The following is a 72089-nucleotide window of genomic DNA, read 5'->3' on the forward strand; positions in this document are numbered from 1 at the left end:
CACATGCGAGTTCGATCGAGCAATCACTACACCAAATTCTGGGATCCGTAACAGACATGAGTCGTTACTAAAACGGGTTGTAACGGCTCTGTCCTGTTGCAAAACGGGGCGTTACATTTTTCGTAACGGCTTTGTGGCCGTTACGAATTTGGGTTGTAACGGCCCTCGTAACAGATGTAAGCCGTTACTATTTTTCCACGTTGTAACAGCTCAGGGCCGTTACGAATTTTTTTGTAACAGAGTTGTCGTAACGTCCTCGAGCCGTTACTACGTGGCAGATTGTAACAGCTTAGAGCCGTTACTACGTGGAAGATTGTAACAGCTTAGAGCCGTTACGAACTTTTTTGTAACATCAACAAAATTACTGCCAGTCAACCTTGACCTGGTCAAGGCTGACCGGCAGTTCATTTTCTGCCGGAAATAAGCCGAAATTTTAAATTCAATAACCTGCATACATTCATCATCCACACTCAACGACAAATTTTTCAATCTATTCATATCACATTCATCACTTCATATTAGATTTATATTACAAAAGAACTGAACAGATATAAATTACAAAAGAACTGAAATTTCTCTAAGTACCAAACTTTTTTTTTTTTGTTAAGTATCAATTTTCTAAGGGAACACATAGAAACTTACTAACTGCCTACAAAACTTGAATACATGGAACTTACAAATCTTAGCTGCTTTGTTCTCCACCCTTTTTGATGAAATAGAACATTATTCAAATAACCGCAACTAAGCTTTATATCCTTTGCAGGCTTGCTTTTGTTGGAAGCTTGGGCATCAGAAAACTAGATGTAGGCAATCCTGCAAAATACAACAGGTTGCATTACTATGACAAGTAAACTTAGATGTTGGAAGTAATGAATTTATCCTTGAACACATGTATAGCGTCTTCAACAAAAATTAAAATTCTAAATCGTTAACAACAACATAATTAGGTCAGGGCCAACAATCACATACACGTATATTAAACTAGAAAGGAGTTAATATTTCACAATTTAGCATCACAAATACCTGCATCTGTACAAGAAGTTCCGTTTTGATCCGTCGAGAAGCTTCACTCTCATTTCCTTCCCCGCACTGGCCACTTAAAGAATCGATTCTCATTTTCACCCATCCACTTTGAGACCAGGTACTAGAAGCTTCTCATAAAAAATTATCGTCAACTGAGCCCAAAAACTCACAAAGTCTGCAATTACAAAGTCAATCCTCAGGACCAAAAGTAGATGCACAGAAACCAAAAGAAATTTTATAAAGCATTTAGGTACCACCTGCAATTGCGCAAGCCTCGCACAAGGCAAGGAAAAAAGATGGAGATTGGGATTCTTTAAGAAGCTCAATAACAAAATGCCTCATCCACTATACCCAATTTTTCTTAGTACTCCTTGGAGAAGCCTCACCAGTTGTCTTAATCGACCATCATTGACCTGTAAGGAAAATAGTTAAGTTAAACATCAAAATGATAGAAGAAAATTATACAATCTCAAACGGCTTGAGAGCAGGATTGATTTCCTGAAAAGCATGCAGAAAGTCATCCATGGTTACTTTTATACTCTCCTCATCCAATCAACTACATAATGCATATACCAAATGCAGAAAACAAGAAAGCAAGTGGCCTAAAGTTATAAGATCTGCTGCTATCAAGTTTGCCTTAAGGTGACAAGTCATGTATAAGTAACAGAAAGAAAAAAACAATCTACAGGTTTGTGATCTCCCTACCTTACAGATAACATCGATCTCATCAAATATGATAACATGCAGCTCACTTTGATCCCCTGAAAGCAGAAAGTGAAGAATTATTCACTGTCACAGACAAACTTACTTGTTATATATAATTCCTTTCTCACCTAGAGTCCTTTGGTCATTCTCAGCATCAGAAAATAAATCCCTAACGTTCTTCTCAGTCTCTCCGACAAATTTGCTTAACACTTCAGGACCGTTCACAATCTAGAGTATACATAAAAATCAATTTAAGGATTTGTAGGTTTAACATATAGATTAACACTGAAATGAAATGCAAAAACTATTCATAATACTTTTTCTGAAAACCAAAGAACAATAGAAATAATTTTAAAATCTCCACATAGTTCACACAAAATATGCTATCCTTCAAGTCTATATATAAGTACGAAAGAAAAGAAAAAAAAGCAAGAGAGTCGACTATATACCTTTGGGTTCTTTCCATTTAACATTTGACCAATTTGACGATCCATAAGGGTCTTTCCAGTACCGGGAGGCCCATATAACCAGTTAAATAAGAAAAGAAACTAGGAATTACTGGCTAGTCCAGGAATGAGGGAATCGGTTACTGGCTAGTCCACTCCCAGAATTGATTTATCCTCTGGTCCAAAAACATGTTTTTGGACCAGAAACTTTATCCCCTAGTCCATCCACGTGCGGTTTATACAAGATCAGTTTTCAAATATTCCCAACATACCCTTCTGCAACTCAAAGTGACGAAACAAGTCAGTTTCTTTCCTCTTTTTTTCTTCTCAAATCGGTTTCTCTCAATTTCTGGTACTGTTTTTCAATCATCTTCATCCGAGCTTCGAATTAGGTTCTTCTGAGTTTCGAATTAGGTCATATGAGCTTCGAACCAAGGTATTTATCCTTTCAATCATCCTCTTCTGTTGTTGTTCTAGAAATATTGATGAATAATTAGGTTTATTCTGATCCGATTTCTATCAGGATAATTGTATCTGATGTACATTGTTATCTTTTTATGATTTCGTTTTATGATTTCTGTTTTATGATGATTTACAATGTCAATTCAGTTTCGAAGTAATTTCCGTTCGTTTTTTAAGTAATTTTCGTGATTTTGTGTGTTTCAATTAGGTATTTGAGCTTCGAATTAGGTTTATCTCAGATTCGATCAAGGTATGATTTCTGTTCTGTTTTTTGTAATCTGATTTTTTGTATTTTCTACGTTTTTCTGCTGCTAATCTGTTTAGTTTTCATTAGACAGATCGTGTAGTATGTATTACCAATATGTACTGCATATAGCGTGCTCTCTTTTCATTCTGCAGTAGATGCCAATACATATGAATATGAATCAGTACATGTTAATACGTCCTGCATATAGCATGCTCTTTTTTCATCCTGCAGTAGATGCCAATACATATCAATATGAGTCAGTACATGTCAATACATACTGCTTATAACATGTCAATACAAAGACTCTTTTTGTTTCATCTCAGTACATGTCATTTTTTACAGGGTTAACATGTCTGACGTTGCTCCCAAACCAGACTTCTCCATCTATTCTTATGTATACCATAAGCAATATCATTTTGCATATGAGGTTACATCATTTTCAACTTTAGAGGATTTGAAATTTTGCATCTGTAATATGTGGAGCTGGTTGACTCCATCGACTATTCTGATTAACTATTTCCAGAATCAATCGATAGTTCCTATTCTTGCCGATGTAACACTCCAGGGCATCTCTGCATTACATTCTTCAAAGCAATCAGCTTTCTTTGATTTGCACGTGGATGTAATTTCAAATGGCGCATCTAGGCGTATGGAAGTTGACAGTAATGCAGACTTAGTTTTCAGTGCAAAGAATAGTTATTTGAAAGAAGGTAAAGAAGCCCCAAGAGTGTTTTTTTCAGATGGTTGGGATAAGATTTTTGATGATACAGATCAATTATTCTATGGTGGTGTTGATGCCGTACGTATAGCATGCCAAAAATACTGCATGAGAACTGGATATGAGGTAATTAAGAAGAAGAATGACCTTGAGAGATTCATCGCCGTATGTAGTGTGAAAGGTTGTTCATGGAAGCTTCACGCAACTGCCATTGGTAGTTCTATTGATGTTTTTAAGATAAAGGAATATGTGGGAAGGCACACCTGTGGCGGTGGTTATATGTTGAAGAATCCAAGAGTTACAAAAAAACTCATGAACAGTCTAATTCATGAGATGGTCAGGCACAACCCTCGCATAACACCAACAGAGATCATAGATTATCTTAAAGTTGGTGGTGGCATTGAAATCCAGTATCACCACGCATATCATGCAATTGAGATGTCGCATAAACAGATTTTTGGTAATGATGTGAAGTCGTACACTGATCTTGCTTGGTGGGTGAATGCTGTTAGGGAAACAAACCCTGTGTCATTTATTGATTTCGATTTCAACGATGCTACAAAAAGATTCAATAGACTTTTTGTTTGCTTTGGAGCTTGTATAGAGGGATATAAACTATGTCGTCCCATGATTTTCTGTGACTGTACATTTCTCACTGGAACTTTTAAAGGAGGTCTCATGGCAGCAACATGTCTTAATGGCAATCAAGGTAACTGGTTCTTTTTTTTTTTCCGATATGTAGTGTCTGGTAGTTAGATCACTCATATTGACCTTACTTCACTATCTGACAATGAGTATTGACCATACTACATACTACATATTGACCTTACTGAGTATGAGATAAACCATACTGCATGTGAAAATGTAGTGTCAATCAGTTGCTTAACATGTCATTATGTAGTGTCAGGTTTTCACATATCAACAAAGAGGTAAACCATACTGCATGTCAATATGTAATGTCAATATTAGTTGCTTAACATAACTAGTAATTCCTTTTTGCAGGATTTTATCCGCTTGCGTTTGCTTTAGTACCCGGTGAAGACAATATCAGCTGGGAATGGTTTTTCAAGAAACTGAAGGAGGCTTTGAATGATGATCTCCCAATCACTTTTATGACTGACCGAGGTGAAGGGTTGGTTAAATATATTCCCAAAGAGTTCCCTGATTCTCATCAAAGATATTGTTACTTCCATTTGGACAAAAACTTACCTATCACAAAGTCTGACGAAAAGTATAAGGAAGTGACTGATGCTTTCCGAAAGGCGACATATGCTCTTTCTCCTGCAACATACGAGGAAGGTCTTCAAGAAATGGTTAATTTGGGAAGGCCTTGGGTTGCTGACTACTGCCGCAACATTCCAAAAGAAAAGTGGTCCAATGCTTTCTTCAAGGGCTGTAGTTATGGTTACACTTCATCTAGCGTTGCTGAATCGTTCAATAGCTGGATTAACAAAGAGAAGAAATTACCTGCGTGTGCATTCGTTGACTCGATCAGGTTTGTATCAGTTTTCTTAGTCACAGTACAAGCTTATATTAGTTTTCTTTTTATAACAGTATTAGCATATATGTTCTGTTAATCTACGTATATTTTTAGTATAATAGACTTGCTATTCCCTTGTCGTGTAGGATACGTATGATGGAAATGATGTCAGAACGTCGTGAAGAGAGTCTCTTGATGGACCCAGAACTTCTAACCCCTACATATCAAGCCTTGCTTGAACTACACATCCAAATTGGCCGTCCCTGGAAAGTTAGCCAGTCAGATGCTAATCGTTATGAAGTGCATTCTCCAAGGTTAGCGTTTACCCCTAATCTCTATCATCTGAATGTTATTTACTTTTTTTTTTTTTTTAAGTACCATGTTTCTGTGAGAACATATAAATATGTACTGTGTATATTAGGTGTACTGAAAAATAACACATGAATATGTACTGTGCAGATCTCATATGGTAGATCTAGAGAGACAAACTTGTACTTGCCAACGATGGCGCGTTTATGGTTTTCCATGCTCGCACGCTACTGCAGCTATTACTAGATCTGGAGGAAGGATTCTTGATTACGTTGAAGATTATTTCAAAGTTACCACTTTTCGTAAGCTATATTCAATAGCTATTAGACCCGTTCCTAACCATGACAGGTATGTGTCTTTAATCAGTACATTTTCATATTTTGCATAACAATATGTAATGGTAGATACCACTTACACATGTAATAGCAATTGAAACTGTCAACATAAACCTACTTACATATGGATGTTACATACTGATATGTAATGGTAGATACCACTACATTTTTTGATATTTGTTTTTCAGGAACAATATACCGTGTACATATTCATATGTAGTTGTGGTTCATTCCATTTTATATGATACTGTTTTTTCTCATAGGCCCGATGAGTATCACGTAGACGATATCGTTCTCCCAGCAGAAGTAATTAGGTCTCCACCAGGCAGGAAAAAGGGGAAACGTATTAAGTCTGCATATGAGACTAGTAGAAAATCTGTCAAGTATTCAAACTGTAATTTGAAGACTCATCACAACAAGGCAACATGCAATCTTATCCGACAGTATGAACTTTCTGAAGAATGATTTTTTGTCAGGTATGTATTTCAGTCAGATACATGTTAATGTCTTAATTAAGTAAGTAGGATACAATACAATGTACTTTTAAGCAAGTAGTGTTCTGATTTCTCTTTTTCTTTTATCACAGGCTTGAACGTGCAGTAGAATGTTATATCGATGATGTTGCCAGATTCCTTTTCCACAATTCTTTCCTCTAGCCCTTGTTCTATTCTACCGTTTTTCTTTTTGATTTTGTCAGTACCAACTGAATTTGGTTAATAAGTATTTCATTTACAGTACATACATTACAAGTGTACTAAAAATACTGTTTTTGTTGTTTCTTAGAACATCTTTTGGTTTTTGAAACATTATAAGTCTATCAAAATGTAGTTATTGTAGTTATTTTCGAATAATGAAATATGTTGTTAAGTCTATCAAAATGTCAGTATCTATCACCAGTAGTGAAGTATTTACATACTGAAATTACATGTCAGTATTGTAGTGTTTAACCATCTTCCACTAAGATTATTTAGAACATATCATAATTACAATTCCACAAAAACTTTTGTGGTTTCAATCAGGTTAGTACATATTAAAGAAAACAATCAGTACTTACTGATATGTAGTGGTTAGTTTAATTATGATATGTGGTTTTCCAGCTGATTCACCATCTTCACGGGGGTCGAGGGGGCAGCGCCCCCTCGTATCAACAACACAAAATCATGTTTAAGTAACACAATTGAAATATCACTACATTAAAGTTAAACCCACATTCAAATTAAAAATCACTACATATTAGATATACCCAAAAAAAACATGTTTGGAAAAGCTATATGTTTTTGAACATTCTTGAACTCATGAAATGAAATGTAACCAAGAATAAAAATAAAAGAAAATAGGTAAATAGTGATATGTACTGTCAGATTACTTTTAGCAAGTATGACTATTTTTGTGTTATCTACTAACTGATTTCTGGTGGAGATGCTTTCAGCAATTTGCATGCTAACGGGACCCTTTTGTTACGAATCTTCGCTTGCACTTCTTCATCATCTCCCAAAGGCACTCCCACATATTTTCTTTTTGACTTCATCTTCATAAAATGCATCACAAACAGTAGACAGTCTGGCGATCCCCCTTGTTGAGGTGCTTCACATTCATTCACTATTACATTCTTCATTGTTACTTTATTCTTCTCCAGCAAGTACACGTTGATAGGTACGTACATGTAATCTGCCATTTTGCAGGCGTGTGGATAAAAAATACCTCCCCATTCAGCCTTAGAAGAATTGTAGTGGTTGAACACCATTTTTTCTCAGTCATACTCAAGTAGCGTCCAATGAAGATTGTGGTGGCACATTGGTACAAGAATCTTCTTGATACTTTCATCCTCGCCAATATTGGTTTGTAAACAGAATCATGTGCTGCTCCTTTGAGGTTATCCGAGAACTCGACATTGTACTGAATACATGGATGTACTTGAAATAGTTTATATCTAATTTTGTTTTACGCAATATCGATATGTAGTGTACCTACCCCTAAATACTTTTTTAATTTTTGAATATGTGCTGTAGTAAATATGCAGTGTAAGATAACAACTTACCCAAGCGGACGGATCCAGATGCAACACAGGCAAGTATTTCCTGTATACTTCGTGCATCGGTTGCTCATTCTGAAATTTGGTGTTAAGCTTGTATTGTGCGTAGTTGAGAAGATCTTGTTCTAATAAATCGTTCTGCACCAAGTCATCTAAACAAAAAGTGACTCAACAATAGTCAACCAAATGGTTAGCCATATGATCACTTTCATATCAACCATATTCTTCTTCACCATAACTAGTTCAAGTGACTCAAATGAACTAGTTAGAGAGTTGTTCAATTGCAAGGAAATCTTATGTAACTATACAAGACACAATTGAAGCAAAAACGATTTGATTTACTCGAATCGGTTCATGAACTATATATCCAAGGTTTGCAAATTGCATTCCTTAGTTTATATAAGAATAAGTTCACAAACATCGTTTTTAGATATAACCTACTCAAGTTCGCGGACGGAGTTCACAAACTCCAACAAAATTCTCGGGTCGAGAACTTCCGCCAGTTCGAGGACTGAGTTCGCGGACTTGTCTCACGCCACCATTCCGGTTCTCTTGATCAACAAAGTTCGCAAACTTCGGTTCAAGGAATAAAGACTTATACATATATGTGTTTCCACAACAATGCGTATATCCTCCAATGGTTATATAATCTAAACTCTCATCTCAATCATTGAAACATTCTTAGAGGACGTTAATATTCTATAGTTGTTATTCACAAACTATTTTCGTCAAAGTAATCAATTTTCAAAGTGATTGAAATTTGTCATGACTTTCGTCACTAGGTAAAGATGAACTTGGCTAAAGCGAAAGCTTACCAACACATATTTCTAGAAATAGATAGGCGAGATAAACTCGGCTCGAAATAGCAAATGTGTATAATCTAAGTATATATAGCAAAACGAATTTTGTCTCAAGATAGGAGATAAATAGACTTTTGAATGATAAATAAGTTCAAGTCTCCACATACCTTTTAGTCGATGAAGATCCACCGGTTCCTTGAGTAGTCCTTCGTCTTGTATGATGATTGCCATGGAGTTCTTGAGCTCAACTACACTTTCTATCCTAGTACGAGACCTTAGCTATAGTAGACTAGAAATCAAGACTTATAGGTTTCATCACTAACATTGACAAACATGCTTGAGATAGCAACGCATGCGAGTTCGGCCGAGCAATGCTCTAAAAAAAGAAATTAAAATTGAATGTGAAAGGATGTATCAAAATCACAAGAAGTTTAGGGAAGATACTTCTCAACAAATACATGGTCTTGAAGAAAAACTTGTTGAATCTGATGCAAGGATTAACTCTCAACAAAAGAGTTTCGAAGAGAAGGAAGGGGAATATGTCTCACGAGAAAAATGCCTTGAGGCTGATCTAGCTAATGCTCTTGATAAAATCAAGATGTTGGAAGAAGAAAATTTGGACCTTAAAAAGTTCAATGTTAGCTCAAACAATTTATCCTCAATGTTAGAAGCAATTAGAAATCATCGTGATACACGAGGATTGGGCTATAAGGGAATAGATGTTTCAAATATTAGCAAAGAGGTAAAATTTGTTAAAGCTAAAAATTCTTCTAAACCAGAGGCTTCCACTGTTGAAAAAAAATGCTAGTATTTCTTGTAAAGAAGTAAAACCATCCAAGGCCTAAGAATTATGTTCAATCATTCTCTTCAAGTACGACAATCAAGAGAGCACTTCTGCTAATGTCAAGGAAGCAAAAAAGTTGAACAAAGATAAAAAGAAGAAGAGGAGGAAGAAAAATCGTCGAGCTCCAATGCAAAAGGATCCACAAAAAGGTAACATTAAAACTCACACTTCGTATGTTATTAAGCATTGTCGTTATTGTGTTAATAAAGGGCATGTGGAATGGGGATGCAATATTCGTAAGATAAAAAATACACTTTCTTTTTTATCAAACGAATTGTCTAAGATTGCTCCCCAAAGGAACTCAGATCGGTATTGTCCTAAGTTTAGGAAAAAGAATTATTATAATGATAGTTCAAATTTTGCATATCACTCAACAAGGTCGTTTCATAAAAGACCCAATTATAGAAAGAGAGATGACTTTTTAAATGCAAAAACAAGATCTGATGTTCCAAATTGGAGAAAGGGTATTTCGCAAAATATTTAAAAGGACGATGATCCTAATGGTATTACGAAGGATAAAGTTGCTCATGCGAAACCCAACTCTAAATGGGTCCCTAAGTCCTCCATAGCCAAGAAGGGACCAAAAGTTAGTCACAAGAATGACTCTCATCTGTTAATTGTTGGTGACAACAATTACAAGAGTTTTCTTGAAAGACTAAAGAAAGACATTATGTCAGAAATCTCTTGTACTAATAAATGTTGTGATTATGACACTCTTCATCACAAGTCAAAGAAGAAAAACAAGAGATGGAACAAGAGAAAACAAACCAAGCAAGAGGTCAAGAATGATGATTCGGTCTTAGTCACTCGTGACGAACAAGACAAGGATCAACTCAACACAACCTAGTTGTGTTAGAATGTGCATGCTCACCTTAGTGCTCAATTGTTTTTAAAAGGTGAAGAAGCACATGAAAAACTGAGTACATGATCTTTCGATTATTTTATGACTAATTAACATCTTTAGGGAGATTTATCTTCTATACTCATACCTTCTCTATCTATTTTTGAGCTTTTGATAGAAATGGTAATTTTGAGTTGATTACATTGATATCTTCTGATCATATTTGTGTAGCTCTTGCTTTTGTGGTCAAAACGATCCAAAAATCACTGAATTCAGACTTAGTATGCAAAAGTTATGTCTAAAACTGTTTTGTGTATGAATTCGTGTGTTACAATCAATTGTAAACTTGTTTGGAAGTGTGGTATGACCGATTCCTAGAATCAAATTCATATGAATGAATGTTTATATTTTTGCTTTGAATATTCAGTTTATGGGATGTTTGATTTCGGTTTTCTGACCTTAATATTCGATCTCATAATGTTGTGAACCCTTGTGGTTTGTGTGACTTTTTGATTTAGCAGGATTAAGTTCTAGCCCATGTTGGTAGGACTTATCAAAGAATCATGAGGGGTTCTGGTAGAAACAATATGTGAAAAAGTCACAACATGTTGAATCGGTTTTGGTTTAGCATAAAAGCATACGTGTTTCAACGGTTTTCAACTTTTGCTTGCAATTGTTAAAACCGATTTTCAACCTTTCTCTGGTAAAGGTTGGTTGTTGTTATTTTTTTGTTATTTGCATGAGGATGACAACATGATGATATTTCGATATCAATTCTTCCTGGAAGAAGATGCAATCATATTAGAGAAGTGGATGCGAAATTTGAGATAACAATCTTGTAAGTTAATTGTTTTCATGTTTAAGAAAAGACTGAGTTTATTTCATATATATTTATTGCTTTTGCTTAAAAAAATTTGGGTACAATTGATGTTTATTCCATTATGTGTGTGTGATTCAATTGGTTCCGGTTTAGAAAAACTATTGTTATCTTGCTTTATTGTGTGGTATCAATTGTTTAGGCTTACAAAATTTCGGTGCAATTGCGGTGCTTTTAATGTCTATGTTGTTTCAATTGCTTCTGGTTGAGGTGAATAATTATGCAAGTTGATTTATGTTGGTTTGTATGAATTATTTATGGCTTCACGAAATAAAAGGTGTACGGGATGAGTTGTTTAGTCCAATTCGATTCTGGATAAGAGAAACTAAGTTAATTCTGATCTTAGTTAGATTTATCGAAGTGAGGTTTCGGTTATTCAAGTCCAATCGAATGCCTTAACAAGAAATGCTAGTTAATTAACCTAGTACTTGTCTTGTTTAAAATCGAAAGGTCTAAGTTTATGGATAATTAGAACTTGATGAGTGTTGATGGTGGTTTTTAGCTTAGGGTTAAAATCGTAAAACCTTGCATCAGATGTAACGTCACTCTGCAAGGAAGCGGAGTTACGAGTACTAATCTCTCCACCGACATATTTATTGAGCCGCTCAATACACTTTTATCCATAACACTCTGTAAATTTCGGCATCTCGCCGATACGAGACTCACTGAGTACTTTCCTGTGCTATGTTCCCCAGCAGAACCCTTAATCGGTATGGCATGCCAGATTTATGTTCACTCGCAGCGGAGTAGCATGAACCTCCAAGTACCAAAGTTAAGGCCATTGCACGAAATGCTCAGACAGAAATCACACTGCATTCTGTAGATAAAGATTTTTGTATGGCAGCATACAAAATCCATCTAATTATTGTGATAACTCGCAAAGAACTCATAAACCCAACTAATTTTCAAATTAAGGTTTCGCGCCCCGCGCAGTATACTGGACCCCGTTGGTCGAAACCATGCTTAAACAAGCTAGGCAACCGAATCCGCCACAGCACGCCCTAGCATGTCTGACCTCTTTCCGTCGACCAATCGGTCGCTTCAAATCCTCCACCGCGCGTTTGAAGTATGGCCACGCCCTAGCATGATGGCCCCACTTCCCGTCAACCATTCGGGTTGCTCCAAAACTTTCTACGGCTTCAAAAAGGTCTCCATACTAAGTTGGCTTCCCAAAACACGCCAACTTCCCAAAAACGCGCTAGCTTCCCAAAAAACGCCAGCATACCGCACGCGCATGCCAGCCACGCTACCCCGCCTCTGGCCACCAACGGAAGGTATCCATAATCAATGGCTACCCTTCCTCCTGAGGTGCGGATCTCAGCCGTACAAGTTCGCCACCAAGCCTGTGGAAAATTTTGGCCGCAATGCCAAATTCCACGGTTTGTGTCAAACCCTAATTTGGACACGCCAAAGGCATGCGCAAGCCATGCCAGCACCACAGCCACGCTACTGGCCGCCAAACGGAAGGTAGCCGCGATCAACGACTACCCTTTCTCCTGAGATGCAAAATCTCGGTCGTCGAAGGTCGTCACTGAACCGATAAGCCTCTCTATCTTAACTTGCCACACATAGCAACATGCTACACGTTTTCCAATGAAAACACTCGAGACATCAAAAATGTCACAAACTGGGGGATGCTCATCAGGGTTTTGGTCTGGCGGTTTACAGCGTGCGGCGTGCAATACACCCGTTACAAGAAAGTGTCATAAGAGTGAGGCGGTTAGTAATGGCAAGAAATAAGTGGTGAAACGCATCTTCATTATGGAAACATCAATTCCAGGCGTTACCCATTACCACTTTTCCACCACTCAACTGCTTCCACTTCTTACGAGGCCAGGGTACGTTTTATTACGACTTGTATAAATAGGTTTCACCTATTTCCACCAAACAACAAGTTTTTGGTCAGGATAACAATACACATCCAGAAATCACCTGGTGGCTTTCCATTCAGCTTGCCAGTTCAACTTTCGGATACAAGTCGCAAAACACCCACAATTCCAGAATCAACTATTCTGGCCTCAACACTTTCTTCGCTTCCCTCCCTAAGACCAACCCTTCTCCTTCACTTTGTGACCGAGCAAGCCTGAAACGACCATTTCTTGGTTTAGGCCAGGATTGTACATATTTATCTCTCGAATCAAAAGTACTCTCGTGTAGTATATTGTTTTAGGTTTAGATTTGTTTCTCACCCGCACTCACACGAAATTACCGAAATCAGTAGAAACGGTTTTCACCCACAAACAATGAAAAAAATAGAGTTATCTTTATTTTGGTTTTATTGAATTAAGCGATTGTTTTTGTACAATCGTTTAGCAAAGAGACTAAGGTGCTTAGTTGTTTTTGGTTTGCTAAACTAAAATGGAAAAAAAAATTCGGACAATTGTTTCCTTGGTAACATATCAAAATAAAACTACTTGTAGTTTCGGTTTTGATATTAGTTATCAGAACATGATGTGTGGAACCCTCGTGACTAACTCTACAGGTTGCAAGTCTTTTGAGATTTGTAAGATTCTTTTCTTGTTGTCCTTTATTTTTTCGTTTCTTTGTCATTTTGTGACAAAAAGGGGGAGAAATATATGGAGTAAACAAGTAATACTGGCATTGATTTTATATTGATTGGTATCGCTAAGGAAAAGAACATTGGTGCTTAAACGTTTTATCTAAACGAAAGAGTGAAATCACAGACTAAGGGGGAGTAACATGTCATATGAAGTGGTATAACAAAGACGTGCGGATTGAATATCTACCTATCTTCTTTAGGGGGAGTATTAGTTTTGTTATTATAATGTCAACAACGACATTTTCAAGGATTGAATGTAAGCAGTTTACTATGCTGTTGAATTCGGGAATCAAGCGTATGTGTAATGAATCATTGTAATTTGTTTATCCATATGATGTAAGAGTTTTGTCACTAAAATTGAAAAAGAGGGAGATTGTTAGAGCATAGGTCGGTTGAACCCACCAAGCGTTGGTATGTCAAGTTTCGTTGCCATATTTTAGTGAATCAAAACTCATGTTAAGAGTCGCTTGATTATGTACTAGAGTCAACTTCGTATAGGTTAGCTTGAAAGTATTAGGATTTGAAACTTTACAAGTATTGCGAAGACTTGAAGATGTGAAGAAGCAAGGAGCTACAACGACAACAATCATCCTTCCACTTGAGGTTAGTGATATTTGACTTGAACTATTTCATTCCCTAACGTGTCTCTCAAGTCGTGCATATTGAAAACAAAACTGCGAAGCATATTTGAACTCTAGATAGACATAGTATTAAGGAATACAATACGAGGTTTATTGCTTAACCATTAAACTTTGTAGATAAGACATAGACATAATCGGTTGAATGCTACTGTGATTATGTATGAGTATAAGGTGAGGATTTCATCCTAGGAAACAATGTTTTACATTTGTTAAAAGAAAGTAAATTCATGAACTTGTTTTGTGAATCGAAGAGGAAATCGTCAGGCGTTATTGGGATTGTTATTCATTGCATATCTTGTGAACATCCAATATGTGTGATTTAGTATATCCGCTCATGACTTGTTTATGTTCTTGGTAAAACTATTCACAAAGACCTGACTTATGTATTGGTATGACTTTTATTAGTGAAACCGATCTTAAGTAATCACCTGAGAAGGTATGATCGATTTTGTGATTTTGGGTATGACCAACTCTGGGTAAAGGGGAACCGATCCTAGTAAGAGGTGCAACACATCACAAAGGGGAATCGATCCTTGTATGAGGTGCAGCAAAGGGGAACCGATCCTATGGACATGTGCAACACGTTTTTAGGCAAAGGGGAACCGATCCTATGGACATGTGCAACACATACAAGTTAGATAAATATGTGGGAACCTATCCTATGGACATGTTCAACAAGGGGGAACCGATCCTTTGAACATGTGCAATCGGCCACAAAAAGTCTCAATCAAATCTGAGCACGTTTTGTGTTTTTAACACAAAAAATTATCCAAAAATATCTTTTCGAATTTTCTATTATTCTAGAAATATTAGAGATACCGAAAATATATTTGGTTAATGTGTAAGGATGTCGACACACTTTGAACACGTGCTATGAATGTTTATTTCTTTAATTGTTCAAAGTTATTCCTTAATAGCTAAGGGAAGAGAATCCCAGGATCGAAACATAAATAAGTTAAGAATCTTTTAATTAAGGTATTTAACTTAATTTTTAGGAAAATAAGAATTAGTAATGTGCATTTACTAATTAGAGATTTTCAGAGAGATTTCGATCATTGTATTTGGACAGAGCATTTCCAAGAATTATGGAAACCGAATTTGTGCTTTAATGAATATCTTGAAAATATTTTCGGTTTTGGAAATTCCTTGTGGTATCCAAACTTCCTTGTCTATAAATACTTGAAGTTTGCCTTTATAGCAAACTAATCCTTCGTAACAACAAACTTCCTCTTTGTTGTTGTTACTGGTGTAGCCGCCTATTCGGAGAGGAGAGTAACCTAATTAGGCGAAATCTCTTACGGCCGCTAAGTTTAAAGTCTTCTTTGGGATTGAGAAGCTCTACGAGTACCGTTGGTGGGAAACTAGATAATTGCGGTTTATCTTTTATTTTCTTTGATTTGATTGACTAATGGTGGTTGAACTTTGATTGCACCTAGTTTTTTTATGCTTGAGAATCTTCTCTTCTGATATAAGATTCACTCAAACTAGTTCAGATTTTCGACAGGGATCTTTAGGCTGTTGTTAGTTCTAAAGACGATCTTGTGATAATCCATTGTTAACATACCCCGTTCTGTGCGTGATTGATCACAAGAGATTCAAGTGATTGCGTGCAGGTGTTTATTGAATATCTAAGAAGATTTGAAGACGAAGAAGATATTGAAGATTTCTGCTTTGTGGGTTCATAATCTTTGGTGTGCACAATACTTGTTTCGGTAAAAGAGAATCCAATTAATAATCGGTTTATGTTTGTGATAGATTGGATTGATTAGTTGAGTAGATCAGCATCAACACAATTCTTTGGATTAATACTGTTGTTGACTTAATCTTAAACGATTACTTCGGTAATTGAATATAAGATAGATCTAAGAACCTGACGAAGGAGTTTATGTTAAGATAAGCATAAGAGCCTTTGTCCGACTCATATCACTTGGTTGAATAGAGTTGATACCAAACAGATTTGTTGTTCCTTTACTGTTTGGAATACGAACCAAAGGAATTGTTCCAAGTACGTGACTAAGGTCGGAGGCGTGGGGATACATACGGAACTAGGTGAACTATAGGTTTAGTTGCTTGGTCTCAACTATATGAAGTTAGATGTAATTTTGTGTAGCGGCTTAATCCTGAGAGTACTCAATTCTGGACAAGGTCCCGGGGTTTTTCTGCATTTGCGGTTTCCTCGTTAACAAAGTCTTGTTGTGTCATTTACTTTATATCTCCGCATTATAATTGTTTTATTATAATTAAAGTAAATTACACAAACGTTAATTCTTATTTACTTGATAAGTAAATCCAATTGTGTTTGGTTAAGTCCGAACCTTTTTATCAAGTAACATATTTCGTTGTTGTATTGTCTCGATCTCGTATCCATAAACGATCACACGAAGTGTGAACCGAATAGTTGTATTGTCTCGAATCAGTCCATAGACAATCACTTTCGGAGAAAGGACTTATAGGTAAGAAAAGTTTTAGCTTGAGGTATATTTGGGTACCCTCGCCTTTTCACCTAGGTTATTTTAGACGACTCTAGTTTAACAACTAGCACGCAAGAGTTCCAGGGATTAAGATATCTTGTTACAAGAGTCTCTTTATTTATAGATATTTAAGGTTCTAGGTTGCGTTGAATTCAAGCTAAGATAATTTGAGATCCAAGCAAACACTTTCTCAGTTCATATGAAATTCTTTTTAGGAATTCATGCAAGCATGTGATAAGCTTCCTTAAAATTACACAGAAGATTATATACACTATGGTCAGGATTCTGGAGCCGTGGTTCATGTTGGAAAGTATGTTATTGAACTTACAAGCATAAGTGGTGTTCAATAACACTCAAGATTTAGACCATGATCCACAAGCTCAAGAGATTTTGTGGACAAAGTTGTCTTAAAATTGTTTATGAGAGTTGTAGCGAAGTTAAACATGTTTGTGAAACAGTTCGTGATCTTCTGCTTAAATCAGAACTAGGTAGGTATGCATACCTATGGACAATCCATGAACTCGGGCTGCAAGGGTACGCGTACCAGGATGCATACCTTGGCCAGTTCGTAAACTCATATCACAGGGATACTCGCATTGGTAAGTGTACCTCCCCCTCATTCCGGAACTCAGGTCAACAGGGTATTGTACGGGGTATGCATGCCTACCTTTTTCGCGGAACTCAGATTTTCTGAAAACTCTCTTTAAGACATCCTAGTTTTCAAAGAAATTTGTGAATCATTCATCATATACATACCCACTAGGATGAGTAACCTCGCTAATCCCAAATGGTTCCATAAATTACTTGGAACTGTTAGAGCACTGCTCGGTGGAACTCACAAGCATTGCTATCTCAAGCTTGTTTGTCAAGTTTAGTTGCCCAAACTATAAGTCATGATTTCTAGTCTACTTATAGCTATGTCTCAGATTAGGATAAAATCTGTAGTTTATCTTTAGACTTCACGACGTTCATCGATTGAAGATGAAGAACTACTAAGGGGATCTTGTGGAACTTCATCAACAAAAGGTATGTGGAGACTTGAACTCATCTATCACTCGAAAGTCTATTTATATTCTATTTCCTATTGAGACAAAAGTCGTATATCTATATAGACTTTATTTTATACACATTTGATATTTCGAGCTGAGTTTAACTCGCTTATATATTTCTCGAAATATGTGTTGGTAAGCTTTCGCTTTAACCAAGTTCATCTTTATTCTTGACGAAAGTCAAAAGATGATCATGTGAAAATCTCCTGGTAACATCTTACATGATTTGTGTGAGACAGCCATTTGATGTAGACTCGGAATGTTTCGTATTGATCTATTGATCACTTGAAAATTGCTTTGAAGATAATAGTTGGTGTGAGACAGCTATTCCCGTCTTCCAAGATTGTTTCAATTATTAAAATGGTGTTTAGAACAATTAACCATAGTATGCATACACGTATACGTACTGGTTTGATAGTTGAAGTCCGGGAACTTAGTATGCATACCCGTATGCGTACCGGCTTAACAGTTCAAGTCCGGGAATTCAACTTAGGTTGGTCATGTACGACAGTATGCGTACCTGTTCATATAGTGGCGAACCCATACCAAGTCCGAAACTCTAAGTATGCGTGCCCGTTTGCATGCTTGAGTGGGTTAAGTTCTAAAATCGGTTTGTTCATGAACAAATACATTTATATAATAAGGAATGCAATCTTTTGCAAACCGTGGCTATAATGTTCATGAATTGATTCGAGTAAATCAAAATTGATTTTGCTTCAATTGTGTCTTGTATACTTCTATGAGAATCTAAACAATTGAACAACTCCATAACTAGTTTCATTTGAGTCATTTGAACTAGTTGTGATTAAGATGAAGAAGGTTGATATGAAAGTGTTCATATGGCTAACTTCGGTTAACTATTGTTGAGCCAACCATGTGCACACATTTAGGTACGGTTACTCATACCTAAATGAAGTCACATTTCATTTGTGTATAGGGCTGCACAAGACCCGCCCACGATACCCAAACCCACCCGTACCCGCTAAATCCGTGGGTTTTTAATCCATACCCGCCCGTTGTGGGTGCGGGGTTGGTTATGAAAAAAAAAACCGCTGTCTGTGGGTGCGAGGTTGGTTTAAGCTAATACCCACCCATACCCGCCCAAAAAACCCGCAGATTATATACCATTAGATAAAACTAATCCTAGTCGTCCATTATGAAACCCTAATACTAGTAGATAGGATAACTGATAACCCTCATTCACTTTCAACACTCTTCTCTTTGTTCGTCCTCTCCTCTTCTTCCTCCTCAGTTCTTCTTCTTCACCTACGAACTACAATTACCAGAAATCTTCACCAGAAATCGACAACAACAACTTCGAATCTTCACCAGAAATCGACAACAATCGAAACATCAACAGATTCAACACTTAATCTTCATCTGTGAACTTCCTAGATATGAATATTTTGGGGGTTTTGGTTTTTTTCTCTCACTTAATCAAGGAGAATAGAAGTTACTCTAAATACTTGAATATAAAGCGGGTTTAAACCCGTTTAAACCCATACCCGCCCAACCCGTAGCGGGCGGGTAACAAAACCCGCCCGCTGTTTGTGGGTGCGGGGTTGGTTATGCAAAAAAAAAAACGCAGTCTGTGGGTGCGAGGTTGGTTTTAGCTCATACCCGCCCATGTGCAGCCCTATTTGTGTATAACAAGTTAAGTTTTATCTAACGGTTGAAATATATTAGCTTGACTCTAATCAGGTTTTCATCTAACGGTGTATATTGAATGCTTTGTTACCAAGGTAGCATTGATTGCAAACCCTGATTCGAAGACTATATAAGGGAGAACTCTAGCAACTGGGAAACCTAATACCCATACCTCTTGTGTGATACTAGTTGCGATTATAGTCGATTCTCCTTTAACCTAGGTTTTTCCTAGAACCATTATAGGTTAACGACATAAAGACTTCATTGGGATTCTGAAGCCAGGCCCAACTATTTTTTTCTGTAGTTGCATGTTCTGATCGTACTTTGTTCTATCATGTTGCGTACTATCTTCTCTAAGATTTGCTCGAGATTTAATCTCCGATAGGTAACATAAAAAATAGTCATAAATATCTTCGTCTCATCGTTTGTGATTCCACAATATCTTGTTTCGCTTCCATACGATTAAGATTATTGTGAGGTGACTGATATTACTAGGTTGTTCTTCGGGAATATAAGACCGATGTATCAATTGGTTCCTGTTCACCTTGATTTATCAAAAGACGGAACAAAAACTCGTAGGTATTTCTGTGGGAGACATATTTATCTATTCAATATACTTTTCTGTGTGAGACAGATTTGTTTACCAAGTCTTCGACTTTAGGTCGTAGCAACTCTTAGTTGTGGGTGAGATCAGCTAAGGGAATCAAGTGCGCAGAATCCGGCGTGGTTCAAGAGGCGTAAGAAACGCGACTGTACCTTAATCAATGTGAGATTGTTTAGGGCTCAACTACATTCCATTCCGAAGTTAATTGGTAGTATGCTAGAGTCTATAGCGTTTTAATACAGTATGGTGTTCAAATTTGGACTAGGTCCCAGGGTTTTTCTGCATTTTCAGTTTCCTCGTTAACAAAATTTCTGGTGTCTGTGTTATTTATTTTCCGCATTATATTTTTATATAATTGAAATATCACAGGTTGGGCGTAGTTCAATCAATTGGTAAATCCAACCTTTGGACCTGGTTGTTGATTGAAATTGATTGGCTCTTGGATATTGGTCTTTGGTACCATCCAAGTTATTTCTCATATTAATCCGGCTCACAGATGTCTATTTGTTCGATTGTAGATTGATTTAAGAAATTGAGATATAACTCTTGGATGTATTTTCCTTGATTGATTCTGACTGTCTAGTTGATTCTCTTGGAAATATATTGTAGTTAGTCCATACAGATTTGAAAAAGCGGGGGTCTAACAACCTCACCCAATATTTCGATTAGCAATCTGTATGGACTAACTCCAATATACTTTCTAGAGAATCAACTAGACATTCAGACTCAATCTAGATAAAAGTATATCAAAGAGTTAATATCTCAATCTCTCGATTTGGTCTTTACTCAAGCAAATGGAAATCTGCGAGTCTTTATCAAATACTAGAGAGATAAACTTGGATGGTACCAAAGACAAATATCCAAGTGTCAATCAATTTAAATCAACAACTAAAGGTTGGATATTCTAATTGATTGATCTTAACGCACAACCTGTGATATTTCAATTATAAAACAAAATATAATGCGGAATAGAAATAACACAGACACCAGAAATTTTGTTAACGAGGAAACCGCAAATGCAGAAAAACCCCGGGACCTAGTCCAGATTGAACACCACACTGTATTAAGCCGCTACAGACACTAGCCTACTACAAACTAACTTCGGTCTGGACTGTAGTTGAACCCTAATCAATCTCACATTGATTCAAGGTACATTTGTGCTCCTTACGTCTCTGATCCCAGCAGGATACTACGCACTTGATTCTCTTAGATAATCTCACCCACAACCAAGAGTTGTTACGACCCAAAGTCGAAGACTTTAATAAACAAATCTGTATCACACAGAAAAGTCTATGATGATAGATAAATCTGTCTCCCACAGATAAACCTAAGAGTTTTGTTCCGTCTTTTGATAAAATCAAGGTGAACAGAAACCAATTGATAACCAGGACTTATATTCCCGAAGAACAACCTAGAATTATCAATCACCTCACAATAATCTAAATCGTATGGTAGCGAAACTAGATATTGTGGAATCACAAACGATGAGACAAAGATGTTTGTGATTTCTTTTTATCTTGCCCTTTCGGAGATATAATTTCAAGTCAATTATTCAATTGAACTCGTACGATAAAAAATGGCAAGATCAGATCGCTCAACTACAAGAGAAGTAGTTTCGTCTGGCTTCGCAATCCCAATGAATTCTTTCAGTCGTTAACCTACAAGGTATCGGGAAGAAACCTAAGGTTAAAGGAGAATCGACTCTAGCAAAACAAACTAGTATCACACAAGAGGTGTGGGGATTAGTTTTTCCAGTTGCTAGATGTTTCCTTTATATAGTTTTCAAATCAAGGTTTGTAATCCAAGTTACCTTGGTAACAAAGCATTCAATATTCACCGTTAGATGAAAAACCTGATTTAACCAAGCTAATACCTTTCAAGCGTTAGATCGAAACTTAGCTTGTCACAGACAAATGAAATGTATTTCATTTAGGTTTGAGTAACCGTACCTAAACGTGTACACTTAGTTGGTTCACAAATAGTTAACCAATGGTTAGCCATATGAGCACTTCCATATTAACCATATTCATCTTCTTCACATAACTAGTTCAAATGACTCATAAGAACTAGTTGAAGAGTTTTTCAATTGATTAGGTCTTTATGAATAGACACAATTGAAACAAAATCGGTTTGATTCACTTGAATGAATTCATGAACAATATAGCCACGGTTTGCAAAGATTGCATTCTTTATTGATTTATTGTTTAAGTTCATGATCTTCCGATTTGAGAAATATAACCAGCTTGGGTACGCGTACGGGTAAGTGTACCATAGCTACCGGATTTGAGTTTAGAAACTCAGCAGAAATTTTCGGTCGAAAACTTCCGTAGGTACGAGTACGGGTATGCGTACCTAAGGTGACTGGCTTAACAATTTGCAAACTTACAAACTCAACAGAAATTTTCGGTTCGAAAACTTCCGCTGGTATACCCAACCTGTCTCCTTCACCAATACCGTATGCACACACTTGGTTTCTGGCACATGGATTTATAAAATAATGTGCGAACGCACTATATATGCTTATATCCATAGTTGGTTACGTAATATGAACTCTACATTTCAATCATTGAAACATTCTTCTATAATGTTATAAAAATTGTTATTCACAACTATCGTCATCAAAGCTATTTTCAAGATTGAAACGTCATCATGACTTTCGTCACGGGTTAAGATGAAAAGTGGTTAAAGCGAAAGCTTACCAACACATATTTCGAGAAAAAGATAGGCAAGTAAACTCGGCTCGAAATAGCAAATGTGTATGTATGAAAACTATCATACTTATACGACTTTGTCTCAAGAGTAGGAGATAGATAGACTTTTGAGTGATAGATAAGTTCAAGTCTCCACATACCTTTTAGTCGGATGAAGTTACACTGGTTCCTTGAGTAGCTCTTTGTCTTCGTAAGATGATCGCCATGGAGTCTGGAGCTCAACTACACTAAATTGTCTTAAACCGAGACTTAGCTATAAATAGTCTAGAAATCAAGACATATAGTTTTGACAACTAAACTTGACAAACATGCTTGAGATAGCAACGCTTGCGAGTTCGACCGAGCAATGCTCTAACAATCTCCCCCTTTGTCAATTTTAGTGGCAAAACTATCAATACATATGGATTACAAAATAAATAAAACTTTGTAGCTTCTCGTCCACATGCTTGATCTCCTTGGTGCTTCAACATTACTCGAAAACTTCGTCTTTTCCAAGTACTCCCATGATTCCATAGATGTTCAATTCAGCATCATAGTTGTTGAAGATATGTAGTCATACCAATGAGAAAACAAAAGCTCTCGATCATTGTTATACAGTGTCATAGTATTATTACACAGTATCAATGTTCTTATATCACAACTTCGAAAACAATACTATGGTGATATGTATCACTCCCCCTTAGTCAATACTTTCATCTCAACATGAAAAACCACTCCCCCCTTACATAATGATCCGTAAAGCACGTAACCATATGTATTTGTAGTGTGAACTACAAATTAATTCTCCCCCTTTCTGTCAATAAAATTGGCAAAGGTACGAAAACGGGATCCTAATGAAATTTCCACGGAGATGCTTCAAGACCAAAGAAAAGTACATATCAACTTGTTTAGACGCAATCATAAAGCCGAAGCTAAATGCATTCATCAAGGAGTTTATAAAGATACAAGATAACCCCTAAAATATTCCACAAGCGCACTCCCCACAAAGATATGGAAATTAAGCGCAAGTTCAAAAGAACTCTCCCCCATTTGATGTCATTCCCGAAAGAACAACAAGAGCGACCTTACTTTTACAAGAAAAGAAGGATTTCTTTGGACACCAAAAACCATAAGGAAATGATTTTGTATCCAAAAATTCTCAATAAAACTAATCACAAGAGAACCCATGATTAATTTAATCGGAATACAGAACCAAATTAATCACAAACGAATCTATGATTTGTTTAGTTGTAAATGCTCACATAAGAAAACTTATGGAGCCGCACAATATATACATAAAATATGGATCAGGGAAGATCAATATTGCGGAATATACAAAGATTCATTCTATCTTCATTAGTATTTGCATAACGACATACAATAGACATAATATTTGTAAACAAAAGATTTCAACCTATCTTCCATCAAATAATTGACATAATAGGCTTAACTTTTGTTTTTCAAAAGTTCATCGATCTTGTATCAATACATGCATATCGACATATGAAAGAGATAACTTTTGACATCGTATATGACAATAATAGTTCACAGACGCAAACACACATATCCCATAACATATTGCAATATATAAAACCATAAAGATTAATACTGCAAACATCATCTTCCAAATCACTTTAGAATTTATATAAATAAATCTAAAAACATTGCAAGATGAAAACATTGGACATAGCTATGTGTACTCACAATAATGGCTATTTCAAACCCTAGTTATCCTTCTTAAACAAAAACAAGAATAAAAATTCTCTTAAGAAGTTTTACTAGACAAATGAGAGTCAAAACAATTTAACACCAATAAAAAGAAGCACAAGAGGCTACTCATCATCTTCATCTTCGGAGACCATGAAGGTGGAACGAACTTTGTCCATGTCTTCTTTAATATCGGGATACTTGGTAAAAATCACAAGTAATTGTTCTTGAACACAATTTACTTTGGTATTCAACTTACAAACACGTTTGTAAATTTGGCGAAGAAGCTTCGTAGAAGAATCACTCGAGCCATCAATTGTGTCACACCTTTGCCTCTTGCATTCATATTCCCTCATTCGACTGAAGGTACACGGTCGAACAAGCTTGGGAGTTCCAATGGAATTCCCAATTGGCTCAATGGAGAAGTTGCGACAAATACGCTCAATCAAGCAAGGGAAGCCTAACTTCTTGTCAATGGATGTCATGTATATCATTTGCAAAATAATGAATCCACAAATGTCAAGACCTTTGGTTTCTATCACAAGGTAATAGACTAATTCCGCAAACTCACGGCTCCAACGAGAATTCTCAACCGTGGAAGGACAAAGATTCGAAATACCCAATTTTCCAAAAGACTTTAAAGGAAAACCTAATTGATTAGTGGGAAATTTTCCTCTATTCCACATAACACTCTTTCCACAAAGCACTTTTGAAATAACTTCTTGTGAAGGTCGTTCATCGCTTGGTCTAGGGAGGCGAAAATCAACCAAATGAATTCCGGTAATTTTCGAAATCAATTCTCTATTAACTAAAATCCTCACTCTACTAACCATGGTCTTGAATTCCATGTCCTCAGGGACAACATCATAAATGTTGGCATAGAAGATTCTAGTAAGAGTATCAAAACCTTCACCAAGGCCATCAAAGATGTTTCCAAGCTTGAATTTTTCAAAACAAGATGAATCCTCCTTATACCCACTTGTATTATCCAATTTCTTTTCTAAAATAAACCCAGTAGAAGAAATCTTTTCAAATACTTTGCTACATGATTCATCCACAAATCTAATCCTAATAGAATTTTGTTCAATACGAAGATCCATTGAAGAGGATGAAGAACTTAGGTTATTTGAAAAACCTTTTGAACCCTTAACATTCTTCATGATTCTAGAAGGAAATAAGGGAGTGGGAAAGAGATTACTTACTTGACTTTTATCTTGAGGAATCCCTTCACAAGTTGTTCTCCAACAAGCTTTAATGGAGAAAAAATTGAACCCTAAAAGTTCACGAACGCGGACAGATGAGGGATGAAGGAGGGTTTGCGTACCCGTACTTCTTTTATACCCACAGTTGGGCTTGGACCCGTTCAGAACCGCGACCCACATAAGGAATGTAGGATTTTTAGAGGTACACGTACTGGGATAAAAATACCAGTATGAAGAAGGACTACCTGCAAAAATCTTTTGAAAAGCTTTTGTCACAAGGAAAATAGGAAAAAGAATTCATAAACAAAGTCAACCAGTTACTTTCCCCATTTCAAGTTATATACAAATGGGGTGACATCATTCCTGAATTTTGGTGGTGTAGAATGCAGAGAATTTCTCATGCAAATTCTTTGGTTGACACTTGTGGCCAGAATTGGGAGTAAAATCATAATGATAAAACTCAGAATCCGTTAAGCTCTTTTTCTTATGAACAGAAATGACTTTTTCTGATAAATGGTTCCTTTACCAATCTTACAGGAAACCTTTTAATCAACTTCAAGTGAGTTGGTGGTTGAAACAGTTTCTACATCATTAGAACATGATTTGACCGGTACAAAACTTTAATCAGAATGATTCAATTCTTTTATAGAATTAAGCTTTTCTAAGAATTTCAAAACATTTTCAAATGCTCTAAACAGACCCTTGTCAATTGATCCATTATGATAGTATTCCTCAAAGAAATTAAGAGTAATTGTTGTGAGGGTCCATAACTTTGCGCTGATCATGTTTCCTTTGAAATTTCCTTTTAGAAGGTTTTTTAAATTTCCATTTAGACTGTTTCTCATCATCTAGTTTCGAAGGTATACTAGATGGGATAAGATTATTAAAGAAGGTCGTAGGTCTAAAGAGTAATAATCTTTAAACAGTTTTTAAGGAGCTCTGGTGTGCGTTACAGATGCCATGAGCAAGTCTCCCAAAAAGATTTCCCATAGGGATAGACTTTTGAGGATCGAACAAACACAAACTTATAAGATTTTAGGTGTTTTCCTGCTCTGATACCAATTGAAAAAGCGGGGGTCTAACAACCTCAACCAATATTTCGATTAGAAATCTGTATAGACTAACTCCAATATACTTTCTCGAGAATCAACTAGACAGTCAGACTCAATCTAGATAAAAGTATATCAAAGAGTTAATATCTCAATCTCACGATTTGATCTTTACTCAAGCAAATGGAAATCTGCGAGTCTTTATCAAATACTAGAGAGATAAACTTAGATGGTACCAAAGACCAATATCCAAGTGTCAATCAATTTAAATCAACAACCAAAGGTTGGATATTCTAATTTATTGATCTTAATGCACAACCTATGATATTTCAATTATATAACAAAATATAATGCGGAATAGAAATAACACAGACACCAGAAATTTTGTTAACGAGGAAACCGCAAATGCAGAAAAACCCCGGGACCTAGTCCAGATTGAACACCACACTGTATTAAGCCGCTACAGACACTAGCCTACTACAAACTAACTTCGGTCTGGACTTTAGTTGAACCCTAATCAATATCACACTGATTTAAGGTACAGTTGCGCTCCTTACGTCTTTGATCCCAGCAGGATACTACACACTTGATTCCCTTAACTGATCTCACCCACAACCAAGAGTTTCTACGACCCAAAGTCGAAGACCTTAATAAAAAAATCTGTATCACACAGAAAAGTATACGATGATAGATAAATCTGTCTCCCACAGATAAACCTAAGAGTTTTGTTCCGTGTTTTGATAAAATCAAGGTGAACAGAAACCAATTGATAACCCAGACTTATATTCCCGAACAACAGCCTAGAATTATCAATCACCTCACAATAATCTAAATCGTATGGTAGCGAAACTAGATATTGTGGAATCACAAACGATGAGACGAATATGTTTGTGATTTCTTTTTATCTTTACCCATCGGAGATATAATCTCAAGTCAATTATTCAATTGAACTCGTACGATAAAAAATGGCAAGATCAGATCGCTCAACTATAAGAGAAGTAGTTTCGTCTGGCTTCATAATCCCAATGAAGTCTTTCAGTCGTTAACCTATAGGGTCTCGGGAAGAAACCTAAGGTTAAAGGAGAATCGACTCTAGCAAAACCAACTAGTATCATACAGGAGGTGTGGGGATTAGTTTTTCCAGTTGCTGGATGTCTCGTTTATATAATTTTCAAATCAGGGTTTGCAATCCAAGTTACCTTGGTAACAAAGCATTCAATATTCACCGTTAGATGAAAAACCTGATTTAACCAAGCTAATATCTTTCAACCGTTATATCGAAACTTAGCTTGTCAACCGTTATATCGAAACTTAGCTTGTCACACACGAATGAAATGTATTTCATTTAGGTTTGAGTAACCATACCTAAACGTGTACACTTAGTTGGTTCACAAATAGTTAACCAATGGTTAGCCATATGAGCACTTCCATGTTAACCATATTCATCTTCTTCGCATAACTAGTTCAAATGACTCATAAGAACTAGTTGAAGAGTTGTTCAATTTCTTAGGTCTTTATGAATAGACACAATTGAAACAAAATCGGTTTGATTCACTTGAATGAATTCATGAACAATATAACCACGGTTTGCAAAGATTGCATTCCTTATTGATTTATTGTTTAAGTTAATGATCTTCCGATTTGAGAAATATAACCAGCTTTGGTACGCGTACGGGTATGCGTACCTAAGGTGACTGGTTTAACAGTTTGCAAACTTACAAACTCAACAGAATTTTTCGGTTCAAAAACTTCCGCTGGTACGCGTATGGGTACGCGTACCCAACCTATCTCCTTCACCAATACCGTATGCACACATATGCACACACTTGGTTTCCGGCACATGGATTTATACACTAATGTGCGAACACACTATATATGCTTATATCCATAGTTGGTTACGTAATGTCGACTCTACATTTCAATCATTGTAACATTCTTCTATAATGTTATAACAGTCGTTATTCACAACTATCGTCATCAAAGCTATTTTCAAGATTGAAACGTCATCATGACTTTCGTCACGGGTTAAGATGAAAAGTGGTTAAAGCGAAAGCTTACCAACACATATTTCGAGAAAAAGATAGGCGAGTAAACTCGGCTCGAAATAGCAAATGTATATGTATGAAAACTATCATACTTATACGACTTTGTCTCAAGAGTAGGAGATATATAGAATTTTGAGTGATAGATAAGTTCAATTCTCCACATACCTTTTAGTCGGATGAAGTTCCACTGGTTCCTTGAGTAGTCGTTTTCGTAAGATGATCGCCATGGAGTCTGGAGCTCAACTACACTAAATTGTCCTAAACCGAGACTTAGCTATAAGTAGTCTAGAAATCAAGAGATATAGTTTTGACAACTAAACTTGATAAACATGCTTGAGATAGCAACTCATCTGAGTTCGACCGAGAAATGCTCTAACAAGATTTCCTAAACGAAATATTGGGTGTGGTTGTTAGAACCCCCTGTTTTTCAATTGGTATCAGATCAGGCAAACACGTTTAAGACCTCATAAGTCTGTGTTTATAGCAGTCTGCTTCTATGGATAATAAAGTCTCTATAAGCGCTTCACCAGAATTAGATCTAATCAACTCCAAGTGTGTTCTAGAAACCATCATGAGGTTGAGTGCTTTGATCTAGAAAAAATCATCAAAAATCTTTGTCGAGAAAAACAACGATTGATAAGGAAAATTAATGGTCCTCATTGCGAAATTTATATCAAAAACTCTGATCTTCGAGAACGTTCTGAAGAGCTAGTTATTCTCCAAAAGAAGTTGGATGAACAAATCCAGATCTATTCTGATCTTGTTGCAGATATTGCAAATTATAAAGTCTGTCACAGTTACTTCTATGGATATGAATAACTCCTTTAATTCTTCTATGAAGAATTGTCGAAAGTCAGGAGATAAGTGAGCTTTAGGCTTTGTGAAACCTGATGCGACTCAGAACCTCTCAAATGAGTTTGTTGATGTTGGTTCATGTATGTTTTGTGGTTCTCATAATCATTTTCAACATACGTGTATTGCCTTCAAGAAAAGTTTAAAGGTTGTTAGTGATCTTCACAAGAAAGATGAACAACTATTTACTTCTCTCAAAAGGTGTAAAAATCTAACAAGAAAACCCAATCGGGTTAGTAGTTTTAGTATGAGAGCTTTTGCTCTAAAATCAACATCACCCTTTCAATGGTTTCTTGATAGTGGATGTAACCGACACATGACTGGAGATCTTTCGTGGTTTGTGAACTCAAACGACTTTGAAGGAGGACCAGTAACACTCGGAGATGGGAGTTGTTGCTACATAAGCAAGAAGGGGACAATCAAACTGCCTAGTGTTCCTGATATTCATGATGTAGTATACGTTAAAGGTATGACTGATAATCTTCTTTCTGTTAGTCAATTTCGTGACAAAGGCCATAAAGTTGTCTTCAATGCGAATGGATGTGACATCGTAGACAAAACTGGAAAAGTAATTTTTCAGGGAACTCGTGGTAAAAAGAATTGTTATCTTTTAGATACTCAGTTTAGCAATTGTTTCAATTTGACTAAGGTGGAATCTACTCATCTTTTGCATGAACGTTTTGGTCACATCAAGTATCGCCTTCTAACTAAGATCATCAACAAAGAACTTGTTAGAGGTGCTCCCAAAACCAATGCCAAGATTGAGGGTGTTTGTGGTGACTATCAAAAGGGTAAACAAACGAAAGTTCCACATGAATCATCTCGAGAAATTCTCACTAAAGCTCCACTTGATTTAATTCATATGGATCTCTTCGACCATATTTAACAACCTACTGTTGATGGGAAGAAGTATGCTTTAGTTATGGTAGATGATTACACCAGATTCACTTGGGTGGCGTTTTTAGATCATAAGAATGAAACCCTTGATGATTTCAAGATTATTGTTAATAGAATCCAGAACGAACAAGGTCGCAAGCTAAAGAAAATTAGAAGTGACCGTGGAATTGAATTCAAAGAAACTAAGATGTTTGAATTTTATGACAAACTTGTTGATGGTGGATTTTCATTTAAAGGCTAAAATTGTAAAAAATCCAAAAAATTATGTGCTGGCATCCTGCAAAGGATAGAGCCACTGATAAGTGATGAATACTTCTTCACTTTACTAATTCACCTAGAATGGAGCATGTAGCAACAAATCTCATATACCCTATGAATTTATAGCATTATCAATTAATGCATAACCAGCCTTGTATTTCATGTGTTGTTCCCGCGAACTCTCATTATTAGTGCGACATGACGACTGAATGTTACTCTCAGCAGAGTAACGCGAATCTCCAAGTATTAATAGTGAGGCATGCACGAAATACGTGTATAGGCTACATCTCTCGGTGTGTTATACTAACCCGATTGAGCATATTTGAATCTGAACTGTCCATATCAGTCTCAGAAACAATCATGACCACGCAAGTTGGCCGCACAATTTAACCAGCCTAGACGATCCTCCGCAGGAGCAGCCTACTACATTAATGACCACCAGCGGGCCCACTTATGCTCTGGTCGGTCGAATACCTACCATGCCTCCCAAACTACCACCGAGCACCATCCTGAAGTTGGATGTCCAGACTGGTATGGAGCATCTTGGAGGAATCGTACAAACAAAGCCGCCTATGGCAGTCTCAAGTTCATCACGTACGTCCAACTTCACCGGCGTGGTTGGACGGCGTAGATCAGCCCAAAGCCGGTCGAACAAGCGTCGTGGTATACACCGGCGGACCTTCTTCCTACCTGCATGACCGACTTTTCCTTAACCTGACCAGATAGCAATATACGATTGTCCGAAGTTGTATCAGCGTGAAGAATTGAGGGTCGCAGGAAATTCCACTAAAGGTCCCAAATTGATCACGACCATCCAATTTCACCGGCATGATTGGATAGCTTAGATCGGACCCATATCCACCAGGCAGGTATTGGCGCGTTCACCACCGGCCCAACATGGGCCCCACATGGTCGGCCTCCCCAAAGGAGAAGCGTGGCTTGCCAATTTGTCCAGCCAAAGCAGCGTGGACGTGAAACCTTAATTAGGGTTTGCGGCACATCACATGTGTCGCAAATCAGTCTCAACCATCCATCTTCGCAGGTATAGACGGAGGGTGTAGATGTAGATTCAAAGGGCCCAGAGCATGTCAACAATCACCGTGGGCCCGCCTACATACATGACTAATCGGTCAAGACCAACTATGGTTGGTCGTCTCGATTTGTGCGCCCAAACTAGGCATGGCCGCGCGTTTTCAATAGAAAATCGATCTCGACCACTCAACTTTGCCGGACAAATTGAGTGTCTTAGATCATATCTTCACGGGACGGTGAGGTAGGGATGTGTACACTGGCCTGTCGACTGCACGCCTTACTGATCGGCCAAGACCGACCATGGTTGGTCGTCACGAAACGCGTGCCCGAAGTAGGCACGACGTGCGATCTCCAATTCCTTTGTGGCATGGGATTTCTGTCGCAAATCGATCTCAACCACTCCTCTTTGCCAGACAAATTGATTGGCTTAGATCGCATCTCCATGGGACAGTGAGGTACAAACACCTACACCAGCATGCCGTCTACGCGCATGCCCAATCGGCCCTGCCAAAAACGTGTCCCATGCTTGGATTCGACCAAGCTAAAGGTTGGTGTTCGAGCACATCCTAAACCCTAATCCGACGGTCGCAGATGTGGGTCGCAAGCCATCTCGTCCGTCCAACTTCACCAGCCTAGACGGACAGCCTAATACAGGAGTTAAGAGACCAGTGAGGTATCACCACGATCACCGTCCACCACTCTTCCACACAGAGTGATCGGCCCAGTCAGGGCTTACTTGTACAACCTACAAACGATCACTCGAAGATGGCTGGACGTGATGCTATTTTCCGCGACTTACTCCGTTAAGCCTTAAAACAGTGATGCTTCATACACGCTGAATATATTCGATGCATTACATACATAGAATGCACACGATATTTCACAAATATCGACTTCCTAAATAACTTAGTTATTTAATCTAGCATCACATGTTGCTTTATGTGGGTCCCACGATCCACACTCGAGATATTAATCATGTCACAAACTGGGGGATACATACTAGGGTATTGGTCTGGCGGTTTACAGCGTGCAGCGCACAACGCGCCATCACAAGAACGTGTTAGGAAGACATGGACGGTTAGTAATGATGGGAAAAGTGGGCAAGACTGATCGTGTGACACTAACACACGCAACTCCACTACTCCATCACTCCACTTCCTCCACTTCCCACGAGAGACATGGCTAAGGCACAATGACTTGTATAAATAGGTTCTTCTCCCTATTTCCAGAAGAAGACAACAGAAACCAAGTGTTGATACAACCGTATCCAAACACCAGAAATGATAGCTTACATTCTGCAAGCCAGTTCAGCTTTCTGATACAAGTCATACACAGCCAACACCTCCATAATATCAACACCTTCTTCGCTTCCCTCCCTAAGATCAACCCCATCTCCTTCACTTTGTGACCGAAACAAGTCTGGAACGGCCATTTCTTGGTTTAGGCCAGAGTTGTATAGATTGATTTCTCGAATCACAAGCACTCCTGTGCAGTGCATTTGTTTAGTGCTTAGATTCATTTCTCATCCACACACCCCAAATTACCAAAACCAGCAGAAATAGTTTTCACCCATAAATAATTGGCGACATCAGTGGGAGATTAATCTCTCGGTTGCAAAATTGAATTCTCAATATTCATTCCAACCTTCTCGATTTTGGGGATAGATCTTGGTTTCGATTCAATCATTAACCTATTCTTTTTTCGGTTTTCATCTCGATTTTCATCTCACGATGTATCTTCTCCCGCTAGATTCTTCGGAAACCATAAATGATTCAGATATCATGGGAAGTGTGGCTAGAATGCTGGAGGATGTCCTGGAAAATCAAGCTGGTATCGCTAGAAGGAAGTGAGAAACATTCCGCCTTTTGAACGATATATCAGCCCAATTACAAGAAGGATCGGCAGGCATTTACTCAGACGGTGCAAGAAACGCTGAATCCTTATCTAGAAGTCATGCCTTTACCAGTGGAGATGCAGAGAGAGCGCGTAGCCACAGGGGAATCAGGAGAGACGAGCAACATGGTCCAGATGGAAACGGAGACGCGAGACAACTCCACAAAAGAAAAGACTTATCCTGGATGCCACAACGTTTGTCGGATAAAGAAAAATAACCTGCAGCTTACGGAGCCTTGCTGGAAGATTTGTACCTCAAGACTCTTGTCGAAGCTCAGAAGACTGCCCAATCCACAACGACCTTTCAGCCAAGTGAAGAAATGCTCTAGGAGGGAGAAATCAATCCAGGAACACGTGAGTGCAGAAGATGGGAGCGTTCAACTCATTCACCCAACAATGATATTATGACGCCTTCCGCATTCCGTCATCCAGTTAAGCGAGCCGCGGATATGATGACACACACTGGTTTTCCAACTCCGTCCCCGAAGCGTGCCCCACATCAAATCCACAGAGAGACGTCACAACGTCCACTAACGCAAGAAAGGCTGGACTCAAAGTATCCTCGTTTCCCGTTCCCAATGAAGAAGATCTTGGAGCTGTTAAGGCATGGGTGCGATACGGAGTGGTACAACTGCCTCCTGTATAGCGTCAACCGACTGATCAAGAAGTGATAGATCCGAGATATTGTCACTATCATAGATTCCTTCATCACCCTACCACTGAATGCAACGCCTTGAAGCGCATTATTCAGGAGAATCTTAATTCAGAAGAGTTGCCTTCCCTCTCTAGAAATTAATGCGTACGGCTTCCTTGAAGAGATTACTCAGGAGATTCAGTTTCATGCAAATGAGGTTCCAAAGAGAAAGTAAGTTCTATTAAACGATTCTACAAGAAAGATAGTTTTAGAATTTACTGGGGACTTGGCTTCCCACACGTGGAGAAAGAAATTCAATGATCAAACACCATGCTTATTTCCCTTCATGTTTCCTTTTTCACACGATATTTGCAATTTCATATGACATATGCAATCATTCATAACCAAGATTCAAATTCCATTTTAGAATAAACTCTTTCGGAAAAATCATTCACAAAACTATCTCAAAAAATAAACCAGTTCAAAATTCAACCACCTATTAGTTCAAAACCTGAAATCAAATTGTGAAAGGAAATCCTCACAATTACTCAAAAAAGCATCTAAAGAAAGAACACAAGTAGGCGGCACGAATCCTTCAAGGAAAGTCCTTCAGCAGCAACTCGTCCTTCTGAGCAAGAGCGGCTTTCATCCTTTGGAGCGCGTCCTGTTTCAGCTTCAACTCCTTAGACAATTTTTCAACCTCTTCTTCCTGGCGAGCAATACAGTCTATAGAAGGAACTTCGCCTTGCAATTTCTGAAGCTCCTGGATTTCAGAAAATCCTTTGAAGAACCAAGGAGCGTTGAAATCGTACTGCACAAACACGTCTTGGTGGCACTTCCAATCTTCAATAACCTCCTCAGAAATACTGCGACCGGTCGTGACGCTCATCCCGTGAATGGAGAATAAAGCTTCTTGGACGCGATTGACCAATGCAAGGCGACTTTTGAGCTTCGTAGTGGTAGAAATGTGGTTGTGCTTCTTCCATATCACTGTGTATAACTCTTCGAACTGAGATGGCACACTGAATCCCCCAACCAACACATGACCTGCATGAGGGGTATCAAAGGGAGGATCGAAGATAGACCCAGGAACAACAGGTTGCCTTGTCGATACTTCATCAGGAACCTTGTTAGCTGTAAGAGGCCTTTCAGAAGAAGTCACCATGACTGTCTTATCAATGGGAACCTGCTCAGGAAGATCTTTAAGGGGAGCCGCCTCAGCATTAGCAGATGTTGCCTCTCCTGCATTCCTCCGTATGTCCACTTCACTCTGAATGTTGATTTCCGTCACGACCTCGTCTACAAGCTTACTAAGGTTACCACTTGGGGAGGCACTCCGTTCAGTCGAGCTTGCACCATCTTTGTCATTATCTTGAAGAGGATCAATATCACCAGACCTCTCCTTAAAAGGATCACCAAACTTCTCATGAAGACCAGTATCGCCAAACCTCTCGTTATGACTACGAGCCAGTCTTGCGAAAGCATTTTCTTTCGAGATTCCCTGATCGCCAACAAAGGCTTACCTTTAGTGAAAGTTGCTCAGGAAGAACGAAACCAAGGGATCAAACATAAAGAAATTTAAATACCTGCATATTGAAGGAATTGAGGATCACCAAACCACATGCCTGCTTCTTAGACCTCACTTCTGCTTGGGGACTGCAGTCGTCAGCTCTGGTTCGTTTACCTGGGAGTGGTTTCAACCGAAAATGCTCCTTCAAAACGTCAGAAGATGGTTCGCCGCGGGAATCTGTCACAACCTCCTCCGAGGATTTCTGAAAGGTTAACAATTGCTCCCTCCAAAATTCTTTATACCTGTCGGTTACCTCTAGGTTTCTTCCGATTGGCCAGAAAGGAAGACTCTGCACTTACAAAAATGTATCAGCATTAAGAATGTCCGGGAAAAGTTCTTTTGGAGCCTCCAACGGACGAAGAAATGGAACACCCTGGTCAAATCCCATTTGCCGGGCAACCCTGTCAATATTGTACGGAGTCACGGTGAATGCTTCGTCAAATAAAGATGAGATATATCCCGGAATGCAGCTTCGCAAGTAAATAAGTTCCACAAGACTCGCGGTTTCGGCATCAGTACGCAACACATCATCAGGAACAGTAGCAAAAGCCTTTGGTTGAACAATGGAAGGGTGGATCGGTCCCCATGGACAGAAATCTATAGATTGAACATTGTCGAAGACATCCACGAGCTTCACACCGGACCTAGGACGTCTTTTCTGCCAACGAAGTATTCTCGAACCACCATACTGTAGATGGTGGATTTTCGACAAGGGCTAAAATCGTGAACTCATAATTATACGAAGCTCTGATCCAGCAATCAGACGTGAGTATTGAGACACGGGTCTCTCATCGAATTCTGAACGGAGAGTACTTTATCTCATAATACATGTAGATATGTAGTCTCACGATTGGACAACGGCATATCTCATGAACACTGAACACTTTCAGTGGTTATTTCTATATAGTATCACGAGATGGACGGCTCCTAGACAGCTTGCGCTGCTAGTATAGAGCGATAACGTCTTCAGGAACAAACAACAAGTTTACCCTGACTATATAAAGGATATGACTTACCGACAAGCTCATATCGGGATAATTAATGCTCCTCGACAGCTTGCTCTGCTAGTATAGAGCCACAAAGTTAATTATTCCTAATTAAAATTGCTCTTATTCCATGGTCGAATCCACGACTGGTCCTATGGAATGGAAATAACAATTGCTCCTATTCCATGGTCGAATCCACGAATGGTCCCATGGAATGGCAATAAAAATTGCTCCTATTCCATGGTCGAATCTGCGACTGGTCCCACGGAATGGCAATAAACAATTGTTCTGATTCTATGATCGAATCCACAGCTTGATCTCATTACTCCAATTTCATGATCGAATCCACAACTGGTCTCATAAATGGTAATAGATAAATCTTAATTACTCCGATTTTATGGTTGAATCTACGATCCCATGAAATGGTAATGCTCACTTTATTATTCTGAATTCGTAGTCGAATCCTCAGCTGATCCTATGAATTAATAATAAACATCTTATTACTCAGTTTTGTGAATTATTCTCCACTGAATTCCACAATTAGTAATAAATAATCAACAACCGGGCGTCTGAGCTACCTCTAAGTAAGCCCCGATTCAAATGGTGAAGGTGTATTCAATGACGATACACTAAAAGTCACCGCACGAACGAGTATTTCAAAAATACAACGAAACGACGAACCTATGCAAAATAGAGAAGAAAATAATAAATAATTAAAAATATTGACCAGGATGCTGGGAGCACGGACACACGACCGACCGTGTAGTGGTCAATCCCACGCTAGTTTTATATTTTTAATGCATTTTTATTATTTTCCATGATTTGATGAAAATTCTCTCATTTTATCAAATCTCCTTCGTCTCGAGGAAACTCCTCGGTTTCATGATACTTCCATAAATCCATAAAAAAATAATATAAAATTAAGGAAAGGAGTGTGGGGCGTGACCATTGGCCAACCGGCCATGCCTTGGTCCCAACCGGCCCCACACCCTACGGTTCCTTATTATTTTATTATTATTATTATTTTTAGTTCTCTAATTTCATGAAAAAACTCCTTGATTTCATGGTATTTTTGCACAAATCATCAAATAATAATAAAATAAAATAAATTATGAAAACTTGTGGAACCGGGCCTTGGCCGGCCGGCCATGCTCTAGTCGGTCCCACACGCCCCTTTGTTTTATTATTTTATTATTATTTTTTCTTGAATTCATCAAATTCCTTGATTTCATGGTATTTCTCTCAAATCAGGAAAAATTCCCTCAATTCATCAAAAATACATGAAAAATACACAAAAATTAGGGAAACTCGTGGGACCGGCCAAACCGGCCGTCCATGCCTTCCACGGTCCCACACGCCCTTGTTTTTATTATTTTATTATTTTTTGCTTCCTTGAACTCATGAAAACTCCTTCAATTCATGGAAACTCCCTAAATTCATCAAATTTCTCAAAATTCATGAATTTTTCATAAAATCATCAAAATATTATAAAATTAAGGAAAAGGCACCACGGGACCGTGGTCACGACCGGACGACCATGCCTTGACCATGGCGGTCCCACGCCTCCTATTCCTTATTTTATAATTATTTTTCATCATCTCATGGTGTTTTCCTCAGTTTCGTCGAAACCCTGATTTTGGCATATTTTCTCGAATGGATGCTCAATTGCACGCCAGAAAATATCAAAATTCTCAGAACTGAGACGCGGACGCCTTGGGGACACGAGCATGCTATCTTGACCGACCAAGATTGGATCTTTGGCTCACGGAAGCCGGTTCACTCACATTTTCACAGTTTTGACCTAATTTGCACAATTGCTCGTATTAGGTCCAAAACTTTTCCAAACACTTTGGATTTTCATGAAATGATCGTCAGGCGGTCACGTGAAAACCCAGGGCCGGTTTCATGACTCCATGGTCGGTCCCTATCCTCGTCATAATTAATTAGGTTTTCTCACCTAAGGCTCAGACGAGCATTTATTAAACCAGCATTTAATCATTCTTTCACCAACAAATCATCAACTCTACAAGGAGTTCTTCGTATTTGCTCACGTGAGCATATAGACACTACATGGTTGATCCACGGTCCCATGTAGTCGCTCCCTCCTTCGTCCCATGGTTAAACTTCTGACGAACCATGAATTGATCATCAATTGATCAAATTAGGGTTTCTGAATCCAAGGATCATCATTCCAGATTCCAACCTTAATAATTTGACGACGGCCTCATGGTCATTAATTTACAATTATGATCGGCTCAACGACCAGTATTCTAATTAATATTTTTGGTACGCTGTTAATAATCCATCAGATGAGCAACACATGCTCAGACGATCAAATATTCAACAATTCATCACATGAGCAAAACTTGCTCAGATGATAAATATTTGCTTGAACAAAGGAATATTGGTTCAACAATCAATATTCAACGATCCATCGAATGAGCAATACTTGCTCACTTCATCGTAAGAACTATACCTCTGTCTCATGACATGTTCAACTCGTGAGTTTCAGAACATCATGTTCAACTCAGCAACTACATGGACTCATCGTCCCATCAAACCACGAAGTCATCAATTGACTAACATACCACGAGATGTCAATCGTGTCACTTTGGGGGGATATCACTTAGGGTTTTGGTCTGGCGGTCTACGGCACGTGTGTTCAAACACACGATGAAATGTGAGCAAGTCGTGCAATCAGTTGAAGGAATTCACGAGGTAGTGGGTGGAAAATCGACCAAGTCTCCACACGTCGAGCAACTGGTTTCAAACACGATATCTACTTCCCCACTCCTTGATTCCATCAACTGTCACACTTCATGGGGTCATGGTGTCTAAAATTCCAGCAATATAAATAAGTCTCTGAATCATGATTGAATCATCAGCATCAACAGTATCATCAATCTCACGTCTCATCGACAACACGAGATCATCAACTCATCAATTGAGCAACTACTCTCAATTGAGCAATTTCAATCATTCAGAGCTTATCATATTCAGAATTCACACACCCACAATCTTTGATTACCATTGTTTCCACACATTTCCCAGCTTCCCTCCTACAGATCAACCCATCCTCTCTTGTGACCGAATTTACTCTGGAACGGTCATTGTCTTGATTTAGGCCGGAGTACTACAGATTGATCTCTCGAATCTAAAGAACCCCCTTTGCAGCGGTGCATATGTGTGAGGTTTAACATTTCGCTCGGTTCGAGGAGTCTCCTCCGTATGGTCGTCTCCTCAATTCCGTAAAAACCAGCAAATCATTTTTCCCCATCTACACATACAAATTGTTGAGTGAAGTTGCAACAACAGGAGCATAGCTTTTGAAATGCTCCCACAAACACGCCTGAAGAAAAGCGATGTGGATATGCGACTCCACCTTCTTATACCCGTTGGAAGCATGCATATCCGTCGCTAAGGCGTCCAGATGAGAATACAGTGATCCAAGAAACAAGGCACCTAGGGGAAGGACCTCACCTTTTGCCAGCCTTATAGCAAACATAACAAGGTCACCTCTTATAGTCTTCCTTCCAGAACCGTCGTCAAATATGTCTCTGGATAACCACAAAGACAAGAATGCAATCTCGCTGAGCTCGTCTTCCAACTCCTGACCGGGTTTCGGGTCTGCAGGAGACCACTCCGACACCCACCGAGTGTAAAATCATTTCGTGTCTTTCTTCTCCTTCTCCAGATCATCGAATTCTCCCACCTTTCGAAGTATAACATTATAATCACGACGTTCTGCATCAGAAAGTTTATAGAAGAAGCTTCCAGCGACAGGCAGGTTCATCAATGCAGCTACGCTTTCCAGAGTAATGGTCATCTATCCCCATTTACATATGGTTGTATGAGTAGAGGGACGCCACCGAGAAATGAAAGTGATCAAGCCTGCAACATCTTTCTTAACTTGAAGAGTGGCGGATGCCATGACCGCATCAAGGATTTGCGATTTGATCAAATTAGCCTTAATACTCTTATTACTCAGCATGCGTCTCATCCATCCTTCAAAAGGACCCAGCGGGGTATGACAAATCTTGAAGTCAATAGGTGAAGGTGGATACTCATTTCTCCGAAGACAGAATCACATCACAAGTGCTGAAGAAGAGGATGGATCAGCTTCCATATTTTCTGAACCAAAGAGCAGGACTATCTTGTGAGAAGGATGCTTTCTAATGTTCGGCAAAGGCACGGTGAACAACTCATCATCTATGTTTGGCATATCTTTGAAGCTGTCAAAACTCCCTGACTTGGCATCAACATTATCCCCAGAAGACATCTTAGCAGGACCCCTTTTGTTCATCCTACAATAAAATAAAAGCGGGGGAGTCAATACTTGTATGAAAACGCATGGGATGTGTAGTCACACACGATAGGACATACATTCACGTTAAAATACACCAGGCTGGGCAAAGAAAACAAGGCTGGTATTGGGCCACGTCAGCAAACGAGGCCGGTGTTAGTCAAGTCCGCAAAGCCGGTGTTGTTCGAGATCGCAAGGCTAATATCCCGTCACGCAAGCAAGACTGATATCACGTCACGCAAGTAGGACGGTATTGGGTCACGTCAGGTCGGTATTGGTCAAGGATGATCAAGGTCACAAGGCTGGTACTGGTCCACGTCAGCAAACAAGGCTGGTATTGAGCCACGTTAGGAAACAAATCCGGTGTTGGTCAAGTCCACGAAGCCTGTGTTGATCAAGGTCACAAGGCCGAACGAAACAAGACAGCAAGGCCGGTGTCGATCGAAGCAGCGATGTCCGTCAGCAAGGTCGGGGTTCGTCAAATCATCAAGGCCGGTGTTGGTCAAGGGGAAATTCTGGTGTTGGGGTGAGGCAACAGGTATGGTGTTTGGTCGAAGCAGGCACAACCGGCCCCAAGCAAAGTCGGCATGCGGCGAGTCCCACTTGATCAGGCAAATCCAGCCCCAGATTGGTCGAAGCAGGCACAGCCGGCCCCAAGCAAAGCCGGCATGCGGCTGGTCCCGCTTGATCAGGCACATCCAGCCCAGATTGGTCGAAGCAGGCACAACCGGCCCCAAGCAAAGCAGGCACGCAGCGGGTCCCACGGTCGAGCAAGGCAGGCATAACAAGCCCACGTTCGATCAAGCAGGCGCATGATGAGTCCCATGATCGAGCGAAGCAGGCGCAATAGTCCGTTGAGCAGGCACATCAGCCCCACGCTCGAGCAGAGCAATCACAAAGCAGGCTCTCGACCGAAGCAGGCATAACAAGGTCGATCTAAGCAGGCAAGAGCGACATCATGCTAGGGGAACGCTCGCCTGGACGCCTCTTAAACGTGACATGCTCCAAGGACAGGACGACTCGTCTCTCCTGGTAACATCTAACTTTGTCTCATAAGTTTTATCTGTATATGTGACCATCTAATGCCTACCCCACAGTAGTGTAACCATTATGTGCTAGGCATAGGACTTAATGTTGATGGTGGATTTTTATTTAAAGGCTAAAATTGTAAACAAAACCAAAAAATTATGCGCTGACATCCTGCAAAGGATAGAGCCACTGATAAGTGATGAATACTTCTTCACTTTACTAATTCACCTAGAATGGAGCATGTAGCAACAAATCCCATATACCCTATGAATTTATAGCATTATCAATTAATGCATGACCAGCCTTGTATTTCCTATGTTGTTCCCGCAGAACTCTCATTATTAGTGCGACATGACGACTGAGTGTTACTCTCAGCAGAGTAACACGAATCTCCAAGTATTAATAGTGAGGCATGCACGAAATACGTGTACAAGCTACATCTCTCGGTGTGTTATACTAATCCGATTGAGCATATTTGAATCTGAACTGTCCATATCAGTCTCAGAAAAAATCATGACCACGCAAGTTGGCCGCACGATTTAACCAGCCTAGACGATCCTCAGCAGGAGCATGCTACTACATTAATGACCACCAACGGGCCCACTTATTCCCTGGTCGGTCGAATACCTACCATGCCTCCCAAACTACAACCGAACACCAGCCTGAAGTTGGATGTCCAGACTGGTATGGAGCAGCTTGGAGGAATCGTACTAACAAAGGACGCCTATGCAGTCTCAAGTTCATCACGTCCGTCCAACTTCACCGGCGTGGTTGGACGGCGTGGATCAGCCGAAAGCCGGTCGAACAAGCGCCGTGGTGTACACCGGCGGACCTTCTTCCTACCTGCATGAACGACTCTTCCTTAACCTTACCAGATTGCAATATACGGTTGTCCGAAGTTTTGTCAGCGTGAAGAATTGAGGGTCGCAAGAAATTCCACTAAAGGTCCCAAATTGATCACGACCATCCAATTTCACCGGCATGATTGGATGGCTTAGATCGGACCCACAGCCACCAGGCAGGTATTGGCGCGTTCACCACCGGCCCAACGTGGGCCCCACATGGTCGTCCTCCCCAAAAGAGAAGCGTGTCTTGCCAATTCGTCCAGCCAAAGCAGCGTGGACGTGAAACCCTAATTAGGGTTTGCGGCACATCACATGTGTCGCAAATCAGTCTCAACCATCCATCTTCGCAGGTATAGACGAAGGGTGTAGATGTAGATTCAAAGGGCCCAGAGTATGTCAACACAATCACCGTGGGCCCGCCTACATACATGACTAATCGGTCAAGACCAACTATGGTTGGTCGTCTCGATTTGTGCGCCCAAACTAGGCATGGACGCGCGTTTTCAATAGCAAATCGATCTCGACCACTCAAGTTTGCCGGAAAAATTGAGTGGCTTAGATCACATCTTCACGGGACAGTGAGGTACGGACGTGTACACTGGCCTGCCGACTGCACGCCTTACTGATCGTCCAAGACTGACCATGGTTGGTCGTCTCGAAACGCGCGCCCGAAGTAGGCACGACGTGCGGTCTCCAATTCCTTTGTGGCATGGGATTTCTGTCGCAAATCGATCTCAACCACTCCTCTTTGCCAGACAAATTGAGTGGCTTAGATCGCATCTCCATGGGAAAGTGAGGTACAGAAACCTACACCAGCATGCCGTCTACATGCATGCCCAATCGGCCCTGCCAAAAACGTGTCCCATGCTTGGATTCGACCAAGCTAAAGGTTGGTGTTCGAGTACCTCCTAAACCCTAATCCGACGGTCGCAGATGTGGGTCGCAAGCCATCTCGTCCGTCCAACTTCACCAGCCTGGGCGGACATCCTAAGACAGGAGTTAGGCGACCAGTGAGGTATCACCACGATCACCGTCCACCACTCTTCCATACAAAGTGATCGGCCCAATCAGCGATTACTTGTACAACCTCCAAACGATCACTCGAAGATGGATGGACGTGATGCTATTTTCCGCGACTTACTATGCTAAGCCTTAAAACAGCGATGCTTCATACACGATGAATATATTCGATGCATTACATACATAGAATGCACACGATATTTCACAAATATCGACTTCCTAAATAACTTAGTTATTTAATCTAGCATCACATGCTGCTTTCTGTGGGTCCCACGATCCACACTCGATACATTAATCATGTCACAAACTGGGGGATACATACTGGGGTATTGGTCTGGCGGTTTACAGCGTGCAGCGCACAACCCGCCATCATAAGAACGTGTTAGGAAGACATGGACGGTTAGTGATGATGGGAAAAGTGGGAAAGACTGATCGTGTGACACTAACACACGCAACTCCACTACTCTATCACTCCACTTCCTCCACTTCCCACGGGAGACGTGGGTAAGGCACAATGACTTGTATAAATAGGTTCTCCTCCCTATTTCCAGAAGAAGACAACAGAAACCAAGTGTTGATACAACCGTATCCAAACACCAGAACTGATAGCTTACATTCTGCAAGCCAGTTCAGCTTTCTGATACAAGTCATACACAGGCAACACCTCCAAAATCTCAACACCTTATTCGCTTCGCTTCCTAAGATCAACCCCATCTCCTTCACTTTGTGACCGAAGCAAGTCTGGAACGACCATTTCTTGGTTTAGGCCGGAGTTGTACAGATTGATTTCTCGAATCACAAGCACTCCCGTGCAGTGCATTTGTTTAGGGTTTAGATTCATTTCTCATCCACACACCCCAAATTACCAAAACCAGAAGAAATAGTTTTCACCCATAAACAAAACTGGGGACTATTTAACAATACTCACCACATATTACTCCACAAGCAAATGGAGTTGCATAAAGGAAGAATAGGAACATTCAGAAAATGGCAAGGGTAATGCTCCATAATAAATACTTACCGTTGAAGTTTTGGGGAGAAGCTGTGTTCGCAGCATTTTATTTGATCAAACCGTGTCTACCTAAGGTCAAGAACCCTTAATACTCCTTATGAGTTGTGGTACGGTAAGAAACCCAACCTACACTATCTCAGAGTGTTTGGAATATGCAAACGTCACCATCGATGATCTGAGCAATTTTCATCATGATAGCTCTCCCGCTGAATTGCCTCCAACTGAGACAATTGAGAAAGTCAAGGAAATTCCAGAATCAGTAGAAGTTGTTCCAACAGTTACTAATCCTGACATTTCTAGTGACGAGGAGAAAAGTCCTAACCAGGCTATTCCTGTTGAACAAGAACGTGCTCCTCCTTGGCACCTCTGGGTTCAAAGGAATCATGATACTAACAATATTATTGGAGGAAAGGATTCTATAGCTAACAAGGGAGGAAAACTTCAAAATATTTACAATTTTGGTTGTTATCTATCGCAAGTAGAACCGAAAAAAATATTGATGAAGCTCTTAGTGGTCCCTTTTGGGTGAACGCAATGCATGAAGAGTTAAATCAATTTCAAAGAAAAGATGCATGGGATCTTGTACCTTGTCCCTCCAATATCAATATTTTTGGTACCAAATGGATATTCAAGAATAAGTCTGATGAATTTGGCACCATTTTCAGAAACAAAGCCTGACTCGTCGCTCAATTCAAAGACAACATGCATGGGATCTTGTACCTTGTCCCTCCAATATCAATATTGTTGGTACCAAATGGATATTCAAGAATAAGTCTGATGAATTTGGCACCATTGTCAGAAACAAAGCCATACTCGTCGCCCAGGGATATTCACAGATTGAAGGTATCGACTTTGACGAAACCTTTGCTCATGTGGCACGCCTTGAGTCCATTCATTTGTTCTTAGCTCATGCTTGTTTTCTTAAGATTAAGTTGTTTCAAATGGACATAAGATCCGCGTTCCTAAACGGAAATTTAAAGGAAGAGGTCTATGTCGCTCAACCTAAGGGATTTGAAAATCCCGAATTCCCAGATCATGTCCTTAAGCTCAACAAGGAATTATATGGGTTAAAACAAGCACCTCGTGCCTGGTTTGAAAAACTAACTACTTCTCTTCTTATGAAGTTTTTCGAGAGGTGGAGATGATAAAACTTTGTTTACCAAATGGATTGGGAAAGATGTTGTCATTGCTCAAGTCTATGTAGATGATATCATCTATGAATCAACATCTGAGGAACTTGCAAAATATTTTCAAGTCTCTCTTGGTAAGGAGTTTGAAATGAGCAATGTTGGTGAATTAAAATTCTTTTTAGGATTACAAATTCAACAACATAAGGATGGAATTTACTTATCTCAAGAAAAATATGTTAAGGATCTTGTGGCAAGGTTCGGTCTTCATAAGTCAACTCCAAAACTAACTTTTATGCCCACCACTGGTAAACTACATCGAGATGATAAATGAGTAAGTGTGGGTCAAAAACTTTATCGATCTATCATTGGAAGCCTTTTATATCTCACAACTACTAGACCTGATATTGCTTTTAGTGTTGGTTGTTGTGCTAGATTTCAGGCTAATCCAAAGAAGTCTCATCTTGCAGCTGCAAAAAGGATCATGCGATACATTCAACACACTATCGGGTATGGTCTTTCTTATACTTTTGATACTAACACTGATCTTACTGCCTATTCATATGATGATTGGGAGGGATGTGTGGAAGACAGAAAGAGTACATCTGGAGGTTTCTACTATGTAGGATTGAATCTTGTGGCTTGGCATAGCAAGAAACAAAATTCACAATCTCTCTCAACATGTGAAGCAAAATACATTTTTGCAGGATCATGTTGTACTCAACTTCTATGGATGAAACAAATGTTTGTTGATTATGGAATTGACACTGGAATAATGAAAATATTTTGTGATAACTCTAGCGCGATTCGCATCATTGAGAATCCTGTTGAGCACTCAATAACTAAGCACATCGAGATCAGGTATCATTTTATTAGATATCTCTATGAAAATGGTATTATTAGTATGGAATTTGTGCCTTTCGACAACAATTGGATGATATTCTCACCAAACCTCTAGATATTACTACGTTTCAACACTTACGGCAGTCTATTGGTGTTGTTTTGGTTCATTAGACTTCTCGTTGTTTTATTGCCCCTGGGTCTATCAATATCTTTTGGGAAATAAATTCTAGAAGTTTCAGTGAAGTGTTGTTTCAATTCCTCATCTGTTTCTAATTGTAGTAGTATGTTTCTGTTTAGTATCAAAATGTATAAAGAAATCCTTCTTTTCTTATAAAAGTAAGGTTGCTCTTGTTGTTCTTTCAGAAATGAAATTTTATGGGGGAGAGTTCTTAATTGAACTTGTGTTTAATTGCCAAATCTTTGTGGGGAGTGCGGCTGTGGAATATTGTAGGAGTTTTATTGTATATTTATAAACTCCTTGATGAATACACTAAGTTTCGACTATGTGAAATCATCGAAACAAATTTGATATGTTCTCTTTTAGTCATGAAGTATCTCTATCAGAATTTCATTATGATCCAACTAGTTTTCGTACCTTTGCCAATTTATATTGACAAAAAGGGGGAGAATTATTGTGTAGTTCACACTACAAATACATTTCATTGTGAGATGAAGTATTGACTAAGGGGAAGTGATACATATCACTGTAGTATTATTGTCAAAGTTGTGATACAATTGGAATTTGATGTTGTGTAATAATACTATGACACTGTATAACAATAATTAAGAACAATGGTTTTCTTATTTTTATGGCTACGGATCTTCAACAACTATGATGCTGAGTTGAACACGTTCAAAATCACTGGAGTACTTGGAACTGACGAAGATTTCGAGTAATGTTAAAGAACCAAGGAGATCAAAAATTTGGATGAGAAGCCACGGAGTTCTTCTCATCCAAATGCTTGATCTCCTTGGTTCTTCAACATTACTCGAAATCTTCGTCACTTCCAAGTACTCCAATGATTCTAAATGTGTTCAACTCAGCTTCATCGTTGTTGAAGATCCGTAGCTATAACAATGAGAAAACAATACCTCTCAATCATTGTTATACAGTGTCATAGTATTATTACACAACATCAAAGTTCAATTGTATCACAACTTTTACAACAATACTATGGTGATATGTATCACTCCCCCTTAGTCAATACTTCATCTCACATGAAAACCACTCCCCCTTGCATAATGATCCAAAAACCATATGTATTTGTAGTATGAACTACACATTAATTCTTCCCCCTTTTGTCAATAAAATTGGCAAAGGTACGAAAATTAGTGGGATCCTAATGAAATTTCCATATAGATACTTCATGACCAAAAGAAAAGCACATATCAAATTTTTTAGATGCAATCATATAGCCGAAACTAAATGCATTCATCAAGGAGTTTATAAAGATATAAGATAACCCTTATAATATTCCACAGTCACACTCCCCACAAAGATTTGGCAATTAAGCACAAGTTCAAATAAGAACTCTCCCCCATAAAATGTCATTCCCGAAAGAACAACAAGAGCGATCTTACTTTCACAAGAAAATAAAGATTTCTTTGGACATTAACAAATCACATGAAACATGAATTTGTATCCAAAACACTCAACTAAATTAACCACAAGAGAACCCATGATTAATTTAACCGGAAATGCTCACATAAGAGAATTTACGAAGCCGCACAGTATTTACATAAAGATATGGATCAGGGAAGACTAATACTGCGGAATAAACAAAGATTCATTATATTTTTCATCACTATTTGCACAATGACATATAATAGACTTTAATATTTGTAAACAAAAGTTCATCCTATCTTCCATCAATATTTGCATAATAACATAATAGGCTTAAATTTTGTTTGTCAAGAGTTCATTCATTCTTTTATCAATACTTGCATACTGACATATGAAAGACTTAACTTTTGACCATGTATGGGACAATCAAAGTTCTCGGACGCAAACACACATATCCGATAACAAGTTGCAATATATAAAATCATAAAGATTAATACTGCAAAATCATCTTCCAAATAAACTTTAGAATTTAAATAAATAAATGTAAAAACATTGCAAGATGAAAATCGTTGTAAATAGCTATGTGTACTCACAATGATTGTTATTCCAAACCCTATTTATGCTTCTTAAAATACAAGAATAAATTCTCATAAGAAGTTTCCTAGACATAAAGATATCGAAAAGCTAAGAAACAAAGAAAAACTCATAAACCACCAAAACCGAAGATGAACTGAAATCAAATAGCCTTTTCGGAATCCTCATGAGCCTTGAGATCTTTGAGCTTGTGATTGAAAGCATCCACTGCTTCTTCAGAGAAGATATCCTCATTTAGAAGTTCTTTTAACATGTGTCTTCATGAGAACAAGGTCAGAATTAACCTTTTTCAACTCAGTTCTTAACACATCAAGACTCTTCATAGTATCAACGAGTTGCAGTTTTGCTTCCTCAAAGTATATAAGAAAATCATGAACCACTTTAGCAGAAACCATATCCTCATTCTCAACATCCTGATGTGTATAGGCATAGTAACATGAGGAATTAGGACAATCATCTTCTACTAGGGTTATTTTCTTCCTCCCTTTGGGCTCTAAACCAATACCTTTATCAAGAAAACCTCTTGCAAAATCACTAGAGCGAGAAGATGAAGACATTTTTGACAAAACACAAAATAACCCAGAGTATGCGTACGTGACTCAAAGGGTCTAGTATTTAAATGGTTTCTTAGGAAAGGTAACTTTTAAGGTTTCCAAAATTGATACGTGACAGTAACACGGGTACCCGTACGAACACAACTTTGACCCAAAAAAAAAACACATACACAAAGGTCGTATTTTTATGATACGACATAATTTTTTCTACGTGAAGATTTTCACAAATTTTTGGCTCAATAAATTTATATCTCCATAGAGAAAAAATTTAGAGCATAAGAGTAGCAGGCAACTTAGTTGCAACAAAAGTTTTTTCGAAATTAAGGCAAAAAGGAAAAAACGAAGAACATCATCAGACACAACCAATAAAATAAGAAAAGTTATTTGCGAAGAATATTTTAGCTAAGGATGATAAGAAAATAGCTCAACTAAACAGGAAGCAATTTTTCCAAAAGTATACCTGATTATTAACACATCTTACTCAACAGGATTTTTATGAGTAAGTTTTCAACCCTTGTGATTAATTAGCACAAGTATGAGCCTTAAGCTCATTAAATGAACATTGTTCACGGTTGAGTTTTTTTTTCCTTTCAGTTCTAGGAAAGAATCCCTTTTGATGTGAAAATTATCATAAAACTTGTTGTCATAAAAAAACGAGACATAGTTTGAGTTCTTAATAGAGGAATTTTGACTAGAGCGAGTTGATAGCCTATTGACAATCTCTTTATATCCTTCAATTATCGCGTTAAGGTTGTTTTTCATATCATCATTTTTGCTTCCTTCTCCTGATACTTTATCCACATCAAAAGCAACATTATTTCCCTTTTTGACAGAAGAGAATTCTTGAGCTCTTCTTGGACGATTTTTGTTAAGAAATCTGTTATGCTTTTGAGCATTTGAGGAACACATCGAACTGACTTTCCTGGTAGAATACACAGGGTGAGTACTGAAACCAATTGGTTTAGACATACGAATGTCAGTTACACCTTTGAGGATTAAATCTAATGTGTGTTGAAGTCAAACAAAGGAATTGTTATTCAACCTAGAGTTTCTCTTTTGCTTAACATGACCTTTCGAATCACAAAAGAGACACACTTTCTGATCACAAGAGTGATTAGAGAGAACAGACTTAACATCATCGTTTGGAGATTTCTTCATTCCATGTGATGCGGAACTTCCTTGATTAGAGGAGGCTATGAGCACATCTTTTCCAATAGGAAGGGATTCTGATTTTACTTTTGGAACTGGAACTCTTTCGGTTGTGACAGTAGTAGATGATATAGTAGATTTTTTGGAACATCCTTGGATAGAGATTTTACTCAAGAGATGTTCAATTTCCAAAGAATCCTTTTTGACGATCGCTTCGAGCAAGATATGTGATGACCGAACTTCAGTGTTTTCCTTGTAAGGAGCTTTTTCTTTAGAGTCGCAATCTCTCACTATACCTTCGACCGATTGATTCTATCAGCCTGGATTCTAACAATATTTAGAATCAGTTTACTCTCTTCAGCTGCTTCCCTTTCATCAACGGAGTCAGACTCATTTGAAGGGTAATCGTGGTAACACATGTTAGTGTCAGTCTGTTTCATAAAAACATTAAGTTCTTCTGTATTTGAGATTGACAAATCTTTCTCTTTAATAGACATTATATAAACAGAACTTTTGTTTCTGGTGACGCGTTTTGAGAGATTGTACTGCCGTCCATAGATTCAGATCGCTACAAACACAGACTTATGAGGTTTTAAACGTGTTTGCCTTCTCTGATACCAATTGAGAAAGAAGGGGTCTAACAACCTCACCCAATATTTCGCTTAGAAATCTGTATAGACTAACTCCAATATACTTTCAAGAGAATCAACTAGACAGTTAGACTTAATCTTAAGAAAAGTATATCAAAGAGTTATATCTCAATTTCTCAATTCAATCCGCAATCAAACAAATAAGAATTTGCGAGCCTAATTGAATACAAGAGAAATAACTTGAATGGTACCAAAGACCAATGTTCAAGGATAAATCAATTTCAATCAACAACCAAAGTTTGGATTTACCAATTGATCGATTCAACGCACAACCTGTGATATTTCAATTATATAACAAAATATAATACAAAAAAGAAATAACACATACACCAGAAGATTTGTTAACGAGGAAACCGTAAATGCAGAAAAACCCCGGGACCTAGTCCATATTTGAACACCATACTGTATTAAGCCGCTACAGACACTAGCCTACTACAAAGCTAACTTCGGTCTGGAATGTAGTTGAACCCTAATCAATCTCACATCAAGGTACAGTCGCGTTCTTTACGTCTCTGATCCCAGCAGGATACTACGCACTTGATTCCCTTAGCTGATCTCACCCACAACTAAGAGTTTCTACGACCCAAAGTCGAAGAATTGATAAACAAATCTGTATAACACAAAAAAGTCTATTAAATAGATAAATCTGTCTCCCACAGATATACCTACGAGTTTTTGTTCCGTCTTTTGATAAATCAAGGTGAACACGAACTAATTGATAACTCGGACTTATATTCCTGAAGAACAGCCTAGTATTATCAATCACCTCACAATAATCTTAATATTGTGGAATCACAAACGATGAGACAAATGTGTTTGTGACTATTTTTCTATCTTGCCTATCGGAGATATAAATCTCAAGCAAATCTTACGATTGTACTCAATCACGATAGAAAACAGCAAGATCAGATCACACAACTACAGAGAAAATAGTTGGGTATGGCTTCACAATCCCAGTGAAGTCTTTAAGTCGTTAACCTATACGGTTTCGTGAAAAACCTAAGGTTAAAGGAGAATCGACTCTAGATTATACAACTAGTATCACACATGAGGTGTGGGGATTAGGTTTCCCAGTTGCTAGAGTTCTCCGTTATATAGATTTCAAATCAGGGTTTGCAATCTAAGTTACCTTGGTAACAAAGCATTCAATATTCACCGTTAGATGAAAACTTGATTAAATTCAAGCTAATATCTTTCCACCGTTAGATCGAACTTAGATCCATAGCCATAACAATGAGAAAATAGTAGCTCTCAATCATTATTATACAGTGTCATAGTATTATTACACAACATCAAAGTCCAATTACATCACAACTTTGACAACAATACTATGGTGATATGTATCACTCCCCCTTAGTCAATACTTTATCTCACAATGAAAACCACTCCCCCTTACATAATAGCTTGTTGTACACAAATGAAATGTACCTTCATTTAGGTTTGAGTAACCGTACCTAAACGTGTACACTTAGTCGGTTCAACAATAGTTAACCAAAGGTTAGCCATATGAGCACTTTCATATCAACCTTATTCATATTTACCATAACTAGTTCAAATGACTCAAATGAAGTAGTTAGAGAGTTGTTCAATTGCTTAGATCTCATAGAAGTTTACAAGACACAATCGAAGCGACATAGATTTTGATTCACTCGAATCAATTCATGAACATTATAGCCACGGTTTGCAAAGATTGCATTCCTTATTATATAAATGTTTTAGTTCATGAACAAAACGATTTTAGAAAGTAACCTGCTTAAATATGCAAACGGGTACGCATACTTAAGTATCCGGATTGAGTTTGTTTTTAACTTTCAAACTCCAGCAGAAATTCACGGACGTGAAACGTTCGCCAGTATGCGTACGGGTACGCATTCTTACCCGGATTTCCAACAACCGCCAGTACGTATACGGGTACGCATACTTTAGGTTCCCGGTTTTGGACTTTTACACAAATGTGAGAACACACTATGTTTATATCCAAACATGGTTACTTGTTCTAAGCCCTCATTTCAATCATTGTAATTTTCTTAGAGGATGTTAAAATAGTTGTTATCCACAAACTATTTTCATCAAAGCGATTTTCAAGTTATTGAAATAATCAACATGACTTTCGTCACGAGTAAAGATGAACTTGGCCAAAGCGAAAGCTTGCCAACACATATTTCGAGAAATAGATAAGCGAGATAAACTCGGCTCGAAATAGCAAATATGTATAATTGAAGTCTATATAGCAATACGACTTTTGTCTCAAATAGGAGATAAAGTAGATAAACTTTTGAGTGATAGATAAGTTCAAGTCTCCACATACCTTTTGTTGATGAAGTTCTACAAGTTCCCTTGAGTAGTTCTTCATCTTCATTCAATGAACGCCATGGAGGCTAAAGCTCAACTACACTTACTATCCTAATCCGAGACTTAGCTATAAGTAGACTAGAAATCAAGATTTATAGTTTTGGCAATTAAACTTGACAAACAAGCTTGAGATAGCAACGCTTGCGAGTTCGACCGAGCAATGCTCTTACGTATCGTATTGATCTATTCATCACTTGAAAATTTCTTTGAAGCTAATAGTTTGTGTGAGACAACTATTCCCGTCTTCCAATGTTTCAATGATTAACATGGAGTTTGGAACGATTAACCATTGATTGGATATAACACAGTATGCGTACTTGTATGCTAACTGTTGCAAGTTATTCAAAGTCCGGGAACCATAGTATGCATACCCATATGCGTACTGGTTTGATAGTTCAAGTCCGGAACTTAGTATGCATACCGTACGCGTACCGACTTAACAATTTAAATCCGGGAATTCAAATGAGGTTGGTCATGTGCGATAGTATGCGTACCCATTCGCATACTGGCGAACCCAGACCAAGTACGGAACTCTAAGTATGCGTACCCGTTTGCATACTTGAGTGGTTTAAGTTCTAAAATCGGTTTGTTCATAAACAGATACATTTATATAATAAGGAATGCAATCTTTTGCAAACCGTGGCTATAATGTTCATGAATTGATTCGAGTGAATCAAAATCGATTTTGATTCAATTGTGTCTTGTATACTTCTATGATAATATAAACAATTGAACAACTCCATAACTAGTTTCATTTGAACTAGTTGTGATTAAGATGACCAAGGTTGATATGAAAGTGTTCATATGGCTAACTTCGGTTAACTATTGTGGATCCAACCATGTGCACACGTTTAGGTACGGTTACTCATACCTAAATGAAGTCACATTTCATTTGTGTATAACAAGCTAATTTCCATCTAACGGTTGAAATATATTAGCTTGACTCTAATCAGGTTTTCATCTAACGATGAATATTGAATGCTTTGTTATCAAGGTAGTATTGATTGCAAACCCTGATTTGGAGACTATATAAGGGAGAACTCTAGCAACTGGGAACCTAATCCCCACACCTCCTGTGTAATACTAGTTGCGACTAGAGTCGATTCTCCTTTAACCTAGGTTTTTCCTAAAACCATTATAGGTTAACGACTTAAAGACTTCATTAGTATTCTGAAGCCAGACCCAACTATTTTCTCTTAGTTGTGTGTTCTGATCTTACTTTGTTCTATCGTGTTGAGTACTATCTTTTCTAAGATTTTTTCGAGATTTAATCTCCGATAGGTAAGATAAAATGTAGTCACAAACATCTTCGTCTCATCGTTTGTGATTCCACAATATCTTGTTTCACTTCCATACTATTAAGATTATTGTGAGGTGATTGATATTATTAGGCTGTTCTTTAGGAATATAAGACCGGTGTATCAATTGGTTCATGTTCACCTTGATTTATCAAAAGACGTAACAAAAACTCGTAGGTATTTATGTCGGAGACAGATTTATCTATTCAATAGACTTTTCTGTGTGAGACATATTTGTTTATCAAGTCTTCGATTTTTGGGTCGTAGCAACTCTTAGTTGTGGGTGAAATCAACTAAGGGAATCAAGTGCGCAGAATCCGGCGTGGTTCAAGAGGCGTAAGGAACACTACTGTACCTTAATCAGTGTGAGATTGGTTAGGGCTCAACTACATTTCAGTCCGAAGTTAATTGGTAGTAGGATAGAGTCTGTAGCGGCTTAATATAGTATGTTGTTCAAATCTGGACTAGGTCCTGGGGTTTTTCTGCATTTGCGGTTTCCTCGTTAACAAAATTTTCGGTGTCTGTGTTATTTCTTTTCCGCATTATATTCTTATATAATTAAAATATCACAGGTTGCGCGTAGTTCAATCAATTGGTAAATCCAACTTTGGGTTGTTGACTGAAATTGATTGGCGCTTGGATATTGTTCTTTGGTACCATCCAAGTTATTTCTCATATTAATCCGGTTCAGAGATTTCTATCTGTTCGATTGCAGATTGATTTGAGAAATTGAGATATAACTCTTGGATGTATTTTCTTTGATTGAGTATGACTGTCTAGTTGATTCTCTTGGAAATATATTGGATTTATTCCATACAGATTGCCTAAAAGAAATATTGGGTGTGGTTGTTAGACCCCCGGTTTTTCAAGAACATCTCTAAGTTTCATCTATATAACGACTATATTAATAGCTCCAATTTGTTGCTTAATAAAAGAGACCAAGTTATGATGATGAACACCTTGTTAACAATTTGAACAAAAACCATTTGTAAGACTCTAGCTTTATCTTTATCTTCTTCATTCACAAACTTAAAGAAAAATGTTTGTTCTACATGAGTCGATTCAAATATTAGTTTTGTTGAAGTTGTTAGAGGACTAGAGTCTTGGAGTAGGCCAGACCAACATTAGTTAGGGTTTTGAATTGTCTAAAAAAATTTTCTCCCTGAGAATCAGGAGATGAAGAGGATGTGGCTTTCAAAGGTAAAAAACCGACTGAGCCAAGAATGAAATCATTAACTAAACGGGTATTTGAAGTTTCCCCTCCCTGATTCTTGAGCTATGATGGGAAGGAAGGAGGATTTATGGTGGGAATGAACGAGTATTTTACTTCTTCCCATGGTGAAATTGAAAGAAAAAAACCTAAAGAAATCGCCTAATCCTCTGCCACGTCATCAATTGGTTATTAGCAGTCATCCTCAACAAATAAATTTCTTCCAAACAGTAATAGTTAGAATCGATTTCAAAATTGGGGCTCTTTTTAACATGTAAATTCATAACAAACACAAAGGCATTATTTTAGATCTTCTGAAAATAAAGAAAATTAACTTTAAAGATACTCATCTAGGAGCTCCTCTGTCTATCGATAAATGAAAACTGAAATCTCTTGATAGCATCATAGAAAAGATGGAGCATAAACATCTCGTTGTGCAGGAAAAGTTATACCTGAACATAACAAGCTGGTTTCAAAAAATTCTCCTATCTACTATGCCTATTTTCAGTATATTTTTTTTATGATACCGAAAAAGATTATTACGAAAATATATGCAATACAACGTGACTTTTGGTAGGGAAAGGATTCAAATTTTAAAGGGGTATATATATTAAATCTTGGAGATTTCTGCGTAAATCAATAGATATGGGGGACTGGGTTTTGAAGAGGCTAGAAAAGCAAATATAGCTATGATCATTAGAATAGCATGGAGATTAGTGAATATCCTATATCACCTATGGGATATGATCTTGAAAGAAAAATACTTCAAGTATTCAAGGGTATTACTAGCTAAGAATAAAGTTAAATATGGAAGTACATCCTTCAAGGAGTAGAACTCATTAAGAAATCAAGTATATGTGAGGAAGGAGATGGAACGTCCATCAACATATGGGGTGATAGGTGGATTCCGGGATAGGTAGAAGCATTGGGAAACAATTCCAACCAGGGAGATAACACCATAACACTTGTGTCAGAGTTAATTAACTCTAACACAAATAAGTTGAATAATTAAACTTTAGACAACCTTTTTAGTACTCAGGTGATGGAAATAATCTGAAAATAAATTTTACATTCTGAAGATGAGAACTTAAAGAAAAACAAGCTGAGATGGACCCTTACAACAAATGGAGAATTCCCAATCAAGTCTTTATATGCCATATTGATCAACCTAACAAATCACGCTTCATCTCATTCTCCCAAGTTTTGTGAAAATTTATGAAACACCGAAATAATAAAATTATTCTTTTAGAAATGTGATCTATATTGAATGTAGAAGCATTATCTCTTGATCTTCAATTTAAACATAAAGGACGATATATCTTCTAGATAAGTATTGATTTCTCTTTATACTCGTTTATGTTTCGATTGAATCGTTTCTAATGTTTAAATTCTAAGTTTCAATTGATTTCTTTCAACACTAAGTTTCATCTGACTTACCTTTCATTATCGTTTAATTTCCTTACATTGATAATCCTTTGTGTATCATATGAGATAGGTTTCTCCATTTTGTGATAGTATTTTCGTTTTTTCTTTCTGGTCTGTGATTTTATGTCTTGTGTAAAAACTTTCACTAAGTCATATGTGCTTGTGAATTGATGTTGTCTAGTATGTTCCGCATCCTTTTATTCCCTCTTAATTACTGTTAGAGCATTGCTCAGTTGAAAACTAAATCTTGATTTTTAGTATGCTAAGTCAAGTCTCAGATTATGTTAGAATTGTAGTTGAGTATCAGAGATCACCCTTGAAGACTGAAGATCGACGAAGATATTTGCAGAACTTGTATATCAGGTATGTGAAAACTTAACCATTCTATTTTAATCACTATACCATCATTCTAACTGTTGAGACTATATCATATGACTTGTAGTACAGTTACAAAGAAGAAGTTTCGAGTCAAGCTTGTCTTGTGAAACATCTCGAAATATGATTTAGCAAATAAGATGTTCAACGGTCCTTATCGATATTAGTTCTATGAATTAATTTGTGGATCAATTAAAAATTTCCCATGCAAATGATTGTATCACTTGGGAATGTTTCAAAAGTTCAGTTGGGTACAGTTCACGAACTCGATAGGCGAACCGCGATGAACTGAATTTTAAGTTCGATAAATTGGCTAGTAGTTGACGAATCCAGTTCAAGAACTATGGTCAACTGATTTTGGTAGTTTAGTTTAGTAGGGTTGGCGAACCCGGTTCACGAACCGTAGCACCCTGACTCGTGAACAAGCCCTGCGGTTCAGGAACCGCTGTACCAGCTTTCCTGATAATATTTAACAGATGCTTTAAAGACTTATTATTTTAATATGTTTAACATTTCTAGAACTCTCTTAAACACTTCTAAGACTTCATTGATCACCTTAAACACTTATGTGTGTGTATCATGATTAATTTTTTAGGTGTTTAAACTAACATAAAATAACTTTTATTTCTTTGGCTAACTTGCCAAACTGAACAATCATTACACACGGTTTTGTAACTGAACCTATGTGTATACTCTTCTTATTAGAGCACTGCTCGGTCGAACTCGCAAGCGTTGCTAACTCAAGCTTGTTTGTCAAGTTTAGTTTCCAAAACTATAAGTCTTGATTTCTAGTCTATTTATAGCTAAGTCTCAGACTAGGATAGTAAGTGTAGCTGAGCTCTAGACTCCACGACGTTCATCATGCAAAGACGAAGAACTACTCAAGGAACTGGTGGAACTTCATCGACAAAAAGGTATGTGGAGACTTGAACTTATCAATCACTCAAAAGTCTATCTATTATATCTCTTATCTTAAGACAAAAATCGTATTGCTATATAGACTTCGATTATACACATTTTCTATTTCGATCCGAGTTTATCTCGCTTATCTATTTCTCAAAATATGTGTTGGTAAGCTTTTGCTTTGGCCAAGTTCATCTTTACTCGTGACGAAAGTCATGTTGATCATTTCAATAACTTGAAAATCGCTTTGATGAAAAATAGTTTGTGAATAACGATTATATAACATCCTCTAAGAATGTTTCAACGGTTGAAATGAGAGTTTAGAATTACCTTGAATGGACATAAACATTGTATGTGAACTCATACTTGTGTAAGTCCAAAATCCTTGAACCAAAGTATAGGTACTTTACTGGTTTAGGATGACCTGAACCAAGTCCGCATACCCGTATGTGTACTACCGGAAGTTCACATCCCGTGAATTTCAGCTGGAGTTTGTGAACCAAAAACAAACTCAATCCGGGTAATTAAGTATGCGTACTTAAGTGGGTTATTTTCTAAAAACGGTTTATTCATGAACTAACACATTTATAAACTAAGGAATGCGATCTTTCCAAACCGTGGTTATAATGTTCATGAATCGGTACGAGTGAATCAAAATCGTTTTTGCTTCAATTGTGTCTTGTATACTTCTATGATATCTAAGCAATTGAACAACTCTCTAACTAGTTCATTTGAGTCATTTGAACTAGTTATGGTGAAGATGAATAAGGTTGATATGAAAGTGATCATATGGCTAACCATTGGTTATCTATTGTTGAACCAACTAGGTGTACACGTATAGGTACGGTTACTCAAACCTAAATGAAGTTACATTTCATTTGTGTATGACAAGTTAAGTTCGATCTAACAGTTGTAATATATTAGCTTGAATCTAATCAGGTTTTCATCTAACGATGAATATTGAATGCTTAGTTACCAAGGTAACTTAGATTTGGAGACTATATAAAGGAGAATTCTAGTAACTGGGAAACCTAATCCCCACACCTCATGTGTGATACTAGTTGTATAAGATAGATTCGATTCTCCTTTAACCTTAGGATTTTCACGAAACCCTGTTGGTTAACGACTAAAAAAGTTGTGTTGAGGTGAACAATATCTTGCTCACCATGGCACCAAGAAAGAGTTTCTTTCCAACAACTCTTAAATCTTGTAGTGTTGAGAAACACCCAAGGAACTGTTTTTATAAGTCTATCAAAGAACTTCAAGAGAACCCAAAAAGATTTGTGTTTCTGATTTCTTGTTTTCCAACTTATAAAAAACAGTTTCTGCAGATAGTTTTTAGTACTGCGAAGGGAAACTCTTTTGATAAAAAGAGACGTCCTAGATTCTTCATAATAGAATACAATACTACTATCTTGATAGGAAGTATCAGGAATTGAGCAACGAATCAATTCATGCTTTGAGGTGATACACTCAGATGACTGAGATTTAAACTCCTCTTGTAATTCGTTTAGTTTATCACAACTAATTTGATTACGCAGAGGAGGAGCATTGCTCTCACTGATTAGTAAATCAATATCAACCACAACATGAATATTATTCATCGTAACTTGATTTAGCCTGTCAAGAGATTCTTGCTCTTTCTGGAGGTGTAACTCAACATCAAGAGATAAGCTCTCAAGCTTCTTTTCAAGCCCTGAAAATACTTCAAGGGATTTTAAACCTGGTGGAGGTTTAGATAGAATTTCTTCTACATATATTATTAAATCAGTCATGGAAGAGAATTCTGAAATCCCTGGATCTGGTAGTGCATTTATTGAGATAACACTACTGTCCATAGAGTCAGATTGCTACAAACACAGACTTGTAAGGTCTTGAACGTGTTTGCCTGCTCTGATACCAATTGAAAAAGCGGGGGTCTGACACATCACCCAATATTTCGCTTAGAAATATGTATGGACAAACTCGAATATACTTTTAAGAGAATCAACAAGACTCAATCAATTAAAAGTATATCAACGAGTTTATATCTCTCTCTTGATTTGATTTCCTCAAACAGAAACTGCGAGTACTAATCAAATACAAGGAATAACTTGGATGGTACCAAAGACCAATATCCAAGTGTCAATCAATATCAATCAACAACCGTTAGGTCAGATTCTCCAATTGATTGATCTAATGCACAACCTGTATTATTTCAATTATAAAGATAAAACAATATAATGCGGAAATTGAAATAACACATACACCAGAAATTTTGTTAACAAGGAAACCGCAAATGTAGAAAAACCGCGGGACCTAGTCCAGATTGAATACACATTGTATTAAGCCGCTACAGACACTAGCCTACTCCAAGCTAACTTCGGACTGGACTATAGTTGAACCCCAATCAGTCTCCCACTGATCCAAGGTACAGTTGTACTCCCTACACCTCTGATACCAGCAGGATATTGCGCACTTGATTCCCTTAACTGATTTCACCCGCAACTAAGAGTTGCTACGACCCAAAATCGCAGGCTTTAACAATAAACAAATATGTCTCACACAAACAAGTCTATCAAAGGATCAATCTGTCTCCCACAGAAAAACCCTAAAAGTTTTTGTTCCGTCTATTGATAATAATGAAGGTGAACAGGAACCAATTGATAATCCGGTCTTATATTCCCGAAGAACAACCTAGATTAATCAATCACCTCACAACAATCTTAATGGTATGGTAGCGAAACAAGATGTCGTGGAATCACAAACGATGAGACGAAGGTGTTTGTGATTAGTTTTTATATCTTGCCTATCGGAGAACTCTCACGATCTCAAGCCAATCAATATGATTGTACTGATACGATAGAAGATGCAAGATCAGATCGCACAACTATGATAAAATTAGTATCGGTCTGGCTTCACAATCCCAATGAAGTCTTTAAGTCGTTAACCTGGTTTTAAAAGAAGAAAACCCAAGGTTAAAGGAGAAATGACTCTAGCACGCAAACTAGTATCACACGTAAGGTGTGGGGATTAGTTTTGCACAATACTAGATGTCTCCTTTATACAGCCTTTCAAATCAGGGTTTTTCCTTAGTTACAAAGCAATCAATATTCACCGTTAGATGAAAACCTGATTTAGATTCAAGCTAATATTTCTCAACCGTTAGATCAAAAACTTAGATTGTCATACACAAATGACTGTACGCTTCTAGGTTTGTTAACCACACCCAAACGTGTACATTGTTGGTTCAACAATAGTCTACCCAAAGAGGTTAACCATATGACCGTTTCATACCAACCATGTTCTTTTTTCACCATAACTAGTTCAATTGACTCAAATGAACTAGTTAAGAGAGTTGTTCAATTGAAAGGAAATCTTATGTAACTACACAAGACACAATTGAAGCAAAGATGATTTGATTCACTTGAATCGGTTCATGAACTTTAATAGCCACGGTTTGCAAATGCATTTCTTAGTCTTTTAAGATTAAGTTCAGAAATCATCTTTAGATATATAACCTTCTCAAGTTCGCAGACTAGGTTCGCGGACTTAAAACACCGGATAGAGTTTACAAACTCCAGCAGAAATTCTCGAGTTCGAGAACTACGCCGGTTCGCAGACTTGGCTCACGCAAGTAGTTTGTCAACTCCAGCAGAAATTCTCGGGTTTGAGAACTTCGGCAGTTCGCGGACTGAGTTCATGGACTTGGCACTTGCATTACTTCCGGTTCTCTTGATCAACAAAGTTCGAGAACTTCGGTTCAAGGAATACATTGTTTATGTAATCTAAACTCTCATTCCAATCATTGAAACATTCTTAGAGGACGTTATATAGTTGTTACACCATTTCTCGTTAAAGCAATTTTCAAAGTGATTGAAACATTCATGACTTTCGTCACTAGGTAAAGATAAACTTGGTCGAAGCGAAAAGCTTACCAACACATATTTCGAGTTATAAATAGGCAAGGTATACTCGGCTCGAAATACCAAATGTGTATAATCTAGTCTATATATATAGCATACGACTTTTGTCTCAAAGCGTAGGAGATAAAATAGATAGACTTCTGAGTGACAGATAAGTTCAAGTCTCCACATACCTTTTTGTCGAGAATTTCCACCGGTTCCTTGAGTAGTCCTTCTACTTGTATGATGAATCACCATGAAGTCCTTGAGCTCAACTACACTTACTATCCTAGTCCGAGACTTAGGTATAAGAGACTATAAATCAAGACTTATAATTTTGATCACTAACATTGACAAACATGGTTGAGATAGCAACGCATGCGAGTTTGACCGAGCAGTGCTCTAACAAAAACTTCTCGTGTCTGTGTTATTTCTTTTCCGCATTATATTTTGTCATATAATTGAAATATCGCAGGTTATGCGTTGAATCGATCAATTGGTAAATACAACCTTCAGTTGTTGATTGAAATTGATTGATCCTTGAACATTGGCCTTTGGTATCGTTCAAGTTATTTCTCTTGTATTCAATCAGGCTCGCAGATTTCTATTTGTTTGAGTGAGGATTGAATTGAGAAATTGAGATATAACTCTTTGATATAATTTTTATTAAGATTGAGTCTAACTATCTAGTTGATTCTCTTAAAAGTATATTGGATTTGAGCCATACAAATTGCTAAGTGAAATATTGGGTGAGGTTGTTGTACCCCCACTTTTTCACTTCTATTGTATGTTGACGACTTAAAGTGTTTGTTTGATTCTCAAGTTATCTTATCTTAAATTCGAAGCAACCCTTGGTCTTTGAATATTATAAATAGAGATGCTCTTTCAACTGGGAAAATCAATCCCTGACACTTTGTGTCCTTGTTGATTTTAGAGTCGTCCTTTATTGACCTAGGTTTCTTCTCTGAAACGTTCTTAGGTCTACGACTAAAAGACTTCGCTTTAGGGGTTCCTGAAGCCAGGTTTGACTATCTTTACCTTGATAGTTCGTGAATCCTGATCTTGCTTTTATGTTATCGAGGTTTTCGTAATCTCTTTCAGGCAAGATAGATAGTAATCGCAAAGTTCTTTTCGTTCCAGACTTTGTGATTCCTCAAGATAGATATCTGAAAAATGATCTTAGTTGATCTTTTGAAGATTTTTCTTGAGAGGTGGTTAAGAATCTAGGCTTCTCTTCAGGAGTCGTAAGTTCCGGATTTATGAGGTTTGCTAGATTTGTCTATTGCAAACAGATTTCCACACATTGACCTTTCATCTAAAGGAAAATCAAATATGATTACTGTTAGAAGCAGATTGGTATCAAAAGTTTTCACTTCATCTGAAGCAACTCTTAGGTTGTGAAGGACGTCGGATAAGGGAATCAAGTGCGTAGATCCTTGCAAGGTTCAAGAGACGTAAGGAGCTCAACTGTAACTGAATCGCTTGGAGGGTGAGTTCGGTCTCAACCAGATTCTAGTATAAATTCTGATAGTATGCTAGTGTTTTTAGTGGATTAATACAGTGTGGCGTTTAAATATGGATGAGGACCCGGGTTTTTTCTGCTATTGCAGTTTCCTCGTAAAAAAAATAATTGGCGTCTTGTGTTTTTCCTTTTCTGCGTTATATTGTTTTTCTTTATAATTGGATTTACACAGGTTAATACGTATTCAATATAAGTAGATACATCCGCTAAATTGTAATTGATTACGACATTTATTTTTTGTAGAATTCGTATCTTGAAAGATAGATAACAAGTTTAATCATCTGGCAGAATTCCGATTAGATTATTTGGATACGACTAGATTGATCTTGGATATTGATTTTTGAGACCGTCCAAGTACTCTGCTTAACAATCAGGTTCACAGACTCTGATTTTATATACATACTGATTGAATAGAGGTTGAGATATAAACTCTATATACATATTATCAAGGATCATTCAGTTGGTCTGCTTGTTATTGTATTAAGTTTTGTCTATACAGGTTGCCGAACGAAAAAAGTTGGGTGTATTTGGTATAGCATGCGTTTTCACTTACTAGCTGGTATTAGAATTTTGTTTGTTGAATCAAACTGAAACTTTGAATGTTTGCTTTCATTCACAATTTTTGTTGTTAATATCTTGGGTTACTTTTTATCTCCAATTACAAGCAAATCCTATTTTGTCTGTCTTTTTCACTGTTTATAGCATATCAAATTTGGTTCTTAATAGATGTTTGTTTGAATTTAGTCTTCCTTAGTTATTCCAATCATGAAACTTTTGGCTTGGAATGTTCAGGGAATTGGAAACCTTGTAATTGTTAATCATCTAAAAAGTGAAATTTCCACTCATTCCGCAGACCTGATTTTCCTTTCAGAAACTAAATCAAAGTTTCACAAAATAAAATACATCTCTAAGCAGTTCGGCCATCCTAATTATTGGATTCAAGGTGTTGTAGGATTAGCTGGTGGCATGTGTATTGTTTGGAATGATGGATTTCAAATTTATCTAATTCGAGATTTCAAACAAATGTTTCCGTAAGTAAATGAGTGGTTTCTTATATTTATGGTGCAATTTTTGAGCAGGATAAGGTAACACAATGGACTGCAATACAACATTTAACATCTAGTTATCAACTGCCATGGTTATTGATAAAGAGCTAATTTTACTTTTGATGGTTCTGAAAAACTGGGGGGTTCCGATAGTTCCCATAAGAAGCATGCTTATGTAGCTCAGATAATTATAAAATTAGGACTCACTGATGTCACTTGGTCAGGGATACTTTCACTTGGTCCAGTCATAGACAGGGAGATAATCTTATTCGTCTTAGGCTAGATAGGAATCTAACTAATTCATAGAGGCATACATGTTTCCCCTAGCTCAGTTATCTAACTTGTTACACACGGGTTCTGATTATGCTCCAGTTTTGTTAGTTACTAACCCGAATAGCTATAAATTTAATAGACCTTTTAGATTATTTGAATATTGGTTAAGTCATGTAGAGTGTCAGAAGGTTATTGATACTGCTTGGAGGCTACTCTTAATTCGAATGATGATTTTGTACAATATAAGCTTGTGATAACTTAACGAGCTCATTCCCAATGGAGCAGAATTACATTTGGTAGCATTCAGTGGAAAATAAAATACATTAAAAATCAACTGAATGCTTTGGTTCGTAGTTATTTCCAAGTTGAATTATCACCGCATTATAGCATCTTGAAGAATGAACTATCTCATTTATATGATATTGAAGATCAGCATGCTAGGGGAATTTCTAGAGATTCTCATTTTGCGTATGGAAATATAAATACTAAATATTTTCATGTTAGGGAATTTTTTTAGAAGAAGAAGAAATCATATTGCTTCACTGAAAAATTATCTTGGTATTTGGTGCAAGGAGAGAAATAAATTAGAAGCTTTACTAAATAACCATTTTAAACATATCACTACTTCTTCTAATCCTCTACCATATTCTGACTTGCTTGCGCTCATACCCCCCATATTAGTGAGGAAGACAATAAAAATCTTCTTCAAATCCCCTCAGAAGAAGAAATTATATCTATTATAGCTCAGTGCCTTCTTAGAAAGCTCCTGGACCCGATGGGTTTCAGATTGGTTTTTATAAATTCACTTGGGATATAGTATGAAAAGATGTAGTTAAACTAGTACATGATTTTTTTGTCCTCAGTCTTTTGACCCTAGAATCAATTACACTTTTCAAACTTTTGTTCTAATAGATGAATGTCCCTCTTCTCCTACTGATTCTCAACCTATTAGCTTATGTAACTCTATTTATAAAATCGTAAATAAGTTATTGGTCAATCGTATGAAATTGTTTATGGACAAAATTATTTCTCCGTACCGATATTCATCTGTTCCTAGTAGATGCATTCAAGATGAAAAAATATAGAATATGGGATATAGATATAGATATAAAAATTGATATGTTTAAAACATTTGATCGTACAAAGTGGAATTGTGTTAGAGATATCTTTAAATAGCTGGATTTTGCTGATCAATGGTGTAACATGATTTATCATTGTATTAGCTCATCGTCTGTTTCTTTACTCTTAAACGATGCTCCTTCTCAGTCTTTCTCTCCTACAAGGGGATTGCGACAAGGAGACAACTTATCCCCTTATATTTTCATTATTTGCATGGATACTTTATCTAGAGTTTTAATGCAAGCTGAAGCTAACCATCTTATACATGGTGTCAAACCTGCTAGAAAAGGTCATTTTTATAAGTCATTTGTTTTTCATATAGGTATCTAGGAGTTCCTTTGTTCCTGAACAGGACCAAGGCTCAGAGTTTTCAGCCTTTAGTTGATAATATGCATCATAAATTAGATGGATAGAAAGAAAAACTCATATCTCAGGTAGGTAGAGTTATCCAAATACAAGCAGTTTTGCTCCCTGTGGCAATGTATCGAATGACATGTTTCCCGCTGCCCAAAGAAATTATAAAAAATTAGACACCTTACAAAGAAGGTATTGGTGGGGACATAGGCCAAAACAGATAGGTTTCAATCTAAGAGCTTGGATTAAACTATGTGTGCCGAAAAGACATGGAGGCTTAGGTTTTAAAATTTTATTTAAGTTTAATTTAGCTTTGTTAGCCAAAATGGCATGGAGAATGGTTACCGAACCAGATTTATTGGCAGTTAGAGTTGTTAAATCCAAGTACTTTCCTAATCATCACCCAATACATCATGTGAGTAAAAATAAAGGTACATGGATTTGACATGGCTTAGTTAAAGGTCTGGACATAGTTAGTGAAAAAGTGGGGGTCTAACAACCACACCCAATATTTCGTTCGGCAATCTGTATGGACTAACTCCAATATAATTCCGTGAGAATCAACTAGACAGTCAGACTCAATCAAAGAAATATATCCAAGAGTTATATCTCAATTTCTCAATACAATTTGCAATCGCACAGATAGAAATCGGTGATCCTGAATGATATGAGAAATAACTTGAACAATACCAAAGACCAATGTTGAAATGTCAATCAATTTCAATCAACAACCAAAGGTTGGATTTACCAATGGATTGAACTGCGCACAACCTGTGATGTTTCAATTATATAAACAAATATAATGTGGAAAATAAATAACACAGACACCAGAAGTTTTGTTAACGAGGAAACCGCAAATGCAGAAAAACCCCGGGACCTAGTCCAAATTTGAACACCACATTGTATTAAGCCGCTAAAGACACTAGCCTACTACAAGTTAACTTCGGACTGGAATGTAGTTGAGCTCTAACCAAGTCTCACACCGATTAAGGTACAGTTGTGCTCCTTACGTCTCTGATCCCAGCAGGATACTACGAACTTGATTCCCTTAGTTGATCTCAGCCACAACTAAGAGTTTCTATGACCCAAAGTCGAAGACTTTATAAACAAATCTGTCACCCACAGAAAAGTCTATTTTTATAGATAAATATGTCTCCCACAGAAATACCTACGAAGTTTTTGTTCCGTCTTTTGATAAATCAAGGTGTATAGGAACCAATTGATAATCCAGACTTATATTCCCGAAGAACAACGTAGAAATATCAATCACCTCACAATAACTTAACTATATGGTAGTAGAATAAGTTATTGTGGAATCACAAAGAATGAGACAAAGTGCTTTGTGATTACTTTTTATATCTTACTTATCATAGATAAATCTCGAGCAAATCTTAGAGAAGATAGTACTCAATACGATAGAAAAAGTAAGATCATGAAACACAACTACAGAGAAAATAGTTGGGTCTGGCTTCAGAATCCCAATGAAGTCTTAAAGTCGTTAACCTATAATGGTTTTAGGGAACCCTAGGTTAAAGGAGAATCGACTCTAATGCGCAACTAGTATCACACAGGAGCTGTGGGGATTAGGTTTCCCAGTTGATGGAGTTCTCCCTTATATAGTCTTCAAATCAGGGTTTAATAGCTTTGAAACAAAGCAATCGATATTCACCGTTAGATGAAATCCTGATTTAAGATTCAAGCTAATTTTGATTAAAACCAAAGCAATATCTCTTCACCATTAGATGGTCTTATCTTGTTACACAAAAAATGAAATATACCTTCATTTAGATATGGGTAACCACATCTAAACGTGTATATTGAGTTGGCTCAATAATAATTAACTGAAGTTAGCCATATGAACACTAACCACATTCATATAACACTTCCAGATCAAATATGAATGATAGTCAAATGAATCTAATTGTGTTACTCATAGAGTTGTTCAATTGTTTATATTCTCATAGAAGTATACAAGACACAATTGAAACAAAATCGGATTGATTCAAGAAAATAAATTTATGAACATTAAGCCACGGTTTGCAAATATTGCATTCCTTAATTTATAAATGTATTTGTTCATGAGTATGAAATCATACTTAACCGATTTTAGAACTGAAAAAGCGGGGGTACAACAATATCACCCAATATTTCGATTAGCAATCTGTATGGACAAACTCTAATATACTTTCAAGAGAATCAACTAGACTCAATCTTAATAAAGTATATGATAAGCACGTAAGTGCTACATTTTATACCCATATTTATATTAGCTAGGACTCAATTTTTTATCTAACAATACTATTTTAGTGCTTTTGTAGAAAGTACAAGTGAACTCCGGTCAGAAAAGAATAAATAGATGTTAATTTGCGTTTGCAAGAAATATGAGCAAATCATCCAAATCATCAGGAGAAGCCAGCTCAATTGTCATGCTTACAACTGTGTCCCACTAGCTTGTAATTCTACTGCATCAGAGAAGTTATTGAAGGAGCACCTGTGTTCGTTATATCAAATCATGTGGCTGGAGCTTTTGAAGGTGTTGGGTATGGATGGTTTGATCTCAGTCGACAAACTGGATGGAGTGTCAGAGATAAGTTGGTGCTGCCATTCAAGTTGGGGATAAATTGCATGAGAATATAACCCATTTGCTGATGGACACTACTCGCGGAAGGATACAGAAGTGATGCTCAGTTTGTTACGAGATTTAGAAGGCTGGGTTCTGGAGATGGATATGGCATATCCCGGTGTTGTGGCAGTATGCAAATCGTGTTTGCATGAATGGAGTTTCATTGGCTGATGCTAGGAAGCTGTGAAGGTGCTATTGTCGTGGCTGTGAACACAGTGGGTGTTGAGATGGATGCAGTTGGTGATGGTATTCTCTCGTGCCTGCAATGAGGTTTGACAAAACCTGGTGTTAGTAACGATGGATGTATATGGAGTTGATCGAGAATGGAGCTACTGGCGTTGATGGATGAACAACAAGGGAGAAGTTGCTGTGTGGCTGAGACTGACAAGGGTTACAAGTCAAGGTTGGTGCTGTTCGGAGTTCAGAAAGTGTGGGTTTTGAACGAGAATGGAGGTGTATTTGCTGAGATGCAGACACTGGAGATGAACTGCATATTCGTGGCTGAATTAAATCAAGTTCTTTGGACGGAGTTGGGACTGAAGATGGTCCTAGCTAGTGTTCTTTGCAACAACGAGGAGGTCCAAGCTGGTAGTGTTTACATGATGGCTGAGAACGATGGGTTCAAGAAGGCAGTTGAGCCTAGGATGGAAAATTTGGCTGCAACAGAGAGAGTATCTCATGATGGCTGCAACAGAGAGAGTATCTCATGATGGCTGAGAACGATGGGTTCAAGAAGGCAGTTGAGCCTAGGATGGAAAATTTGGAGTCGCCGGACTCGTGAATGGAGGTGTTGAGTCTGAGAAGGAGCTGAAGTTGAATGGTTTGGGGATGGTGATGTGCTCGAGTTTGATAAAAGAAAATGGAGAAAGTTTTGAGCTGCCAATGATAGCCGAGAGGTTCAGAGAATGAAAAGAAGTGTGTGGCCCGGTTTCTGTTCTTGAGAACTGGTCAGTATAAGTAGTGAATCTAGTGATGGGGAAAGAATGGAGGATAGAGCCAGTTGCTATAGGAGGTGACGTCAGGTGGTCGGATCTTGGTAATGGGTCTGAGTTCGGCAGCTGGCAATGGACCGAATCGATTGGGCTTTGGAATTATTGTCTAGGTCTTATTTTTGCTTCCTCGTAAGTTCGCAAAAGAGATATATAGAAGAGATCAGACGAACAGAAACGGGGGGAGTGGAGGACGGTGACAGAGGCTAGACTCTAGAGGAGCCGCAACTTGGAGAAAGAGAGAAGGTGGGGCGGCTGTGGAGGAGTTCTTAGAACACAAGAACAAGAGACGACGAACGCGATATGGGTTTTATCCTTCCTCTTTTGTTATAATTTTTGATGGGTTTTAAGAAACCCTTTGATATGTTATAATCTATTTGTAGTTAGGGTTTTATGGAGAAAACTACTTCTAGAATTAAGACCATTTGAATCGATTTTGAATAATTTGGTATTAGGCTATATGAATTGAATTTTGAAATCCAATAATTATGGTTTATTGATTTTACAAAGAATACATGTTGTTGCCTCACCGGCTTTGTACGACACAATAGCCTAAGTTCATTAATTCATGTAGGTTACAATTTTATGTGTTAGTATTTGATAATCCATGCTTAGGTTGATTCTTTTGATGGGTTATGCTTAGACGAAGCAAATAATAATTGTGAATCTATAAATTATGTTTTCAATAATTCTCTCGTCATTATAATTTGATAGGTCATGCTTAGAAATTTGATGGGCTATACTTAGGAGATACGAGTTTATGATCGGAAATTATATCAATAATAGGTGTTGCAATAGAACAAAGCTATAAACACATATTTGGAATTAGAGTTCTTTTCGGTGCATAATTATAAATAGTAGTGGAATTCTTAGACCCTAGTTACAGACTCCTTCTCATTGTGTTTTAATCTTAGTTTCTTTTGTTTCGTTCTTTTTAAATCTTTAATTCTAAAAATCCAAAAACATCATTGTCGGTTAATTTATTAGAGATATTGGTTATAGTATTTCCACCGCTCCTCGTGGGAACGACCCGTACTTGCCTCTGTCTACTAGTTAGACACCGTGCGATCGCGGTTTATATAAATAGGTATCTCCGGATCCTATCAATTTTTGGCGCCGT

The sequence above is a fragment of the Papaver somniferum genome, unplaced genomic scaffold, assembly GCF_003573695.1.
Source record: "Papaver somniferum cultivar HN1 unplaced genomic scaffold, ASM357369v1 unplaced-scaffold_65, whole genome shotgun sequence".
NCBI lineage: Eukaryota > Viridiplantae > Streptophyta > Magnoliopsida > Ranunculales > Papaveraceae > Papaver > Papaver somniferum.